Source organism: Quercus suber, unplaced genomic scaffold (assembly GCF_002906115.3).
Source record: "Quercus suber isolate HL8 unplaced genomic scaffold, Cork oak 2.0 scaffold_469, whole genome shotgun sequence".
In the NCBI taxonomy this organism is placed as follows: domain Eukaryota; kingdom Viridiplantae; phylum Streptophyta; class Magnoliopsida; order Fagales; family Fagaceae; genus Quercus; species Quercus suber.
In genome coordinates, this window is record NW_027069920.1 from 254,009 (window position 1) to 326,097 (window position 72,089).

Sequence of the window (72,089 nt, forward strand, 5' to 3'; positions counted from 1 at the left end):
CTACTTTCATCAGGAACTCTTCATGATCCTCAAGCCAATTAGGCTGACATTTTGAAAGTTACTGCCTCCGTCTATCACCTTGCCCTCTAGATTTTTTTTTTTTTTTTTTCTTTCGATTGAGAACAAAAAGCTCACCCTGGAAATTGATTGGCTTAGAATTAGTGAGCTCATTTATCTCTACCTTTGTTGTTGAATAGGAATAGGTGTAGTACACAATCATTTCATAGGTGCGCGTAAATGTAATACACTATATTTTCTTCTAACCAATGGAGCCCTTCTAAACTATTTAGATGTAATAAGCTTGTATCCCTTTTTTTCCCGGTTAAAGGGAGGGAGAGTGATACACTTCAACGAAATCCTCAATTAGTTTCAACTATAGTTGGATTCATTGTTAAAGGTTTGTATAGATGAGAAGAATTAGATATTCCAAGTGAAATTTAAATTCCAAACAGATATCCCCTATTCAATAGCTGAGTATTGTCCTTAAGAGAGCTGCACCTTTTCTGAATCTCTCATTGGTGGATTGTAAAGAGAGAAAGAGGATGGATCTTGACAAAAAAAAAAAACTCTAGAAACATAATTGCACTGCGAGAGGCAAATCATTACAATTTAATGTTCATAATCATATTAAAAGAAAAAAAAAAAAAAGGAAGTGTTTGGTTTTTTGTCCAATACTGGTTATTCTTTTGGATAAATTTCTCAATGTGAGTAATTTACTAAATTTTTGTGTCCTGTTCTTCCTTCTATCAAAGGATCAACCATATCAAGTAAGAAATAATTGACATTTTATTATTTTAAATAACAAAAAATAATTTGCTTTATGAAATATTTACTGGATTATATATGAAGCAAAATTTTATTGTACGAATGTGGCTTTAATAGTTTTCTTCATTTTCTTGGGTGGCATTACACTACATATTTTATCTCCGATTATGTAACTACTTCAGTATTTATTGAGAATTCTAGTATTTCGATGATCTAATTTATAGCTTATGTGATTTAATCACTTTGTGGTTCCATGCCAATTGCTGGTTTAGCACCTACCAAGTGTGTGTAACTTACCAAGCAAGAGAGAATGTGTGTGCGAGAGAACTTTTGATAGATTCATATGGCCTTGACTAAAAACTTACTATGGTGGTACTATAATAGTAGTACATTAATGATAAAAAAATTTTTGGCAATAACACAATGATTTGCACTATTATCATAATTTGATTTTAGTTCAACACCTTTTTCTCTTTTGGTCTTTAAAGGAGACTGATTTAGTGTTACCGAGACCCTTAAGTTTCGTGTCTTATTTTTTTTTATTGGATAATTAGGTGCATAAGATGGCTGTTTACTAGAATTCCCATGTTGCTAACATTCTGTCTGTATTTCAGTTCTCTTATGAAAAGCCTATTTATGAAGGGGAGAATCCTAGTTGTTGCAAATTTCTACCATTTCTATGCTGGCGGCATTGCTTGAAGGCCATCAAGATTGAGAGCCTTACCGATCTTGCAGATGGAGTAATCCTATACAAGTATTTTTCTGAGAATGCAAAAACCTTGGAGGACTTCTGGTATCATGTTGGCGCAGTTGCTTGAATCTAAAACTTTAGAGGACTTATGGTTTCATGTCGGTGTCATTGCTTTTGGAGTGATCGGATTGAGGAAATGATGCAAAGATCTAAGAGAAGTATCTTTTGGAGAATGCAGAAATTGGAAGGTCTCACATTTAACAAAGAGCAATATTTTGTAGTTTTCTTTCCCCTAGTCGTAGTTTGGCCTCTAAATTATTCTTAAGTGATGGATTGTTTTGTGGCCATGGCAAAAAAGCTATTATGAATGAGTTAATTATTTGATATTAATTCTTTTTTTATTATTTGATATTAATTCTTAAAACTAAAAGTATTAGTCTGCTTTTTGGCGTTTGAGAATGAAGTATGCCATTTTAGATATCACCAACCTTACCAATCCATTTAAATAAATGAAAATTTTTAGCATAATGATAGGGCTTATCGATATCAGAGATTTAAAATCCGTATAAGTAACATTAAACGTGTACATAAAGCGGATACATGAACAAAGGGATGAAAGGAAAATAAGACCAAACAGATCTTCAGATTTCAAATGATTTTAACATTTGGCCACTCTAGTCTAGTTCGCCCATTTCAATCCATTAGGTCCAGTTTGGTTCATTCTCAGCATAATGTTGATAAGTTCTTGATAAAATTACACTTTTCTTATATTATTAAGGTCTTGTATTTTTATATTTCTAATATAGGAGATGGATTAACTTATATCTACTTCCTCTTTAGGTCATTCAAAAGTATAAAGGATGAATCATTTGTAAAGAGTACTAGAAACAAATTTCAACCACACATTACATTATTTACAAAATATCTTGCCTTATATAATAATTTGAATATAAAATGCAATATGTTTCCTTTAAAAAACATTTGCAAAACTTAAAGTTCTTTCTATTAACAAATATAGATAACTTTATTAGAAAATCTACTATATTGTATCAACTACACTACAAAAACTTGACTCTTTTCGAGGGTTCATTAAAATTTGTCCAAATAACACTAAATGTAATGCATGGGTGATTATTACTAGGCTTATAATGTCGTCCAATTTTGTAACAGAAATTGTAGTGTAGCTAATGCTGTCGTTCCACCGATAAAGGGAAAACAAGAATACGTTAAAAGCACCAATATTATATAGAAAAAAATATGACTGAAACTTAGGAAAAATAAAGATCGGTAAAATTCAACAATTAAAATCACTAGGTGTTAGGATTTGTCCACCAATATTGTTAAGCATCCACTACCAATCCAATTTAGTACACAATTGGGTAAGTAAACACATAAACTATCTGATTGGAAGATTTTGAAATAAGTTTTATTAATAAAACTCTCTTTGGTTGATTATAGTCATCAATTGTTTTAACAATTTAGTCTAGAAATCAATAACTTTGTTAGAAAAACTCAAAAACATCGCATACTCTAGAGGCAATACTATATCAAAAATAATATCTAACAAAATTACCACATTTTGCTAGAGAGATTATAAAACCCTATTCTAACAATAAAGAGATTCAAGAATAGACTTATAAAAAAATTAAAAATCAAATATCAATTTGATAAAACAATTATAAAAAGAGAACAATTGATTTCAATAATCAATCGTGAAAAAACATACTTGGATTGAATAGTGGACAATTTGCAACATTGGGGATTCACCCCAATCCTAGCTTAGGTTCTTAAGCTTCCATAGAAAATAAAAACTCTTCAAAATCGATGAAAAGTAAGGTTTTCCAACAGTAAAAATTGTGGCTGCCCTTGTATCACTTTAATATTAATAACATTCAAAACTATAAAAACACATGCTTCCCAAAAAGGAAAATATAAAATGTAAATTCCTGTTTTGCAACAGTAGGTCAACTTCCATGTCAAATTTAGCCTTGAATACGGCAGATTCTAAAGTTTTGGTAAATTACAAAGTTTTAGATCTTTAAGTCCTATTTCCGTGTCCATGAGAATCAAGTTATTCCGATATCACAGTAAAAACATATGGCTAAAATACTAAAACTGGTCAGAATATTTCCATGCCAGGATTTTTTCCATCTTTGGCTCAAACAAATTTCTCTCTTTCTTTTTATGTTTCCACACATATTTGACTCACTAAATTCTTCAAAAGTCACATCTCAATTGATCTTCACCCTTGGATTTTTCTCCTACAAGAGAAAAATACATTTAATGAGTATATTTTATAGAAAACTTGTAAACTCTCATACTTATGTGTAAGTGTGGAAATAAACACAAAATAGATGTGATAATGCCTACCAAAACTAAGATAACATTGTACTTTTAAGCTATTATCAACTTACTAAGAACCTTCAAAATAAGTCTACACGACCCTTGAAATAAGTGTTGGAAAAAAAAAATGGGGTAGAACAACATGAGTTTTCGCTCTAAAATTTGTAGATTTCCCAATACATCCTTCAATACAAGAATATAAAACATAAAAAATCACTAATTTATTTCTTAATAGTGATACATCGCTTTATTTCTAAGCTAGACAGAGAAATTTTATATGAACATTTCGCATTTTCATTTTCAGAGTATCTTTCTTATTCTCTTTGATATATTTTTACTATTTTTTATTCGATTGTTCTCTCTCTCTCTCTCTCTCTCTCTCTCTCTCTCTCTCTCTCTCTCTCTCTCTCTCTCTCTCTCTCTCTCTCTCTCTCTCTCTCTCAAATTAGATCTCATTTTCCATATGAATAAGCGCCTGCGACGGCTCATCCTCACATTTTTTGGTGAGTACACCTTAGCCTAGGGTGGACTATGGCAGAGGGTGTAAATGTAGTGTCACCTAGTTTAGGTCTAGGAATTATAAATATAGCACCCTTCGTGGAATGACTGATTTTTATCAGAGAACATGTCTCGAGTTTAGATATGGGAATGTGAAGGTATTAGGCACCTAACCTCACTTGACCCATGGGTCAACTTCCACTCATTGTGTTTCAAATCTTAATTTCATTAAAGGAAAGTTTAACATGTTAATCTAACTCACACACACACACACACACACACTAACATGCATCTAAAGCAATCAACATGGCATAATCATCCCAAGCCTAATCATTCATTTATCATGTTATGTAAGCATATATCTTCAAGGGTAGAAACATCACAAGGAAGATCAGGATAAACATGTTATAGCATCCAAACATCAAAAGCATGGGATTCAATCAAGCATACTATGTTCATCACCCATATCATATTCATCAACCAAATGCATGTTCATGTGATCATGCATGACTTACCTCACTTACCTCACTGCATCACAACACCTATACATCAATGCATGATCATATTCTTATGCATGTTCATGGCATTCAAACCATCTAAAACCCTAATAAGCATAAAAGGAATAAAACAAAACAAGTTAAAACAGAGAGATAGAGACTTAAGGACAAACAAAAAGATTAAACAAGGCTAAAACATGTGAATAAAACAAAAGGAAAACAAAGCTAATTAGGGTTTCTAGGTAGAGATATGCATCCACATACATTGGGCATGCGTACGCAGCCTAGATGCATGCATACACATATCATAAGTATGCGTGAACATGCCTAAGGTATGTGTACACATACTAACCTAGAACACAAAAACTAGAAACTACAGAACAGAAACTCAGAAAACAAGAAATCTAATCAACATAACCTCAAACATAAACACTAGAGTAATCCTAGACTAAAAAAACATATTATAACACTTAAAACACATATATAAACATAAAAAGACAAATAAAATTAAAGAAAAGTGAAGAGCAAAAGTTAGAAACTTTACCTCAACTCTAGAACTTTTTAGAGATTGATTTTGACCATACTCCTTCGTCAATCTAGTCACAACCAATTCAAAATAAGTTAGTAAACTTTTAGAACTCGAAGATTAAGACCAGAAAATGTCTCAATTGAACAAAACTTAACTTGAGTATGTTTTGTGAAAAACTCCCTCTTTGATTCATTATTTTCTAGTGAATCTTATGTGTTTACCATCGGAATCCATTCTACTTGAAAAAGTACCTTTAATGGCTTTATATAGTCAAAAAATAGGGGTTAGGGGCAGCTCCCAAACGATGAGAAATTCATTCCAAAAAGAGTTTAAATGCAGAAAACTTGCATTTCATAGTTTCTGGAACCCTAGCATGCGTACGCATGCACGTGTCTACATAAGCATACTTGCATACACAAAGCTTTAATGTGCATATGCATACACCTTAGAGTTTCCTTGGCCTTTCTTTTCCAAAAATAAGTTACATTTTCCGTAAACACTTTCCACAAGTCGATTTTCATCTGATTGGGCCCTAAACCAACCTTGGGCCTTAAAGTTTTAACATCATTGGAAAACGAGGGTCTGAGTCATAAAGGGTACAAAATGCGGTGTCTAGAAGAATGTAGAGAATCTTTGACAGGAGGATGGAATAATTTGTTGAAGGCATTAGCACTGACAAGAACTGTCATACTCTCTCCATTACCTCCTCTGGCAAATCTTTTGATGGTACTTCTATAAATAATAATAATAATAATAATAATAATAAATTTAATTCGTATTTTGATTATACACAACACACTCGTAGTGATTGAATAAGGGTTTGGTTTTGGTGTGTGTTTTAGGGTTCAATTTTGGTGAAGATAGGCTTTGGTGTGTGATTTATGAACTTCACTTTAGTAGATGAATTTTATTACAATTTAAAATTTCAACTAGCTATAGATGGAGTATTGTTGTTAGTTTTCCCTAAATCATTTCATATAGGTTAGTAAAAACTCTAAGTCTTTTTGCAATTTTTTTATGTTGATGAGATGACTACATCTCAATGATTCACCCTTTGTCAATCCTAACAAAAAGGGGGAGTAGTTTTGGTTTATGAGAGTAGTGGACCTATTTGATAGGGGGAGAGTCAGTTTGTTTGAGGGATGTAGTGAGATTTTTTATGTATAATTACTCACTACTTACATACGTTATGCTTTAGTGATAAATATGATGATGATGTATGTGTTTCACTCTTTATCTCAAATGTGTTGTTTCTTTTCTCTCTTTATATACATTTTTCTTATTTACATAACTTGTCTATATTTTACACATGGTGCCTTGATGGATCTTATTTAGTGTTTCTGTTAAGACAAAATACAAGTCTTTCATACATTAATCTCTCTTCTTGCAAAGTGTTTCAAGAACTCATAGGATTAGATAGATTTATGTATTTTATGTGTCAATCAATTGGGAAGATTGTTAAGTTAATTTTTTTTTTCATAATTGTTGTTGTGGTTTTGTCACAAATTGCCAAAGGGGGAGATTGTTAGAACCATATTTATTATGTATTGGCATATCCTTTGAATGCATTTTACTTATAATTGAGAGATCTAAGATATGTTTAGAGTATCATGAAGTGTGTTGCATCAAACAAGTGATACCATTGAACACATGAAGATTGAATCAAGAAACAAGTGAAGAAAAGCTAAAACAGTGAACCTTGACATTAGTCTCGACATAAGCTCGACACTATTAGGGGTGTGCACAAAATTGAGAAATCTAAAAAACCGGCCATATTGTTGCCAAAATTTTGGTTCGGTTTCGATTTTCATTTTATAAAAATCGAAAATTTCAGTTTTGGTTTCAGTGTCCCACACAAATATACCAACCCAACCAAAACCGAACTGAAATATATTAAATATTAATTTGTACAAATTATATAAGGAAAGATCCTGGTATCTTAGTGGCAAGAATACGCGTATTCTCACTAGTAAACCCAAGTTTGACCCGTAATAAGAGCTTTTTTATTTTTTCTGTCCTTATTACGAAAATTATGTCATTTTGGGTTTGCTTTATAACCCTACTAACCCTATTTTTCAACATTTCTCTCTCACTTTAGCAGCAGCAGCCGTTCTCCCCTCTCCCTCTCTAGTCATTCTCTTCCTCATCTCTCTTTCTATCATAGTGTCATGCCTTTCTTTCTCTCTCTCTCCATCACGCCACCATTTCTCTCTTTCTATCATGCTACTTCAATACACTTCTTCACCAGTACACTTCTTCGCCGTTCTCTTTTTTATTTTATTTTTTTGTGTTTGGTACTTTGCTTAGTGCTTGGTGTTTAGGTGGTGAGAAAATGTGGGAAAGCAAAGGGATTTTTTTTTTCTTATTTTGGTATGTTCTCTGAATATATATTTGATTTTAAGGTTTTTTTTTTATTTTTTTTGTTTGCTTGGTGCTTGGTGTTTGGGTGCTGAGAAAATATGGGAAATTACAGTGAAATAAGCTTTTTTTTTTTCTTTGATTTGTTTGGTTTCTAAGAAATTGGAAGCAATCGAAAGCCGGCCAAACCAAACCGATTGAAATCCAACTAATTCGGCGTCAGTGTTCCTCCCTTACAATTTGATGTCGGTACCAAATTTAGGAAAACCGAAACTTTCGATTCGGTGGAAAAACTGCACTTCAAACAGACCGAACCACACCAATTACACCCCTAGACAATATAGCATCTATCAAGATTTAATGATGGACCTCAACACTAGCTTGACACCTCTCGATCTATCGAGCTATGCAAATCCAGAATTCTCAGATCAGAATTTTGGCCCATGATGACTTAGATTGTTGGGGTTTCATTCACTAAACTCCTAGTGGATATAAATGCTTTTTAAAGTCATCAAAGATACAGAGACTCAGATTAGAGAACTCATATACTTTTAGAAAAGCTACTATGTTCGTGTATGCTATAGGGTTTTGTAATTAAGTATTTCCAGATCTTCAGCATGCTTTTAAGTGAAGAACTTTGCATCTAACAACAAACATTAGTTACTGGGAAGTTAGACACGTACTAGGATCCTTACATAAAGGAATAAGTCTCTACAAGATCAAGTCCAATTGGGTATTAAAGTGAAGGTTTAGCTGTAAGTTGCTATTTTGGGATATACCAAGGTAGTGGTAAGATTCTTTATACTTGTAACTACTTGATTATTGATTAGTGGATTCTTAGGAGTAGTGACCTGAAAATCACCTGGTGGGGTTTTTTCCTTGTGAGAGGGAAAAAAACTCACTTAGCATTAGCAATGTTATAGGGCTAGGATGTTACAAATCCTATGTGTTCTTTCTTTCGTATCTCTTTCTTAGTTTTCTTTCTTTAAGTAAAGACTCGAGTTTCACATGGAATTTTTTTCACATCAAATTATGCCATCTCTTAAAACTCAAGTCTCTAAAATTCGATTTCAATCCGTGAAATCAAGCGTCAAAGACTCGAGATGCTACTTAACCAATTAGTTTGCAAAACTTGTTACATAACAAAATTGTTGGGAAAATCATCCCAAAGAGCAAAAAAAATCCCAAAAACCACATGACTAAATAAAGACTATGCTAGATCATAACTTTTTACACAATTTTTGCCATAACTCGCCATGTGGCAAGTTGTGAGTAGTGAATGAAAAGTGGTAGATCCACACCTCCACGACTCAAAACTCACCACATGGCAAGTTGTGTAGAAAGTTGTGGTGCTAGCATTGTCACGCTCCAAACCCAAAAGGGTCCAAAGCAAGAGAAATACATCCCAAAGTTACTTGTAGATTTTTCCTTTTTCACAATTCAATCCAAATAATTCATATCAAGTATCAACATCAAGAATTTTCATAATAACTTCATTAAAAATGTTCCCAAAGTAAATCAGAGATCTATGCAATAATTACCAAGGCCATTGGCCACAAACAAATGGATGTCTAAATAAATATAATTACATATTATCAACTTGTCCCATCGGCAGGAATAAAATTCCTCACCATTATCAGATACAAAAGAATGAGTCAAGCCTATTCTAAGATGTACATCTAAAGATCACCATAACAAAAGTCTAGCCTCTATCAGTAGTTAGTCTAACTACTGCTAGCCACAAAAACCTGTCTCAAAGCGATCATTGCCTATTCTGAAAAGTTTGTAAAAGAATGGGATGAGACGGAACCTAGTAAGTAGCATAATTAATGGGGATGGGGGAAATGTAAGTTTCATGATGAAGAACAATTTACAAAACGTGTTATAATTTGAGAATTTCCAATCAAATCATGCAAATCCATTTTTCTTAATAAAATGACAAGAATGATTAAAAGAATGTAGCACCAAGCTTTCTCAAAATATTTCAACATAAAACTACATACTATTTACTATGAGCTATTAAAACAACCTTTTAAAACCTGGAAATCCAACCCAAGGCTACATGACAAGCCACCATAAAGACGTTAGGTATGCCACAAAGACATCAAGGTATGCCACAAAGACATCAAGGTATGCCATGAAAGCATTAGTTATGCCACGAAGACATAAATTATGCCACGAAAGCATTAGTTATGCTACGAAGACATAAATTATGCCACAAAGACATCAGTTGTGCCACGAATACATCAATTATGCCACAAAGACATCAATCAGCCACAAAGAATGGGTAACAAGATACCAATGTCACAAAGACTATAGCATCTGGCTAGGTAATCACATGTCACAGCTCAAAGGTTAAAACATGAAGAGCTCACAGTTTACATGAAATCAAAACACGGTTCAATTTCAAGTAGTTTCACAGAAACCTTGGAAATACCCAATATATTCACAAAGGTTCTCAAATTTTCCAAAATCGTTTCTTGTCAATAAGATTTTCTATCAATTTCTCAAATATCACAAGTCAAGATAAAAGCATCTTAAGAATTTGCAAATAATGCAATAAATCCATAAAATCCATTCCCAAGAATTTTATAAAAGATGCCTATCTTTTCCAAGCTAATAAATCATGCATTTCCCCATTCGCATTACCAAATATGATGCACTTTCCATAAATAGTCATATATAATAAGGTCACAACACAATACTTTTTAAGAGACCATAATCTCACAAATAATTTTCCAAAATGTTTTTGACCCAAATACAACGTTTATGCAATATGATTTTTTTCCAAAAATCCCGTTAAAAAACTACGTACCTTGCAACTTGCAAAAAGCTTAATTCTCCAAGCTCCAAAGGAAATTAGCTAGAACCTAAACAATACCAAGCAAACCTATCACGATAAGCATAAAGCTTGATATTGCATCTAGCTATGTGATGATGCCGAAAATATCACCAGTGAGTCACACGATATTTGCACACTCGAAACGGCACCTGCACAACAAAAAAATGAGAAGACCTTATAGAGAGCACCGGTGTGGTGCCGACCAAATACTCTCCGAAAGTCAAGTTAGAACTTGTTACAACTCTAGAATGCTAGAGAGGAGTTAATTATGCATACCTCGATCTAATGAGGGTATTGGGGCTTTTTATAGTAGTAGAAAGTTGACCTCTCTTCCTTGGAGTAGAAGTCTTTTCCTTACAGGAGTCCTCATGAGCGTAGAATGCGAAATCCTTTCCTTATAGGACACTATCACTCAGCGTGGGATACAAGTCATTTCCTTATATACTCATGCGTGGTGACCAAGACAAAGATATTATTAGAACCGTCAGCTTCAAGACCGTCAGCTTATCTTTTACCCTTCGGCCATATCGGCATCAGCCCTAAGATGGAGTTAACCCCGTAGAGCAAGCTTCCTTCCATCTTGGACCCATCACATCACTGTCCGTCAGCTATGGGGTCTTTAGCTTCTTACTTCAATTAATACTATCAGCCTAAGCTATAGACTTCGTCAGCTGTGGGCGCTTATAATTCTTACTTATCAGTTGCCCCCTACTCCATATCTCCGTCAATTCTAACTGATGGGTTATGGAGTTACATTTTTCCGTTGTTAATTTCCACTTAAGCCAGGGGAGAGAAAATAATTCAAAGGTGACTCCTCGAGCCGCCAATCATTAAATGCTCGAACATGTGGCATACTCTGGTTGGCTCCGCATCTGGACGAGGGCGTCGCTTCATCTTCCGCGCCTTTTCCCCTTATATATAACCCACTTCTTCCCCTTATTTTTCCATTTTACCTTTACTGATTCTTGGAGAGAAGATCCGTCACCTTTGTTCCGTCAATTTCCTCAACATCGTCAGCTGAGTTTTTGCCGTCGCATCCAAAAACCGTCACCCGTTTTGAGAAACTTGTAAGTCACTTTCTATTTCTTTATACATGCTCTATTTCAATCAATTTTTTATAGCGAGGTCGTTAACTTAGGTGCTTAGAATACATCCGTCACTTATAGGTAGTCAGATGTCAAGTGACGCGTCGATTGATCAGTCGTAGATCCGCGATGGAGCAGGCTACGACGAAGTATTTGGTTTAGGTGATGAGTCTGGGGGTTTTTCCCGATTGTCAGAGAGAGAGTCATTTGCCCAATCTCCCAACGAGGAGGTAAAGAGTCACGGTAATGAGGGTCAGAAGGAGGTAGTAGGTAAGGAGGGTGACATTGAGAGGAAGGAGAGAGGAATAGTGATGGAGATAAAGGTGACGAGGAGTCTTGTGAGGGAACTTCAGGAAGTCCCAGAGGTAGCCGTCCCTTCATCTTTCTCGAGGAATGGGCCGTTAATAAATTTTTACCAACAATGAGTGAGGAGGTATTCAAGGAGTTACGCATTCATTTCCAAATCCCAGACCACATCCCAATCTGTCTTCCCAGGGAGAATGAAAAGTGTTATACGGGGAGAACCGCAAATATTGGTATGTATGACGCCATGTTTGCTGCTAGGCTTAGATTGCCCCTGACAGCCCTACACTGTCAGCGAGCTGATTTTTTAGGGTTGTCCATCAACCAAATCGCCCCAAACTCATGGAGGATCTTCATAAGTGCTGAGATCCTTTGGGGTCGTCTAAGTGGAGGACACCGTCAACTCACTTTAGACGAATTCTTCTAGTGCTACAGACCCCAGCACCTTTCTTCTTCCAAGGGAATGTACCATTTTGCCGACAAGGATAGGGAGTTAAGGTTAGTGTCTGAGATGCCAGATTCCAACAGAGTGTGGAAGAGTAGATACTTTTTTGTTAAGGGGACGGACTGGGTATGCCATCAGGAGGAATAGGAAACAATTCCCCATGGTTATTTTGATAATACATGGACTTTCGTCAGGGACTTAGTTTTTAACTAATAGCTATTAACCCCGTCAGTTTTTTTTACATATATTTTATTTATTTTTTATAGTGTCTTAACATCGTCAATTTACTTTTTTTTTTTTTCAGCCCATATTCGTCCTCTTATAACTGACGAGCAAAGAGACTTTATCTGTCGGGTTCTTAAAATCCCTCTGGAAGAGCGAAAGTGCCGAGATCTAATTACTCTTAACACTCTTTACGCATACTGTGGGGGTTTGGTACCGTTGCCAGAAGCTCTCAAGTTAAAAGAATTTTCCCGTCGTCGTAAGTAGTCATTTCTGTTATCCTGTTATTTTCTACTGTTGCCATCAGTTTCCCTCATATGTCCCATTTTTGTAGAAATGGAGGCAGCAAAACAACAAATAAGGTTGTAGCCGCCCGTCAGAAGGAAGAGAAAAGGGCCAAGGGGGAGTTGGTATCTTCGTCAGCCCCTAGGGCCGTCACGAAGGGTTCATCAAAGAGGAAAACTGACGGGAAGGATGTCCGTCCACTCAAGAAGGTGGCCGTCACTACTAGGGATGAGCCCCCAGAAAAATCAACCCCCAAGTCAGTCATGGGGCTGGAAAGGGGGTAATGACTTCTTCTAGTCCCGTCCTTGAGGGGCCCCATTGCCTTTTAACGCATAAGGATTACATCGTCGAAGAAGTAGGATCGTTCATAAAACCGATGAACATTGATCCTTGTGCTTTGCTGGGGACGAAGGATTTAGGGGCGTCGACTTTGTTTGACCTAACACGGGTAAGACGTCTCCCTTATCTAACTTCTCTTATCTTTTCCTTGCTTATTGATTAATGGTTGTGCCCTCAGGCTTTGGTACGTGTAAAAGTGCTCCAGGACCGGTGTGTGGCCAAGGAAGGAGTCGTCACTCGTGTTAGTAAACATAATGCTAACATGTTGAACCAACAGGTGCAATATAAAGAGGCCATCTGTGTTTTGAACGTTGAGTTGAAAGAAGTAAAGCAGAAGCTGGAAGAGGTGGACCGTCAAAGGGGGAAATTAGAACAAGAACTGACGACCCTACGCGATTAGGTGGAGATGGCTGGGGCTGACGCGGTCCAAAAGTTTAAGGCGTCAGATTCCTTTATCGATTCCTGCGGGGGATATTACGGTACTGGATTTGATGACTGCCTTAAGCAAGTTGCATCAGCCTTCCCATACTTGGATCTATCTGGGATCACGTTAGATGACGCTCTGCCAATGATGCTTGTTAATGACGTCGTCTACATCGAGGGTGACAACTTTGAGGACACTCCTCTAGTTGAGGATAGTGGCATCGTTCTGGCCCAACCAGCTGCGAACCCTTCATCAACTACTCTCAATCCTTCTGTGGAGGTCCTAGACGGGGAAGACCCCCTTATTCAAAAAAAGTAAAAAGATTTTCTCATGACGTCCCTATTGTTCACTCATTCTTTCTTTATAATTGATGTCTTTTGTTCCTTTTTTGAAAACAACTTTGTTAAATGCCCCTTGGGCTTTTATTTGTAATTCTTAAACAATTTTTAAGTGCCCCTTTGGGCTTTAATTTATGAGTGACTCACTCTCGCTTGCAATACTTCTAGTAACCGATGCTTTTAATTCTGTGTATGGCTATTCAATCCGTGTGCTTCTTGCCTTGTAGACTTAGTTTATTTTCAAGTTGCAGGCTGAGGGCGTCATCCTGGCTATGGGTTATAATTTTAGTAGTGATTATTGATTCACCCATTCTAATTACACCATCAGCTTAATAAAGTCATTGCCCCCACTATAGGATTTTTAGCCGCTCCTTCACTTTTGAAATTGCCCATGTTAATGTAGGGCTTGTTTTGTTTTAAGGGTTTGTTACATCCGTCGGCTTCTTGCACTGGACTTACCCCTTGCTAAATTCCTTTGTTTTGGGACCGTCACTTTGTTGAGTCCGTTAATTCTGAGGAGTCCGTCACACGGACCGTTAGCCTTACGGCTTTGTCCATATCACGGACTTAGCGAAGCAATTTTGTTGAGATAGTCATTTAATGAGCCCATCTCTTTTGATGGGTCCGTCATATGGACAATTAATTTTATGGCTTTGTCCATAATATGGACTTGGTTTCTAGCCCATCCTCTTAGGATTGGCTCGTCAGCCTTCAGGGCTTACAGTCGCCTAATGTTGCAGACCGAAGTCTGTTTGCTTTTAGAATTCTTCACCTTTTGTGTTATTTGTCTTTTGCAAGTTTGTAAATAGAAAACGTCAACCTTATTGCCTCGTCCGTTTTATGGACTTGGCCAATACGTCAGTCTTTTTTATTAGACCGTCAACTATATAGCTACGTCCACTTTGTGGGCTTGGCCAACTTTGTCAGTTTTTTATTAGACCCTTAGCCTTATAGATTCGTCCACTTTGTGAACTTGGCCAACTTGTCAGTCTTTCATTAGACCGTCAACCTTATATATTCGTCCATTTTGTGGACTTGGCCAACTTGTCAGTCTTTTATTAAACCATCAGCCTTATAGATTTGTCCACTTTGTGGACTTGGCCAACTTGTCAATAGAAATTTTAGTTGTTCTTAATAAACTCCTCTTATTGCCATGCATTTATATAAAAAGTAGTTTCGAAAAAGAAAACCTACCCTTTGGGCTTATTGTAGCGAAAACCAGAGACTAAAGTTTTAATCTGCCCTTTGGGCTTATTGTAGCAAAAACTAATGTAAATGATAAAACTGAGGAGTATAACTAAAATCTGTGGCGGTAAACTATGAATAAAAGGGGGTGTCGTCCTTCACGTCATCATCTCTACTGGTAGTATTTTCGCAAGTGTTCAACATTCCAAGGATGTGGTAGTTCCCGTCCATCTATCGTCTCTAGATGGTACGTGCCCTTCCTCTACCACGACATGACTCAGTAAGGTTCTTCCCAATTTGGGCCGAGCTTTCCTTGGGTTGGGTCTCTTGCTGCACCCATGACTTTCCTTAGAACGAGGTCTCCAACCTGGAAGTCTCTGTGTCTAAACCGAGAGTTGTAATGCTTGGCCATGTGGTCTTGGTACCGTGCGAGCCTTTGTTCTGCTGCTACCCTGACTTCGTCCACCAGATCGAGCTGTAGACGCATGGCCTCATCGTTTTTTATTTCGTCATGGTTCTGCACCTTGTAGCTTGTGAGTCCAACTTCGGTTGAGATGACTGCCTCGCTTTCGTATGTTAGTCGAAATAGTGTCTATTCTGTTGGTGTCCTTGCCGTAGTCCTGTAGGCCCAAAGTACGCTCGGTAACTCTTCTGCCCATATACCCTTTGCCCCCTCGAACTGAGTCTTGATAATCTTCAGCAAGGATCAGTTCATGACTTCGACCTGTCTGTTGGCTTGAGGGTGGGCGGGGGAGGAGTAGTGGTTCCGTACCCCTAACTACGAGCAGAAGTCTCGAAAGGAGTTATTGTCGAATTGCTTCCCGTTGTCCGAGACTAAGACTCTAGGGATGCCAAACCTGCATATGATACATCGCCAAACAAAATTTCATACGTTTTTCTCTGTAATGGTGGCTAAGGCTTCAGCTTCCACCCACTTCGCAAAGTAGTCGATACCTACTATCAGAAACTTCAGCTGTCGTATCGCTACCGGGAATGGCCCCATAATGTCTAGTCCCCATTGAGTGAACGGCCATGGTGCCGTCATCGGGGTAAGTTCTTCGGGTGGTTGCCTAATAGCATTGTTGAACCTATGGCACTTGTCGCAGCTTTTTACATAACCCTCGGCATCCTTCTGCATGGTTGGCCAAAAGTGCCCTGTTCGCACTAGCTTATGCACTAATGATTTGGACCCTGAATGGTTTCCAGAGATTCCTTCGTGCACCTCTTTCATGACGTAGTCCGCTTCCTCAAGACTTAAACATCTCAGGAATGGTCGAGAGAAACCCCTTTTGTACAAGACATCTCTTATTAAGACGAATCTCGCTGCTTGGACCTTCAACTTTCTAGTGGCCTCCTTTCCGTCCGGTAACGCGCCATTCTTCAAGTAGGAGACTAACGGTGTCGTCCAATTGCTTTCGGAGCCTACCTCTTCTACATCAATGGAATCTATTAGTGGTGAAAATTGAACAAAAGAGAGTACATTACCCAAGGTGGTCATATGTTCGGCTGAGGCCGCTTTGGCCAAGCGGTCGGCTTGCTCATTATCCCCCCTAGGGATTTGTACAATTTTGGCCTTCAGCTTGCCTACCCTTTCCCTTGCTTGGTCCAGATACATTTTCATCCTTTCACCTCGACATTCATAGTCCCCATTTATCTGGTTGGTGATGACCTGAGAGTCACAGTAAATGATCATATTTGCGGCACCTACAGCTTTGGCGAGATCGAGCCCTGCTATTAAAGCCTCGTACTCCGCTTCATTGTTCATGGTAGGGAAATTAAGGTGGACCATGCACTCAACCGTGTCTCCTTCGGGTGTCAATAGCACAATGCCAGCTCCCCCAGCCTGTCTGTTGGATGATCCGTCTATATGTATGCTCTACTGCGGAGATTCCTCTACCCCCCTGTCTTCGTCATTTGTGAATTCTGCTATAAAATCTGCAACAATTTGTCCTTTAATGGCGGTTCATGGGCGATACTGGATATCAAACTCACTCAATTCTATGGCCTATAGCGCTAACCGGCTAGCAGCTTCTAGGTTGCTTATTGCCCACTATAAGGGCTTGTCGGTTAAGACAATCACTGTATGGGCTTGAAAATATGGCTTGAGTTTGTGTGCTGCCGTAACCAGCGCAAAGGCGAGTTTCTCCATGGGTGGGTATCTTTCCTCGGCACCACGAAATGCTCGACTGGCATAGTAAATGAGCTTTTGTACTCTTTCTTCCTCTCTGATCAGGGCAGCGCTGACGGCAGCAGGGGACACGGCTAGGTAAAGAAAAAGTTCCTCACCAGCCTGCGAGGGAATTAGTAATGGTGGGGAAGAGAGATAAGCTTTTAACTCCTCAAATGCTTGCTGGCACTCAGTAGTCCATTCGAAGGATTTCTTCAGCGTGCGAAAGAAGGGTAAGCATTTGTCTGTCACCCCTGATACGAATCTATTCAGTGCCGCTACTTTGCCATTAAGGCTTTGCACTTCCTTCACATTTTTTTGGGGTGCCATCTCCATTATGGCCCGAATCTTGTTCCGAATTTGCTTCGATGCTTCTCTGCGACACCATGAATCCTAGGAATTTTCCCATTGTCACTCTGAAGGTGCACTTTCCTGGGTTAAGCTTCATGTTGTAGGAGTGAAGAGTGTCGAATGTTTCCTTGAGGTCTTCCAAGTGGTCTTCCTCCCTTCGTCTTTTCACCAACATATCGTCGACGTAGACTTGGACATTTCTCCCAATCTGCTACGCGAACATTTTGTTCATGAGCCTTTAATATGTTGCACCCACATTTTTTAGGCCGAATGGCATTACTTTATAACAGAAAAGGCCTTGACTAGTCACGAACGAAGTTTTCTCTTGATTGGCTTCGTGCATCCTGATCTGGTTGTAACCAGAGAAAGCGTCCATAAAACTTAATAGTTGGTGTCGAGTTATAGAGTCTACTAGAGTGTCAACCCTTGGAAGGGGGTAGCTGTCTTTGGGGCATGCTTTGTTTAGGTTGGTGAAGTCCACGCACATCCTCCATTTTTCGCTGGCTTTCTTAACCATTACAACATTTGCTAGCCAGTTGGGGTAGTAAACTTCCCTAACAAAGTTCGCCTCCTGTAGTTTACGGACTTCTTCGGCTATGGCTCGATCTTGTTCCGAGGCAAACACTCGCTTCTTTTGTCGAACGGGTGGAAAGGAAGGTGACACATTCAGCCTATGCACCATGACCGAAGGGTCTATTCCTGGCATGTCTTCGTGGCTCCAGGCAAACACGTCCCGATTTTCCTTAAGGAATGTTATGAGTTCTGAGCGAACCATCAAGCCAGTGAGAGTACCGATCCTTGTGGTCCTGTTCGGCCGGGAGTTATTAAGGAGTATCTCTTCAAGCTTCTCTATGGGTTCTACCCCTGACCGCTGCTCTTCTATGCTCATGGTTTGCAAATGATCATCCATTTCCAGCATTGCAATATAGCATTCCCATGCGGCCACTTGGTCCCTTCGTAATTCCCATACTCCGTATTCAGTGGGGAATTTGATCATCAGGTGATAGGTCGAGGTTACGACCTTCTAGGAGTTAAGGGTAGATCGCCCTATGATGGCGTTGTAGGCAGAAGCACAAACGACCACAAGGAACGTGACGTTCCTGGTGGTTTGTTGAGGATAATCTCCAATGGTGACTGGTAACATGACCGAGCCTAGGGGGTACACCTTTGTTCCGCCAAACCCGACGAGTGGGGTGTTGGTTGGAATGCCAGGTAATAGAGAATATCTGCAGAGCTTCTGTTGTCAACCAAGACCCGGTGCACGTTATAGTCTCCTACTTGAAAGCTAACGACCAGTGCGTCGTCGTGCGGATGGTGGAGACATTGGGCATCTTTTTCCAAGAACCCAATAAGTGGGTTGTCAACTTGTGGCATCTTCGGGATGACGCTTGTGAGTTGGACATTCTGGACTACTCTGAGATAAGTCTTACGAGCTCTGTTTGATAGGCTATTGGCGGCCGTTCCCCCTACAATCATCCTTATGTCTCCCAAAGGTTGCATCGGTCATTCGTTGTCTCGTCGAGGAGCTTGCTCTTGTAGAGGCGAATTTGTTCTTTCCTTGCTGACGAATTTCTATAACTTCCCTTGTCTAATAAGGGCTTCAATCTGCTACTTCAAGTCATAGCAGTCAGCTGTTTCATGTTCGTGGTCATGGTGGAAGCGGCAATATTTGTCTCTAGACCATTTGCTAGGATCCCCATTCAGTTTTTCAGGAAAGGTCAGAGCCCCTTCGTCCTTGATTTGCATTAGGACTTGATCTATCAGGGTGGTCAACGGGGTGAAGCTTGTAAACCTCCTTCTCGGGAGTTTAGAACGACTTTCATCCCTTCGGTCTCCCGTCCTTGGCTTCTTCCGCCCTTGGTCTTATCGTGCATCCTCTTGCCTCTCCCTTTCTCTTGGCTTTTCCTCTTAAGCCTGCAGCGCGTCCTTAGAATTCATGTACTTGGTGGCCCTGTAGAGTACTTCCGACATAGTCTTGGGGTCGTTTTTGTATAGTGAGAACAAAAATTTACCCTTTCACAACCCATTTGTAAAGGCTACTACAAGTATTTTATCGTCGGCTTTGTCAATCAATAGTGCTTCCTTATTAAAGCGCGTTATGTAGGATCTCAGCGTCTCATCCTCTCGTTGCTTGATACTCATCAAGCATGCCGTGGACTACTTATACCTGTGTCCCCCAATAAAGTGGGTAGTGAACTGAGCGCTTAGCTCCTTGAAGGTGTTGATGGAATTCGGCGACAATCGGCTAAACCATACCCCCTTGCGGGGCCCTTCAGCGTCATAAGGAAGGCCCTACACATGATTTTGTCCGCTACCACTTGAAGGTGCATCAAGGTCTTGAAGGTGCATCAAGGTCTTGAAGGTCTCTAGGTGATCCAGGGGGTCTTTCACCCCGTCGTAATTGTCTATATGCGGCATACGAAATTTACGTGGTAGGGGGAAGGAATTGACGGCTGTAGTGAATGGCAAGTCAGTGCGATTTACCAGATCGTCAAGGTCATTAGATACCCGTCCTTTGAAGGCATTCATCATGACCTCCATTTGTTCCTTTATTGCCTGTATCTCTGTGGCAATGTGTGGTTGAGTTGCATCCATGAGGCATGGCATGCTCAAACTCTGATGCTCTGGTCTACTCGGAGCATTACTGCCCTCCAGCCTTTCTCGTTCTCTTCTATCGGCACTAGTGCCTTCTTGGTCCTGTTCTTGAGTGTCGTGACCTACATTTTTCTGGTGTAACTGTTCCTCCAGATCGCGATTCTGCTTAGTAAGGCGATCTACGGTGGCACCCAAGGTCTGCACCTGCCTTTCTAGGGCCACTGCACGGGTTTTGTCTCCCTGAATGTTCATTGTTGCCATCGAGCGAGTTAGCACCATGCAACTCTTTTGTCTGGAAAGCGTTTGCAATGGCTTACAAACTAGAAAACGTCCAATTTTCCACAGACGGCGCCAACTGATGATGCCGAAAATATCACCAGTGAGTCACATGATGTTTGCACACTCGAAACGACACATGCACAACAAAAAAATGAGAAGACCTTACAGAGAGCACCGGTGTGGTGCCGGCCAAATACCCTTCGAATGTCAAGTTAGAACTTGTTACAACTCTAGAGTGCTAGAGAGGGGTTAATTATGCTTACCTCGATCTAATGAGGGTATTGGAGTTTTTTATAGTAGTAGAGAGTTGACCTCTCTTCCTTAGAGTAGAAGTCTTTTCCTTATAGGAGTCCTCATGAGTGTAGAATGTGGAATCCTTTCCTTGTAAGACACTATCACTCAGTGTGGGATACAAGTCATTTTCTTATATACTCATGCGTGGTGACCAAGACAAAGATATTATTAGAACCGTTAGCTTCAGGACCGTTAGCTTATCTTTTACCCTTCAGCCATATCGGCGTCAGCCCTAAGATGGAGTTAACCCCTTGGAGCAGGCTTCCTTCCATCTTAGACCCGTCACATCACTGTTCATCAGCTATGGGGTCTTTAGCTCTCTTACTTCAATTAATACCGTCAGCCTAAGCTGTAGACTTCGTCAGCTGTGGGCGCTTATAATTCTTACTTATCACTATGAATTAGAGATAGCTAAATAAGCAATTAATTAGGCAATTCTAAGTATTTAACCTCACAAGTAATGTACCTCACTTCCAAAGTTTCTCAACAATTTAATTTACAAGGCATAGACTCCAATTTATAGACTTAAATCATTCAAGGTATTCTCCATAACATTAAAACCTCAACACTTAATAAGTAGTTCCTACAAGGACTACACAACATCATTAAGAGACCCATGAAACCAAAATCACAATATCCTCTAAGACAAACAATACAAGTTTTTAACTAGCTCCAAATAAACCCAATAGCAATGCAAAATTTTGATTTACCAACTATCACATGATATAACTCAAAACCCCTAAATTTCCACTATGACAAACCTTAGATAGCCACCATTGTAAAAACCATAAACCCACTCATCAAATTAAGTCCACCAAATAAAAACCCATATACATAATCACAAGAATATCACCCAAGAAGCTCATAAGTCACATGAATATCATTTCCAAAGTTTAGATAAAGAGAAACTCTAGCAAAAGCATATAAAACCTACCAAAAAGATTAGAAATTTTTACCTCAAATAAAATGGATGAAGATGCTTAGAGGTTCCTAAATATTTTTCTGATGATCTTGCCAAAAAAATGATGGTGGAGATGGTGGTAGGTAGTGAGGTACCGGTGGGGAAGTGTGAGGGAGTGAGAGAGCATTGTTTGTGTGTTTGTGAGAAAAGAAAAAAAAAAAGAGAGTAAAGTGAGGTATGGTCGGCCAAAGAGAAGAGAGTGAGATATTTTGTAAGGATATGTGGTGGGGAACAAACAGGTAGGTGGGGCATGTGTGACTCTTTTTTTTTTTTTTTTAACAATGGGCTGTGGCGTTAGAAGCATTTTTTTATAAATGAATTCCAAGACATGATTTGTGTATAACATGAATTCTATGAATTTAAGTTTTTCTTTAGAGATATCCAATTCAATATATAGAACTAAAAGACATGATTTCTATATAATATAATATGAATAAGATTGTATTTTTGCCATAAAGGTGGATGTTTGATATCCAAACTCATATGTGAACTAAAATAGTTTTTATAAAAGATGATTTCAGTCTAAAATGAATACTATTTAATATTATTACTTTCCCACAACAAAATTCAAAGAAAAGTATTAACAGTTCATATTATCACTATTGTATTATTGAATATAGCTCTTTATTATCAAATCAAGACACTAATTGATTTTTGGTGTAAGCAAAAATTGAACCATCAGATCTCTTATGTTAGTTGTGAATTCATTTATGGATTGATCTTTTCTTGTTCAGATGGGCATCTAATAATGGCTTTACTGGAATGCTTCTAGAATTATTTGCGACTCTTACAAAACTGAAGGACTTGTATGCATCAATTTCCCTAGCATTACTATCATTTCAATATTAATTTGAGTTTTCTTTACATTAAGGTATTTAAAATATATTATGTTGACTGCACTTTATCTTTTACAGTTGACTTCAAGCTAAATCACTTGAAGGCCTAATCCCAAGTAGCTTTGGTGCTCTAACAAAGCTAGAGAACCTGTAAGGCCTCAAAAACATGAGCTTCTATGATTTTCTGTGTCTTTTGCATTGCTAAGTGTTGCCATTAAAATTTTTCCCCCTAAAAAACCATTTCTTGCGTTCCATGTCACATCACATGTAGTTTTAAGGGGGGAAGCAGGGATTGGTGATAGAAGAGGAGAAGAATAAAGAAACACCTTAATTTTCATCTGCTAAAAATAGCTGATTTTGAATTTGCTAGAGATCTTAATCTTTCATTACACTTTGTATTGTTTTTTATATAAAAATGCCACATATTGCTTATTAGATAGGAATTGGTCTTAGTAAGGAAGACTAGTCTTGATTTCTTGGAGAACCAAACAAGATTGTCCATACTATGAGATTCTCTATGTTTTAGATCTTGAGTTTGTTTTTTTGTTTGAAGTTATTCCAGATTTGAACGTTAATTAATTGGAAGGAAATGGCCCTCATGCTTGGACCACTGGTAGATGCTCTTAACGCATGGTTGTTTGTCCCCTTGGATGATTGGTTTGCTTTGAATGAACAGGAAAGTTAGGCTACTGTCTGACATATGCATGATAAGAATTCTTGGTAAATTAATTTGAATCTTGTCAATTGGATTCATTCCCTGTTTAATATTTATGTTCCAAACTCTTGCTTCTCTCTTACTTTTAGTCTCCCAAAGCTCATTGCTACAGAAGCATAACTCGCCTTCTTTACATATATAGGTGAAATCATACACAAATGCTATTGCTGCTATACACAAGTCCCTAGAATGTCTTTAGTGTTAAGGACTACGGAACATAAAAATAGGTTTTATGTTAATGTTGTATGTGTTTTAACTAAGAGAGGTGCTATGTTCACAACATTTTCACAACAAATCATAAGTGGTTAGTTGTTATTGGTTCAAATTTAAATCTGACACTAAGATTACTTTTTTACCCCAACAATAACAACAAGTAATAACCTACCACTTAAGATTTTTTGTAAAAATATTGTAAAAATATTGTAGACATATCATTTCTTTTTAAATAAGCTTGAATGCTTGAACATAAAAAATTTGTGTGGTTTCATTTATTGGGCATTTAATATAATTAATTATGAGCTTGAATGCTTGAACATAAAAAATTTGTGTGGTTTCATTTATTGGGCATTTAATATAATTAATTATGAGTTGGTTTTTGATTAGTAGCTTTTATGTTTGCATTCATATGCTTATTTTTCATTTAATATAAAATTTGTGTTCTGCTATATATACTTTGTTAGAAAATAATTACACCATTTTACGAAGAATTTGAAATTAATATTTATAATTCTCATCTACAATTTTTATTTCTCATCTAATAAAAAGCATAAATCGTCAAATTTTTAAACATGAGTCTACGACCGGTCCGGCCATAAAACCCAAAACTTTTATGGGTTATTTAGCCCAAATAGAATGTGTACTCTCACCTAGTAAAGATATGGGTCATTTAGCCCAGGTATAATATGTGTACTTTCACCTAACAAAAATATAGGTCAATTCCCCTTTTTCCTTTTTGGGCTTCCGGGCCCTTCTTTCTCTTCATATATATATTTGCAGTTCACCCATTTCATCTTCCTTCACAGAAGCAATTAGATTCAAACCACACTTTCCCTCCAAAATGAAAACCAATACACCAACTTCCCCCTCTCAACCTCCACTGTCCAATAATCAAGAAACCCAAGAATTTGAATCTTCAAAGAATGCTTCTTTAGATCCATAGTCATTGTATGCCAGTAATTCTTGAATCGCGCCGTGTTGTATGATGAGTGAGGTTTAAGAATTTCGATTTTTTTCCTTCTTGTTATAGCTCTTTCTTGGATCTCTTCCTTTCTTTCTTGCAGTTCATGCTTTACAGTTGCCAAATACATGGCATCTTGTCTCTTCATAATTTTTCCTTTCAGAACCCGAAGTTCTTTCTTGGAGTCATCATTAATACTCGTTGGGATCGATAGAGCAGATTTGCAAGTTTCCAGCGCCTCACTGTAACGGGCTAATCTATAGAGGACTTTTGCATGGGTGATGGAGAAGGGGAGCGACCCAGGACAATTCGTCATGGCAGTGTTGGAGGATTTCAGGGACTCTATTAAGTGTTCCTGCTTCGAGTCCCTAACAGTCATATAGATGGAGCAGGGCAAGTCATATAGATGGAGCAGGGCATTGTGAGCAAGAGCGAAGCTTGGGTTGCGGGATAGGGTGGCCTTGATGCATGAACACTTAATAGAGTCCCTGAAATCCTCCAACACACGAATTGTCCTGGGTCGCTACCCTTCTCCATCACCCATGCAAAAGTCCTCTATAGATTAGTCCGTTATAGTGAGGCGCTGGAAACCTGCAATTCTGCTCTATCGATCCCAACGAGTATTAATTATGACTCCAAGAAAGAACTTCGGGTTCTGAAAGGAAAAATTATGAAGAGACAAGATGCCATGTATTTGGCAACTGTAAAGCATGAGATTCAAGTACTGCAATAAAGAAAGGAAGATATACAAGAAAGAGCTATAACAAGAAGGAAAAAAATCAAAATTCTTAAGCCTCACTCATCATACAAGACGGCGCGATTCAAGAATTAATGGCATACAATGACTATGTATCTAAAGAAGCAGTCTTTGAAGATTCAAATGGCGGATCTTAAACGCCATTTTGAGAATGACAGATCAGCAACACATGCCCTGGAGGGCTTAAAGGAGATTAAGATCTGGAAGGTGGGGCGTTGCAGGTGCAATTTCCATTCGATGTTTTCCAGCGAAATTTTGATGATGCAACAAATCCTCAATGAGCATTTATGCACTTCACAAATTTTTTTGCGGGGAAACAATAGTACTGAATTAGAATCTTTCTACAAAATTTGTAAATCATCTGAGAAGTGGAGACCCGTGGACGGGGCTGCGGTTGTGAAAATAATGGAAGATTTGTCAAGAAACGAACAAGGAGATCAAGGTCAATATTTATCAAAAGTTTTCATGAACCAAGACGAATGTCCCTTATTGCAATGATAGCAAGCGTGAAGAGATAATTAATAAAATTCAAGAAAGGTTACGTGAATTCTTGAATATTGGATGGTTTGATTCAAGTCAGATTTCAGTGTTCATGGATTTGATAATGGATATGATGAAGAAGCAAATCCCGGAACCGCTGCTTAAGGAACATAGGACGAACTGCACTCTACTCTGGGTATGCTTTCTTGACATCTCAGGCCTTAATCGTGTGTTCTTGTTCTTGGATGATCTCTACAATATTTGTGGGTTACAAAGTCTCTGCAAGAGTCATGTGAAGGATGCGGTTAGAGGTGACCCGTGTGTTGCTAATCTTGAGAAGATTACTTTTAATGAGGACTTCTCTTGGGTAGCTTTCGACAATAGAATGTTGCGTGGAGAGCTTTGTGCCAAATGATGGATTTGCTTTTAGGTTCAGTGCTGATGACGAAATCGAATTAAATGATGATGAATGTAAAGATGCTATTGTTGATTGGTTATTGAGCGGAGATACTAGTATTGAAGAGGAATTACAACAGTATACATCTTTTGCGTTATATAGTAAAATTCAAGCCAAGGAGCTTTTCAATATCTATAAGGCTGAATTTCAGCGGATGCAGAACATTCGTGCAATAAAATCCAAGTATTTGAAAGAGTTAGAGCATTGGAAATATCTGGAGTATCAACTGAAACAAATGGAAGAATTTCCGTATCTAGACAGCAGAGCATCATGATCACCATTTAAGTCTTTTTTGTTAGAAAGGCAGAAAGAGATAAATGCTGATACTTTCGAGTCAGATATGATATTCGATATATTGAGTGAAGAACAAGACCAGGACAACAAAATAATATTGGTGATCAGGAATCAGATTGATGAGATGACTGAAAAGGTATGTTACAGAAAAATTCATGTACATGTGAAATTTTCCAAGTTGTTTGATGTGAAATTCAATGTGTTGTGTGAGATATTATAAATGTTGGCTTTAATTGCATGGTGTCCTTTGCATACATTGTCAACACAATCTGCTTATTCTTGTACCATGCTTACATAGTATAGACTAGGTGGCTCGAAATTTTGAGCCTAGCAATTAAATTCATGCATGCTTGCAAGACATGCACAGGAAATTAGTTTCTGAATTTAGTTACTGTTAGATGCAGATTGTTGTTTAGTAAGAAAAATAGAGAGAGTGGTGCGGCAATTGCAAAGAAGAAAAATTTCTTCTCTTTGTATTTGTGAGATGTTGTATTGGGGTTTTGGGTTTAGTGATGAACTTTTATAGTCCGTAGGATGATTGAATCTCAGTATGTTTGTTGTTGCAGATTTACAAATTTGATTGTATAATCAGGACGACTATTATTGCCATGAAGCAGACAATGAAGAAAATTGCTATGGTAACTGTTTATGACTACCGATCAATTATGGTACCCCTACTAAAGTCATACATGCGGGTTAGTGTAGGATTCTCCACGCTGTTTTGTTCAAGGTTTCTATTTATCAGTTGCCTTCTTTCCCATCTGTGATCTGATATTTTCGGGTTTTATAGGCACGCCTGGAGGATCACATAAATGCAGAAAAGAAGTCTAAAAAGGTTACGGTTCTTTACTGTGGCCACAACTTGATAGATTTTTATCAAGAAACAAAGCGCCTTGCTGAGCTAACCGGTGCAAATTTCCTAAGGAATGAGGCAGAGGATGTGCCTTTCAGTGGCTACAACTTTGGAACTGTTAACTGGATTGATTTTTATCGAGCTCAGCATGTCAGATGGGATGAGGAATCAAGTGAACCTGAACAACAGAAGGGCCCCAAAGCTCCTGAATCTGATTAGCACAATTCTACTTGTAGAAATATTACTTGGTAAGCCCAAAAAAAAAAAAAAAACAGCTAGCCAGATAGAGTATACAATACATGAGGAAGACATGAAAAAAAAAAAAAAAAAAAAAGAACTATAATCAAATTATTTCAGCAAAACAAAATTATTGACTCACCTAAAAGGCTAAACCAATTCAAAAACCTTTTCATGTTTTGCTGGTTTACTCTGCAAAAACAAACATTTTTTTTTAAAATTTTTTTGACTACTTAAAAATTGAGAAATTGATGTTTGAGAGAGAGTGAGAGAGAGAGAGAGAGAGAGAGAGAGAGAAAGGGAGAGAGAGAGATTGTAAATAAAACTCCACATAGGCAACATGCATAGCAAGTCAATGACCATCCATCATTCCAGAAGCAAGCAATAAAACATATTAAATCAAAGGCTTCTTCATCCTTTGCATTTGAGATTATACAATTCATGAGTGTAACTCATTGTGAAGACCATAACTAAAAACCTGAAAGTAGATTTTTTAATTTTCCATAGACATTTGAGTGGCAATTTGAGCTAACGTAGATTTACCTCCATATAATTTAATGAAATTGATTCTTGGAGCACGTCATGGTTTTACTGCATAAGAGACCAGAAGATTGATTATAAAGCAATATCCGTTGATCTCTGCTTCCCAAGGTCTTAAATGCGCATTACAAAACCCATATGTTTAGTCCAGCAATACGTAACATACGATAGAAAACGCTCACTCCTCTATTTTGAAAATAATGATTTGTTTGATGTTTTTATGAATAGAAAAAAGAGAAAGGGCAGTGGGTGTTATTTAGGCAAACATTTAGAGTGAAAGACCAACAAATAGCACACATGAGAGAAAATTCTTTTTGGGGCATAGCATGTCTTGTTGGAGCAGAATAAGCAACAGTGAATCCTATGGCAAAATTAAAATCGTGAGAAATTCAAAATCATTAGACTTGCAGAAAGAAGTAGATTACCTAGATATAATTACAAATAACGCAAGCATAAGTTGATGTAGTAACCTTTTGGTACCCAATTCACCACCAGTATATATTCAGAAAATTTGCAGGCACTGAAGAGCTTAAAGGGGAGAAGGTATCAGATAATTTGATGCCATTTTAATACTAGACCCATGTTATTTCGACTTTTGAACCAATAACTCATTGACTCAAAAATTTAAAAGGTTAAAACTGGACACATGGCAAAAAATTGGATCTCAATTTATGATATAGGTGGAACATTTTGATCAGTGAGTTTCATGATTATATCTCCTCATATACTTGGTTCAGCTACAAAAATATTGCCTTACATACATAAGAAGGGATGTGGCATTTACCTTTATTGATAAAGGAACAATGTCAGCACTGAATCACCCCGTTCTTGAGAGACTATTAAGACTAGTAGAAAAAAAAAAAAATATCGACACATCACAATCCATAAAAGTAGCAATATAGAAAGAGTTTATCTGTTCCTGTTTCAAAAAAGCAATCTTTAAGGTGCAAAGTCTCACTTCATGGTCAGAAACTCCATTCATAAGCCCACTATTTAATGTAACTATCAAACTAATGGTTCAATAGAGACAAATAGAAATGCTTATCATTAGTTAATATAAAGACATAGGCAATAGGAACATTAAAAAATCTTACCAGATTAATATGGAATTGAAGTATTCTAAACATGATATACAAAGTTTGAGAAAAATGATTTGGCAACATCCTCAGAATCAAGAAAATGTAATCTTTGAAGTAGACTGAAATGTAAAGCCTAAAAATAGAAATTTTATTTTCAAAAAATAAACCAAAGAAAACTCAATTTTGCTGAGAACTATACCAAATACATCAATTGACAAAATGTAGTCCAATGGATGAATCCAATGATACTAATATTGAGATAGAAAAGAAAAGAAGTCAATTGGAGAAACAATAGAATCAACCTAATGGAAGTCATACGATAGAGAATGAGAAGAATGATAGTCAGGCCATCCTAACCTACCAGCTTTATCCAGCAACGTTTCTTGAAAACACCTGGTTGCAAAAATACTTGGTGAACATTATATATCTGTCTAAACAAAAGGATATTCAAATTTTTTTTTTTTTTTTTTTTTAATGTGGGGAAAAAACAGTAAAAGAGAGACCAAAAAAAAGAGTTTGAAGTAATCGTTGTAGGGAAGTTGATAACAACGTCTAAAAATCTGTTGCAAAGTGTATAATTACTATTTATTTGTTATTTTAAAATGAAGTAATTAACCCAAAAAAATTATAATTACTATACACTCTAAAGCATCCATGTTAAAATCCGATTATTAAAATCAAGGGTGAAAATCCCTAATGTTACCAAAACTTCCTTTGAATCTCAATTACATCTAAAAGGTTGAAAAAAAGTTGTTAGAGTTTAAATATATATATATATATATATTTTTCATACTAAAGGCCAAAGAAAAATAACAGTTTACACCTTGTACAAAAGAAAAAGTGTATAATGCAATAGTCAATTTTTGGCTGAATCACTTTTACAAATGGTTTAATTATTCATAGCCCACTGGCCCCATGTAAACATTCCTGGTAGAATTCCTTTCAAGCAAACTATAATAAACTATAAAATGCTTTTATTTTTTAATAATCTTCTCAATGTTCCCCTTAAATTAAGGAAATCACCATATCTAGAGGTCGGTTTGATTTACATATAGCCATTATTATATATGCCCTTTGGAGATGGCCTCTCATGATTCTAGAGGTCTGCCATTCTTGCCCATGCTGTAAGAATTAATATTGACAACAAAGCATCTAAAGAAAGAGAATAAATATTCGAATTTCAATTCAAATTCGAACACACCATTGAAGAGAAGCAATGCGTACCTTTTGCTGGTCTGTGTTTAGTTCCGTCAATCTCTTGTTCTTCCTCTATCTCCACACAGCAAGCAAGTCTTCTAGTTGATCAAACTTTAAAGTTTAAAGGATGCAATTGCGTGAATAATTATGTTGGTCACAAGGTAGTTCCAATCCTCAATCTCAATTCCTGTGCACCTTATGGACTGTATCTAAGTCTCTCTCTATCTCTGTCTCTTTATTTCTCTGTATCTGTCTCTCTATCTTTGTATCACAATTCCTCTATGGACCTTTCATCGTATTTAATTTTGGCCGGTGAGTTTTTTTAAAACTGGGAAACTATGAAAACGGTGTTTTGTCGCTGCAAAACAATATAAAGTTTCGCTTTTTAATTGCAAGCGTGGCAGAATTTTAAATAGGCATTTTTTCTACATGGCAGCACATTTTTAATTATAAGAAAAGACTTTTGCTATTATATATAGTATATGATATATGATATGATAATTTATTAGAGTCACATAATTTTTAGATAGTTTATTTAAATATAATGTGGATAACAAAAATAAATATTATTCCTAATATAAGTATATTATATGTCTTATCATTTTTTGGTGGGATGCATCCTAATATGAATTATACATTATGCAGAATTTTGTTCATTATTTCAACTTCTAAAATCCAAGTGGTCAAGGGGAAAAAATTCTACAATTGCTAGAACATTTGAATTTTCAATCAAAGATTGGTTCTTTGGTTTCTTTTCATTAGAGCAGATTGACAAAGAATTTGGGCTCTCAGTTTTAGGGATAGTGTAACTTTTTCATGGAGCTGGATGCTTAGGACGTCAATGGTTGCAAAAGTGAGGTACCAACATGTTGATGGAGAAGGGGATAATAAAACAAAATTATCGTTGCCTAATATAGTCATTTTATCAAATACATGGAAACATAAAATTGCAAATATTGGGATTACCTTTTTGCAACGAAGCAGGGAGCAAACTATTTTTCTTGGCAACAATTCATTTTAAAAGAGGCATAAAAAATAAAATAAAATAAAATAAAAACATAATACTCCAATATATAAAACATGCTTAACACACCATATGATTTTAAGTAACAAAGCGATATCCCTACTCAATAATATAGACCTACAGCTCTTAAAGGACCTCTTTTTCTGGTAGGAGCTAAATTCAAAATCATTCTTCTTCCACTTAAGAGAGACAGATGATGCCTAATGGTATATATATCTTCTTTTTGATTTTATAGGGGTGGTGGCAACTAAATAGGTATGAATTGGTTGGCTTCAATGGAAGCTAAAATAGAAATTTTGGAATTATTAAAACACTAATAGAAAAGGAATGAAAATAAATAATATTTTTTATGAATAAAAAGAAAATAGTAATATTGCCATTGATGCGAGCATAGTAATAATAAATTCTATATTTTTGTTTTTAGATATATAGAATATAGATTGACTTATGAGTTCCCATTAACTACCCATATATGTCAATGGTCATAAAAGTATAGACAGTTAAACCAAACTTTTTTTTTTTTTTTTTTTGCCAAGCTGTGTGAATTTTTTATTGGTAATAAAATGAAAGAAAATACAATCATGCATGCAATTTAAACCATTTTGTTTTCTATATTCTATCCAAAACAGATATATGAATCAATTCGGGCACCATATTTCTATCTAAACCTAACCCTGTAAAATTATTTTAAAAACCTGGACCCACAAAAGCCAAAGATTTTTTTTTTTCTTTCTGTAAGAGAGAGAATATTGATGTTTATTGTGTTTGTTGGTAGTCGGTAATACAAATATCAAGAAAAACATGCCTAAGTTCAAGAACATTGGTCCAAAGATCGTTGGAACCAACAATCAAAACGGTGACTTCAACGACCATAGTGTTGATTATTATCACTGGAGCGGTATCTCCAATGACCGGGCTGTCAACACTGGCCAACAAGTCAGCGCCTTCGATTATTAAACCTATGGTACTGGTTGCAATGCGGCGTCTCGAGCCATTGAATTGCCAACGTCGATTGTTGGTGAGGCATCTCTTGCCACCGGACTGCCAGCACCAATCACTAGAGCGGAATCTCCGAACACAGGCCGCTAGTCCTCCGGCACTAGTCGTAGATCAAAGTCTTCGGTCATCGGACCACTGGCATCAATCGCCGGAGCGGTGTGTCCAACTACCAGACCAGTGATCTAGCAACCAAATGGGGGAGGGGAAGCTACTATGTTTTTGAAAACTATTTTACCAAATTTTCAAAGATATTTTATAACTTTTTATAAAGGATTTTAAAGTAAATGAGAAATATTATAGTTTGACTATATATATTTTTCCTACAAACAAATACTTGAAAACTGAAAAATATTTTCCGAAATATATTTTACTACAAATCAAAGCACAGTGTCCTATGTATTAGATGGTAGACACCATAGCATCTCATACCATCACACACTCAAAGTACCCCAAAAGAACATGAAACTCCCAGAGAAAAATCTCTCATTTCAATACCAAAAAACCATCTTTCATCCCTTAAAGATCGGTATATCACTAAACTTTACAAATTACAATACAAATAAAAGACGTAATTGATCTGGGCACACTATTCATCAAGAAGCATGCATGCATCATGACTTCAACTATGGTAGTCAATGTATATTTTCTTTGCGGACATCATAGGGAAGGCTATATGAATATTAGCGACTTAAAAAGGGAAGATGGAACATTGTGATCATCGAAGTATTTTCTTTTTAACCAGATACGCATTATTGGAACGATAAAGAAAGCTCAATAAACACTCGTCCAACATCGTCATCGACACATGGTGACTACACGAGTCAATACTTACTAGATTTAGGGACTTTGTCTAATGAGTTACAATCCGTCATGACCGAAGAAGATATGTCAATAAAAATGTTTGAGTTCTTGGATGATCTCTACAATATTTGCGGGTTACACTTACATAATCTTGCTTTGCTAATCATGAGAAAATTGTTTTGATGGACCGAATTTGACCAAAATTGACTGAGATGGTCCAAAGCAGACTGAAATGGACCAAATAGACTAAAATGGACCAAAGTAGACTTTATTTATTTAAAGAAACATATCCGCGACAAATCACTACTTAACTGCTACTCCCTTTTGGAAACTTAAACCCCAGTCCTCACTCCCCACACTCTACAAGTATAAATGCTTGTACTTGTGAAGTGATCATTACCTCAAAAGTGTGCAGTGGTACTAGTTTTTCTCTTTAAATTTGGTGTGTTGTAATGGTTTTTATTGGCTATTAATGAAAAGACCGATCTTCCCATAAAAAGAAAAAATATATCTCTCTACGTTTTGACGGAATTTTCTTTTTTTTTTTTTTTTTTTTTGGTAAACTATTTTATTTATTTTTGTTTGTCTGTTAATATGTAGTGCTCATGTCCATGTGGAATGTCCTATTAAATCCTATGTAAAAGGGAAAACAATACTTTGCTTCTTATCATATTGACAAAAACACAGTCTGGCCTAAGGCCTAGGCCTCAGGGCCCATTACAAATCGTCCTACCACTTTTATAAAAAGGCTTCAGCCCCATTATAAAAAGACTTACAATTTTATGATAATTAATTGTCTGAAAAATAAAAAGGACCATGCATTTTTTATTTTTATTATCAATTTCAAAAAGGCCTCAAAAATATTAAACTCAACCCAATTGAAACATTAAAATACTTTGCTTCTTATCATATTGACAAAAACACAAGCTGGCCTTAGAGCCCATTACAAATCGTCCTACCACTTTTATAAAGAGGCTTCAGCCCCATTATAAAAAAGACCAATTTTATGATAATTAATGATTTAAAAAAATAAGGACTATGCATTTTTTTTAATCAATTTCAAAAAGGCCTCAAAAATATTAGATCAGTAGAAACACAACCCACTTGAAATATTAAATTGCTTGGAGAAAATGATAATAAGAGTAACGCTAGAAATACAATTTTTTTTCAAACTGCTAATATATTGAGTGGCTATTAGTAAATGAAAAAGTGATATTAATAATGAGTATAGATGAAAACCAATAAAAAATTGGTCATATTAACAGTTTGTAAAAATATTGTAAAAACGTTTGCAAATGTAGCATTACTCTAATTAAATGCATCGAATCATCAATGATGATTAATCTTCCTAGACAGCTAAAGACATTTATTTTTGTAAACTAATATCGAATACGATATGGTAGATTATCGACAATAACAACCTAATCTCTCACATGACCACACATCGAATTCCATATCTTTCTTAACACCAAAATCAAAATTGAAAATTGGACTACAACTTTATTTAACCATTCATCGTCTTGTTAATGATAAAGTAAACCTCATTAAAAAAATTAATAATAAATGTTCATTTATTTTTATTAAATTTTATGCTTAAACCATGATATAAAATTTTCTATATGAAATTAACCTTAGGTTTTTTAGTATTAATTCATATATATATATATATATAATCAATTAGCTAATTATGCTATGAAATAGCACTAGAAGGAAAATTGACAATATCACTTTAATCCATTTTATTTTCTTTTGGTGTTTTTGAACAAGAAACTATAGTTAATACCATAATTACTCAACCACTTGTTATTTTGAAAATAATTAAAAATTCACCATCCCATCAGATTGAAAATTTTCAAATCTCTGTCAAAACGGTTTTTGAAGAACTTTTGGAAGGTAACTATATATGTATGAGAAAATTTTGGATATTGGAAGAGAATTCAATATCAAATGGGCATTGTGTGTTAAGAGAGTAAACTTTTCTTAATATCAAGAACCACCAAAGCACCATTTAAAAAAAAATAAAAATTGATTTGATCCAGTATACAACAAAGATTTTTCAATCTGTGTTGAGTCAAAAAATTCAACAATTACCTTAATGAGTCTAAGAAAAACGGAGTATATGCTCTGTATTACTACTGTTACACCTTAATCTACCAACTTTTGTGCTATACATGGTAGTCAAAATCGCGATCCGGATCGTAAAATCACTTACAATCTCACCTCATCAAAAAGTTTAAAATCTTAGCAGGATCGCATAAATGGTAGGATCGTATAGGATCATAGGATCATATGGGATCCTACCGATCCTACCATCTGGCTTGATTTTTTTTTTTTTTTTAAGTGGGATTCATTTGGATAAGATAATCCACTTAAACCCACAAGTCCAACGGGTTATTAGAAGCCCAATAATGAATTGAAGTCCCAAATTTACTCCTATGTCAACATAAAATATCAAAAAAACCTATAATACTTAAGTTTAATGTTTTCAAAAACAAAACCTAAAATATTTAGAAACACTAAGCTCCAGCACCTCTGTCTCGTGCCTCCTCAGTCCTCTGTCAAAAACCCAGCACCTCTCAGCTCTTTCAATGGTGAGCTATTGCAGCCTTTAAGCTTTCTTAAGTTTAACATTTAAAAAAAAAAAATCCTAAAATATTTAGAAACATTCATTCCAAGACCTCAATCTCGCGCTCCTCAGTCCTTTGTCAAAAACCCAGCACCTCTCAGCCCTCTCAATGATGTTGCCGTAAGCCATCATTGCCTTTAAGCTTTCTGGTAACTAGCCTAACTTATTTTGGATTTGGAACTTAGAATTTGGAAAACATTTTCCATATGTGTAGATAATATTTTGGTACTTAGTTACTAATTAAACATGTACTGAACTTTTTAGATACGTTATGTCAAAAGTTAAGTATATTTTGTTTTGTTAGAATGACATAAGAATGATATAGTGCGTGCAAATTACATTTTATGATGCAATTGTTTTTTTTTAAAAGATGGATTCATATTTTAAGTGATTATATAACATACAAAGTCACTATCAATAGGTTTTTTGCTTAAAATCTAAAAATAAGTAGAATCTTACGATCCATGATCCGATCCTACGATCCACGATTCTACCTACCTCCCACGATCCTACGTAGGATCCTGATTTTGACAACCTTGGTGCTATAAAACATATCATAATAACCTTACCATGAAAAATTCCTCAAGCTTACAATCTTGCGATAAATAGTCTTTTCAAACAGGTGACCTAAGTAAACCAAATACTGCTTAATATGTCATATGTTAATTGATTAAACAATAATTTTGTAAAAAAGATATTAAATATATTATATATATATATTTGAAAAAACATAGTCTAGTTACATAGTTTTCCATGTAAAATATTCAATTTTAATAGGTCTTTTTTTAACAGTTCTACTGCGTCATATGCAAATTTTTATGTCAATTAGTTCCTACTCTTTTTAATATAGTGGACTAAATAGAATGAAGCAGACTAAATGGACAGAAGTAATTCAAAATGGACCGAAGTGAACTAAGTAAACCGAAATGGACCAAAATAGGCCGAATGGACTAAAGTGGACTGGATAGACCAAAATTGACCGAAATAGACTTAATAGACTAAAATAGATAAAATAGACCATAGCATACCATAATAGAATAAAGTAGACTGAAATGGACCAAAGTAGCTCGAAATGGATTAAATAGACCATATCAGACTGTAATGGACCAATTAGGCTGAAATGTACCAAAGTATCTCGAAATGGACCAAAAGGGTTCGAATTTTTTTCAGAAACATACCTGCCACTGATCACTACTTAATGGCTACAGGTTTTTCTCACTCACATATGAATCTGGATTATATATATATATATATCTATATATATATTGTCGAGAGGCAAACTCATATAAGTAGTTTTTTTTCACTAGTCAATAATATTCATCAATTCAAAACACTTTTTTTTTATCCTCCATTTCCCACCAAAATGAGCAGAAGATATGATGCACCCTCCTTTCCCTCTCAACCTCCACCGTCCAAAGATGATGATGATCAATTATCCACCATCACCATAGAAATCAATCACGCCATCAGATTACTCCACAGTGACCCAACCGAAGCTTTGAATCTCTTCAAGTCCATCCTTTCCCGCCACCCAAACCCGACGCTTACTCAAGCCAATGCAGTCTACAATTTAGTCGAATCTGGCCTCCAAGACGAGATCCATGCGTCCGAGAATGTCTTGGCTTCCAGACAGTACCACCTTGAATCACTCAGAAAGGAACTCAGAACCCTCAAAGCGCAAAAGAAGAAGATCTTGTATGCTAAATCTATGGCAGACATAAAGAATGATATTCAAGAACAACAAAACAGAAAGAAAGAGATCGAAGAGAGAGTTAATACAGCGAGAAAGAACTTCAAAATGCCAGAGGATGACAAAAGAAAGCTCAAGAAACACGCGTCCAAGGTTGTAGACATGGTGACTACACGGGTCAAGGCTTATTGGAAAGACACCATGAGTATGGAGCTAAAGAAAGAATTGTTGAGGATTCAATTAAAAGACCTTAAACTGCATTTTGTTAAGGATATTAAATCACCCGTGGCTGAGGCTGTGATCATGGAGGCAGTGGAGTATGTGAAGGAGGCAAAGAATTGGAAGTTTTCTACGTGTTGTTGTTGCAGCCAGCGGTTTTTTGACGTCAAATCCAATGCGGAGCATATAAAGAGCACGCATTTAGGGACTTTTCCCGATGAGTTATCAGTCGAATCAGAAGTTGTATTTGATTCAGTCCATGACACCGTTGAATCCGGCAAATGGAGACCTGTGGATGTGGCCGCCGCTGTAAAAATGATGGAAGATTTGTCAAGAAACGAGCGTGGAGATGAAGGCCTAGATGAGTCAAAAGTTTTCATGAACCAGAAGGAATGGCCTTACTGCGAGGATAGCAGGCGTCACGTGATCATTAATAAAATTCGAGTAAAGTTATTGTTGTTCTTGAAAATTAGATGTTTTGTTTCAAGTCATCTTTCAGCGTTCATGGACTTGACAATGGAAATGCTTAAGAAGCGAATCTCAGAACAGCTGCTTAAGAAACATTGGATGCATCGCACACTGCTCTCCGTATGCTTTCTTGACATCCCAGAGCTTAATCGTGTGTCCAAGTTCTTGGATGATCTCGACAGTATTTGCAGGTTACAGTGTCTCTGCGAGAGTCTTGAGAAGGATAAGGCCAGAGGTGAGTCTTGTGTTGATAATCATGAGAAGATTGTATTCAATGAGGACTTCTCTTGTGTAGTTTTTGACAAGAGAATGTTACGTGGAGAGCTGGTGGTGCTGAATGATGGAGCTGCTGTTACTTCTAGTGCTGATGATGAAATCGTATTAAATGATGATGAGTGCAAAGATGCTATTGTGGATTGGTTAATGAAGGGTGGTACTAATATTAGTACTGGGGAGCAATTAAAGCAATGGACTCATTTTAGGGAAACAAGTAGAAGTCAAGCGATGGAGTTTTTCAAGATCTATGAGGCTGAATTTCACCGGATGCAGAGCATTTGTGAGAAAAAAATAGGGTGTTTGAGAGACATAAAGCTGTGGAAGAATTTAGAGACTATCTGTGTTGAAGAAGATAAGAGAAGAAAAAAGTTTTCCGCATACAAACCATTGAGTAACAAGTATCTCTTGTTAAAAAGACACACAGAGATTGAAAGGACAAATTGTGATACTTTTGAGTCCGATATGATATTAGATCTTTTGAGAGAAGAACAAGTGGAGGACAACAAAATAAAATTGGCGATCACGAATCAGATTAATGAGATGGGTGAAAAGGTATGTTATAGCCAAATCTATGAACATGTGAAATTTTCCCAGTTGTTGGTTGTAATATTAAATGTGTTGCTTGATGAACTGTTATATTCTATAGGATGATTGAATCTTTATGTTTGTTGTTGCAGCTTTACAAATTTGATGCTATAATCAGGACAACTTCTATTGCTATGCAACAGACGGGGAAAAAAATTGATTCAGTAACTGCTTATGACTACCGATCAATTATGGTGCCCCTGCTGAAGTCATTAATGCGGGTTTGAGTTGGATTCTCCTTGCCATTTTGTTGAAAATTCTATAAGTTACCGTCTTGCCTTTCTATGATTTAATGTTTTCAGAGTAATATTATTTTTTTATAGGCACGCCTAGAGGATATGGCTTACAAAGATGCTGAAGAGAAGTCTAATGCTGCAAGCGAAGCATTGTTGTCAGCACTTGTTCTTAGTGACAAGAAGGGTACTCACAGAGGAGGAGGTGGGGCAAGACAAGGACAGGGAAAATCCAAGACTAAAAAGAAGAAAAAGGATCACAGAAAGACAAAGGTATTAAAGGTGCTATATACTGGTTATTTTTCTGTTTCCTCTTTATGGTAGTTAACAGTTGTCCAAATCTACATGTATATAAATTCACCGGAAAAAATGGAGAAGGGGCAGGAACTAAAAGTGGGAAACATGCTAAATATTAATATAAGATGGCAGAAATTGTAGAAATATACTTGAATTGGATTCTAAAAACATAAGATATGGAGGAGCTAGAGTTAAAAGGTGAAACAAAACCGGAAGAGAGTGTAAAAGAAACGGATATTTTAGAGGAACCAAGTTAGGAAAATGCGGATCATGGTTACATGAATAGTAGTAAATAAGGATCTGAAAGAGTAATAAATTGAGCAGTCTAATACATTTGAAATACAACAGACACTGAATGCAGGCACTTACTGAGAGATTATCACAACAGCTAGTTAATTGCATAAAAAATATGCAGAGAATTTTAAACCTCAATTGTCTTTCCTTCATACTTTGCCTTTGTCTCAGCCTCTGCGTAGGGTTTGAACTGTTAATTGTTAAACAAAATTCAGGCGGCTTCCTTATACCGATTACAGCAGATCTGGATAAACTTTTTTTTTCTGTTACCGAAAAAAAAAAAGGATTGCAATTACTGGATATGACTAATAAATTAAGGAACCAGAGACAAGAATGCAGCTAAGATCGTGGTTGATGAAACAAGTAGCTTTTCGAAATAGAAAGAAAGAAAGATACATGATATGCTGAGAGTTCTGAGTTCCCACAAAATATAGAAATTCTATTATGAAAATAAATGTCCCAAACTCCCAATAAAATACAATTTGCTTTTTGTAGGCAACTGGATTTAGCGAGGAGCTGCAGGAAAATGTGCAGCAAATGTAAGTCTTTGTTCATACTTTAACATTGGCATTGACTAAAACATATGTAAATTGGAAATGCATATATTTTTGGCAGTATGCTCTCTCAATCCCTAGGCTCAAATAAAGCTCATTATATTTTCTCCTGTTCTGTGCTTCAGTTCCTTTCCAGATGCACATGGTGGAGATGATCGTCCGAATCCTGAGATTGTGGATCCTGTAACCACTGACGAATTGGAGCAACAGGAAAGGAAACTTACATCTGAGGTGGAGAAAGAGCAAAGAATGCTTAAAGAGCATTTGGAGTACCAGAGGCAGATTGAGAATGGGGCTAAACAAAAGCGCCTTGCTGAGCTAAATAAAGCTGGAAGCAGTGCAGGAAATATGTAAAAAATGTGCCTTAGTCGCATCAACTTTTATGACTTAACTGGAAATATTTTTATCAAGCTTAGGGTGTCAAATCAAATGAGAAATCATGTGAACTTGAACAAGAAAAGCACCCCAAAGCACCTGAAGCTGACTGGCATATATAGTTTTAAAAACTAGGAAAAAGAAAACGCAGAGACATTTGATAAAGGTGAGGGTTCTCTGGATTCATTTCTTTCTGGTTTTGAGATTTTGCTAGTGCGACTTTCCTGAGTTGAATAACAGGAAGAGCGTTTCTCAGACTCACATTCACCATATTTCCTTCTAACCTATTTGATTAAGACATTCTTGATTGCTTAGTTAACTCCATAGATTTATTGCATCAATACATAGTGGGACCACCCACAATCTTCTCATTATCTCCTACCACCCCCCATAAAATTATCACATCACATCTACCATGGAAAAATTTTGGTCTCAACATCAGAAATACAAATTTGCTACAACCAATTAGCAGTAACAGCTGTAGCAATATACTATATTACAGGGGAAACCCCTCTTTTTTACTGACTGAACAAAAAGGAGAAGATTTGTTATGGGGCAGCATGTAATGTAGCAAATATATATATTCCCCGTCATTTCCTGCCCTCTGCCACACTCTTAAAGCATATCCAATTTTGAATTCCAGATTTGATGCATAAGGGCAGCATTTCTCAGCACCACTGGAATATGGAACATTTGCATTAAAATCTAGAATTGATGCATAATGGCCACACTCTTAATGCATATCCAATTTCGATTTTCAGATTTGACGCATAAGGGCAGCATTTCTCAGCAATATTGGAACATTTGTATTAAAATCTAGAATTGCAAGTTTACATTTTACAAAGTCCCGTCATTTTACTCCCCTTAATATTTTTTGTGTATCCAACAGGAAGTATCTACGGAACTCTTTCAAACCTTGATTTGTCAGGCCTATAAGAGTAATTTGAATTTCTAATTATCATATATAGAGAAGAACAATAAAATGGGCTTAGAGTCAATCCTTGAAAAATGAAAAACATAGATTTGTCTTCAATGTATTTGCTAATTCAATTAGCCAATGAAATACCTGCATAAGCACATCTCAAGAGCAGCTAAATGAAACATGTAACTGGTGGCATATTATGATATAAATGGAAGTAGAGAGCATGAAGTTGAGCAAGGGAGATTCCAGGATTTGGATAAATTCACCAGAAAAAAATGGAGAAGGGATTTGTAGGCGTAAATAAAACAGCATAAATACAAAATTGCTACGTCTATTAGGAGAGGAACCCACGAGTAGAACTCACCCTTGAAAACCGGATAGCAAGGGAAGGGTGCCCAAGGGCAGCTTGATTGGCTTCAGTGAACTCCAATGCATACCTTGTGGCTTTGTGGAAAGTTTGTTCTGGAGTTCACGATGGATTCACTCAGGCGAGATTCATTTCAACAATTCCACAACATCCAGGCTCCAGTGAAGAAAATTTCAACTGTCAACAATGTTGTTCTCTCAGCAGAGCCTCCTCAACATCTGAATAATAAATCTTCCCCAAGTTACAACTCTCTCAATCCATCATGTAATGCCTATATCAATCTCACAAAAGAGCCGCTCCACAGTAAATGATACACAGTTTTTGGCTCCGCTGATCACATCCCACATGAATAGCTGGAAATAATGCATTTTTCAAAGAGTTTTGTTCCTGTAGGTAGGATTTTTTTGGCAAGCTCCCCTTTTGGGGGCTTCATCTGCTAGAACATATCATATATGCACTCTTTTCTGTAAAAATGCCCCCACGCAGTTCCAGCTCAAAAAATTCTGTCGTCCCTTCTATTTGAACTTAAAGGGATGCTTTTAATCCGAATAGTTTCATAGGGCAAGAAAATTTGATCAATTAAGTCCACACCCCAGCAATAAGAATCTGGGTTAATAAGCTCATTCACATGAGAATTTTTTAAAATAATTTTAGGTGGAGAGATAACACTAGATGAGGTTGATGAATCCACTTGTCTTGCCAGGCACGCCCTGAGTCTCGATACCCAATCCTTCATCTTGAACCTTTTCTAATCACATCCATGGCCTGTGCAATACTATGCCAAGCATATGATGCATGTTAAGGGTTTTGGATTAGGCGCCACCCTTGCTTTGGCAACAAAGGCAGATTAAAAGACTTCAAATTCCTAAACCCAATGCTTAGTTTGTCCCAGCTCAACCAATCTCCCACTATATTATCTCCACCAAAACTTGCACATCATTGCATTTAACTCTACACAAATAATTTGGGAAGGGAAAGATACTCATAGCATAAGTCAGGATTGCTTGGGCTACACTCTTAATTAACGGCCCTCTACCAGCAGAAGAAATATATTTCTTCTTCCAAAGTTCCACCCTTTGATTTTATCCTAGATTCAAATTTTAATATCCTCCAAAGCTTTCCTTTTCCCTCTACCAATCACAGGAGGTGAGCCTAGATACTTCTCAAAGTAGCCTGAACTAGAAGCACCCCAAAAAGTACTGATATCACTGTAGTATTGGAACTGAAATAATACATGGAAGTTTTTCAAAGAATGCAAAGACACACCTCCACTAAATTATCAGTTATCAAACCACTGGGCACAAAAGCAGTTTAACTCTAAGAAATAATATATAGAAGTATTTTTTTTAATTCAAACCTATTAACCAATACCTTTGCCGATATTTTGTAAATTACATTACAAAAGGTTATGGATCGGAATTCGGAACTGGGTTATAGCGACATGATACAGTAACTCCTAACGTAGGCATGTTTTATGCTTTTTTTTTTTTAGCAGTAATTATAGTAGAATTTATTTATTCAACGTCACATTGTATAGTGTATTAGAGAAAATAGTGGCATTTTTCTACTCAAATAATAGCCGTCTCATTTTCTTTTGTCCGTTATTATTGGATACTCTAAGAGTATACTTACTCCATCACACCTAAGAGTAGACTATCATCACTCTCACCTCTCCATGTGAAAGTTTGCCCACTAAGCTATTTTTTATGCACAGCAAAACATACAAGAATTCTGAATTTTTCTTGTAACACAGTCAACTAGTTTTGGCCCAAGGTCTCTTGTTCTATCAGAAAAGAATTTACCAAATGAAATGACTGAACAAATTCTTGCTTTTCTTACTTGCATCAATAATTTTTCTTCATATTCTTTAAGCCCCAAATTTTGTTTCCCTAACAAATGTGGAATATATTTACCCCATTATTGCTATTATGAAATTTCCTCAGTGTTCTCTACAAGTTTATTGGTTGCTCTTTGGGTCTCAACGGAAGATCCCTGTACAGATCTATCCCAAATAATTTCAAAAATCAATCAGTAACGTTCATACGTGCGAAACAAGAGAAATCCTTTAAATGAGACTCAAATTTATGCCTAGTAAGAAAGACAATGCAGTCATTTACCGCTACCAAACGTAACTCCACTATAAATTTCTTAAAATAATAACAGTTTTTTTTATTTTTTAAATGAGGGATTTAGATTTTATGATATCATCGATATCTAAATCAATACTATTAATTATACTTTAACACTATTTTAACACTCATTAAAAAAAAAAAAACACATTTAACATTTATCTTTATGTATTAAGAAGAATTAGAAAGTTAGTTATAGTATTTTTGACTTCCAAAAATGCCCCTAATTTAATTAACTTATCATTATTTCTAAACCATAAAAAATGAGTAGGTTCCAATTAACTTAATTGATAAAGTTTCTGATGGTTGAATAAAAGATTTAGAATTCAATCCTCGCCTACACTAAAAACTGATTATCCTGAATCTAGCTGCAAAAAAAAAAAAAAAAGATTATGCTGAATCTCTCTCTCAAACAAAATTAAGTTAAGAACTTTTGCCCTATTTGGTGATTGAGTTTAAACTCATATTTTCACATTTTAAATAACATTACACAAATTTTCACACATTTTTTCACCCACATATTTTAAAAAATTACAAAAATTTCATCTCAATCTATACTCCCAAACACCTCTAATTTTCAATTTGAAATAAAAACAAACATCCAAGATTCCTTTGTATGACAACCCAACTAGGCCCATCTCAAATAGCCCACGTACTTGAAAATAAAGGGCCTAATAACTCATCTTCTATCATAGCCCAATTACTTATAAAATACCCTCTCTCATTAGTCATTTCTTTAGAAAACAACTCTCAAGTCTGTCTGATGCATAAGCAGTGCTTTTCTAGGAGTACGAGGTAAGTAACTTCCTTTTTCATCGTATTCTTGCTCATATGTATATGTGTTTGTATAATTCTGAAAAAGGTTGTCATTTCTTTTGATTGTTGATGATGATGCTTTGCTTTGTTTGGTTACCAAGAAATTGTAGGAAAACTAAGGAAAGTAATTTTTTTTTTCCCTCAATTGTTTGGGACCCAATTGAGAAAAATAACGCCTACCCAATTGAGTTTAGTGCGATTTCTTCTCATCGGAGTTTTGTTTTGATGGATTCACGTGAGTAAAATTGTCATGAAGCGTATCAGTCGGTTATTTCCTTGGAAAAATTGTGACTTTTTAGATTCTTTAAAAAAATAAATAAATAAATAAATAAAATGATGGAGCTTTGGTTGATCTAAACATATTAATTGCTTATATGAGTAGAGGATATTTGTTTTCCGGAGACCCTGAAAACACATAATTTTTTGAAGTAATTGAAAGGACAGTAGTAAATAATACATTTGTTGAGTTTATGGGGATTTCAATATATTTTTTTTTTTGCCTTTTATTCTTCTGCTATTGAATTATATTTTTATTTTTTAGGGATTCAATGGGTTTTATAGAAGAACATCTTGTTCCATATCAGCATTTTTATTTTTATTTGAAATTAGAGAAAGTGATTTCAATAGAATTTCCAAAATGGGTTATGTTTGACGAATTTCCCTATTTTTATAGTTGAATATTCTGACACTGAATATTAAACCTCTATTTTCTTAATGATACTTTTGTAATAATTTGTTTCAACAATCGATGGTTTATGGGCAAGTAAGACTAAACTAAGGGTTAAGTTTTCTAAATTCTAATTTGTAAAACGATTTTGTAATAATGTTTTTTAGCATGGCCATTCTATACCTTTTAGGAGTGAAGCTTTATGAATATTATTTCCATCTATGAAAAATAACCCATGTAATCCTTTTTTGCCTTATAGTGTAGTATTTGCTTTCTAATTTTTTGTTTTTTGACTTTCTATATCAGCTTATGATGATTTCTAAGGTCGTTAGTTTTTTTCCTTGCCTTTAGTTTGCATTAGGACTTCCTAATGTTGAGGTTTACCATTTACAGGAAAAGGCTATATACACACACACTCATGGACATGCGCGCACACGCACATGCACATGCACACATATATAGTTTATGCTACAATATATATATATATATAGCTGAGCCTGTATCATGCAGCTAACAGTAGATGCTAGGAAATGTAAATGCATTAGTATTCAAATTTTGGTGTAAACCCATAAGAAAAGTATTACCCCTATCATGGTAATCTTTATTTTTTGTTTTTGGAATTTCTGGTTTATTGTTTTTTTTAACCTATATTGGATTTATTATCTAAGGGTATTTGAGATCTACAATTGTTTATTTTTATTATAAATCTCCTAAGGAACTCATAGTTTTAATACTAATTTCAACTATTCCTCTCTGAGGATTTAATTCCAAAGTTTTCTGATATTCTCATTAACATTCTTGCTTTTTTTGAAGAGTACAAGATGAAGTTCGCGATTTTATAATTCTGGGAGAAAGTAGTCCCACTACCTGTCTTTCACCCCCATTCTTTCATTTCATTGTATATTTATCTAGAAACATTGGTTTGAGGACCATGCATATTCTTAACATTTCATGGAAAATAGTGATATAGGGAGGAAGTTGCATATCTTTTCAAGTGCATTTAGTATTGATGAACGGTCATGTCTAGTCTAAATAATGGCAAGAAGCATCTAGAATTAGAATATAATCAATATATTGAAATTCACTTCATATGGCTTTCAAATCTTTGGTTTAGTGATTCCATATTTCCAAAACTTGGAAGTTTATTATTAATTACAGTTAGTAACTAAGGTGACATAAATTTGTTTCTCTCCTGGAAGTGGCTTATGTATAGTTATTTATCTTGTGATGTATTGAAGTAGATTATATAAGCATTCTGTGTTCATCCTTATAAACATCCTAAGGTGCAAATCCAATTAGCATTTGAATTGTGAAATTGGCCGACCAAGTTATTATGAAGATTGTGATAAATTAAATATTTGAATTGTGACTTTCCTCTCATGTTAGTTTAGTCTGGGTGCTTTCTTTAGAGGTTGACTATATGGAAGTATTGTTGCTTGTTTTAACATTCATGAAAACTCAATACTTGTGCTTGTTCATTAGAAAGTTATGTTGTAACATTTTATATGTATTCTTTCATTTTTCACATAGTGGGGATATTCTTCTCACTTTTAACTTCTGTTGTTTGAAGATGCCATGGAAAGCTTTGTTTTTTTTTTTTTTTTTTTTTAAAGGTAAACCAAGTTATTATGAAGATTGTGATAAATTAAATATTTGAATTGTGACTTTCCTCTCATGTTAGTTTAGTCTGGGTGCTTTCTTTAGAGGTTGACTATATGGAAGTATTGTTGCTTGTTTTAACATTCATGAAAACTCAATACTTGTGCTTGTTCATTAGAAAGTTATGTTGTAACATTTTATATGTATTCTTTCATTTTTCACATAGTGGGGATATTCTTCTCACTTTTAACTTCTGTTGTTTGAAGATGCCATGGAAAGCTTTGTTTTTTTTTTTTTTTTTTTTTTAAAGGTAATTAAGTTTAATAAAAAGCACAATAAGGGGCACTACTCTTCTACACAAGATGTATGCAAGGGAAACACCCAATATGAAATCTAGCATCTAAAATTTAACAGATCAAATAACTCCAACAAATTTGGAAAAGAAAATGCCGTAGCTAATATCTAATCATTGAAGAGATCACAAGAACAAAAGCTTTGGCCTCATTACTGATGATTTACAACCTCAGGAATGCTGCATTCCTTTCTCTCCAAAGGCACCGTATAGCAAAACAAAACTACCTATCAAATTCCCCACTACAATATCTACCAATGTTCCTTTCTAGGAATGAAATAAATCAACTACCATCCTTGGCATGAGTCATGACCCATTTAACTCAGTAAACAGAAAGGAACTTACCTTCCAATTTTTACCACTACAATGCCTACCTGATAAGTGTCCTTTGCAACAATGCAATAAAGCAACATGACCCATTTAACACCAAACAAGAAAATTCAAGATTACAATTTTCTAGCAATGTCGAAATGAAGAAATTGATGATCCACTGTCTCCCAATTTAATTTACACAAATAGAAACAATAAGCAGTGATTATTTGACGCATTTTCTAGTTATCTATTATACGGATTTTTCCCAATGCTGTTATACAAGTGGAAATCCCCACTCTTGAGAAGTTTTGACTTTCCATATGCTTCTCCTAGGAATGAGCTGCCACTCTCTGAATTTAATTCCTTATAATTGCTCTTAACCTTAAATCCATGGCTTCTGGCAGGAGAATCATTAAATCCTACCCTCTTGACGACCCTTGGTAAAGTATACTATCTAAAAGGATAAAGAAAACCTAAGGACGCTAATTCCCAATCTTGCACCATTCTTAGAAATCTTGGATTCCAATTAAAACTGCCATCAGACGTAGTGAGTGTTGTGGGCTGAAAATTGCTCTAAGGATCTTATTTGAATGGGAGTAATCCTTTTTTTCATGCCTTTGCTTTGTGCAGATTTCAAACATCTTTCCTAACTGTTTTGTTTTTCTGTTTGCCAACCCCTGCCTGCTGAGGGTGTTGGATTTTGATTTTGATTATTTCAGCCATTTTGTAATATACTTTTCTCCTTTCATGAATAATATTATCACAAGGGAAAATTTAGCCTAATGTAATATAATACTATTGCAAACAGGAGCTAGAATTGGATAAGAAAGTAGGATGAAAGGCGTCCATCACAAAAGTTCAAGGAACAAATTGTCTACTAGGGACAGAAAGAAGCTAAGTGGAGAAGATTTAAACACCATTGACGAGACTGTTGGGCAAAGAAAGAAACTAAGTGGAGAGGATTTAAGTGAGTTGGACCATAGAGTTGAGTCCAGGGATATAATCTCCCAATTGCCCGAACACATCATCCATCACATCCTTTCTCTCCTTCGTGATACAAAAGATGCAGCTCGAACCAGTATTTTGTCAAGAAAGTGGAGGCAGATATGGACTTCATTCTCCATTTTGAAATTTGACCAACAAAAGATTCAAGAACAAGAGGGATGTCTGGAAATGAGGAACAAGACTAAGACATTTAAAGACTTTGTTGCCAACTCTCTGAATAACCACCTCAAGCAAAAATTAAGCATACAGAAATTAGTGCTACATATTACCTCATATGATTTAGAACTGGCCCCTCACATGGACCATTGGATCAATATTGCAATTGAAAACAACATGAAAGAGCTAGATCTGCATGTTGTTGTCAAGAAAAGTAGATATTATTATTTGCCCCAGACTGTTTTTGCTTCAAATACAATCACTGGATTAAGGTTACATGGGTGTAAGTTGAAATTTCGCAGCAATATAAAGCTTCCGCAACTGCAAAAATTGTATCTCCACGAAGTCCATGTTGATCAACAGATAGTTGACAATCTGATCTCCAGCTGCCCTTTAATTGAGGATTTGAGATTCATACACTGCACGGGGTTGCAGAATCTGCAGGTTTCAAGTCTTCTCAAACTTGATAGGGTTGAGGTACACCATTGCCATGTACCGAAAGAGATCAAAGTCAATGCCCCAAATCTTCAAACATTTTGGTATTGTGGGAAGAAATCCTTACCGTGCAAAATTGACTTGGTTGCTTGTGTATTTTTAAAAAGATTAACATTGGAGGATGCCAACATGACAGATGAAATGTTTGAAGATCAGTTTGCTAGATTTCCTTTCCTTGAGATATTGGACCTAAGCAAATGTAACAACTTGAAGAATTTAACGATTTCAAGTACACAGCTAAAAAAACTTGTCTTGAGAGGATGCAAAAATCTAATGGAAGCTGACATAGATGCTCCAAATCTTTTTTCATTTGAGTATAAAGGTGATAAGATGCCTTTCTCATTTTCAAATCCTTCATCTTTGAAGGCAGCCAAATTTTCTTTTGAACCAGTACAGATAGATAGCCATGAATTCCACCTTGGAGATGCAGATCCTCTCTGGTTTTTTAGATTGAGAGAACTTCTTGAGAAGTTAAAACACTCCAGTGGCTTAAAATTGATTGTCCGCTCCAAAAAGGTAATTGCCTTTCGACTTTCTGAAAATTTTTGAACATTAATCAACTTTCTACATCTGAGAAAATATCTACTTGCTGTGTTGATTTAGAATGTCATTATACATGAAGAATTGGAAGAAGTCTTACTTCCCCCAAAATCTGATCTCAAGCTTGAAATAATCAAACCATTAACATGCTTTGAAGATTTATTAGATAATTTGTTGAGGACATGTCACCCAGAGATTCTTTCAATAGTATCATCCTCCAGCAGTGAATTCCCCAAGGTATGACAGGATCTCACAAATACTGTACAAAATGCTTTATGTGTAGATTCCCTTTGTATGTAAATGTGTGTGGGTACTGGGTTGTGCACATGTGCTGTCTGTGTGGTGTTTTTTTTCCTCTATACATCATGTTATGACCTTTCTCGTAGTTGTAATGTGTACTAGGGAAGAATAAACTTATGATTTGTGCCTCCTGGAGAAATATTGTAACTGTATTCCTTTTTTTCTTTTTCTTATATGATGTATAGTTGGTATATGAAAAGATGATGCACAGAGGAGAGAACCCAAACTGCTGCCCATACAACACTCAAAATAAATGTTGGCGGCACTCTCTGAAGGGCATCAAGATTGAGAAGTTTGAACCAGCTTATGGTAAAAGTACATCTGACTGGATTGCTTGGTTGAAGTCATCTCCGACTTTGCAGTACCAGACAACTAGTTATCGGTTATCTTGGTAATCTGATGAACGTGGTAGGAAACCAAAGCCCATTTTATGTTAATCAAGTGGCCTTTCTTTCCAATGTAATTGAGAAACAGAGGGTGATTTCGTTGGTTCAATCCTATATAGGTGTTTAACAGTACAAGTCTACTTACCTATAAAATAGAAAAATCATCCGAAATCAGACTTTAACATTTAGACTCTGTTTTTTTTTTTTTGGTTAAAACGTTAAATAATAGTTTGGAACACATTAGTAAGATGTTAATGGATTATGCTTTGAATCTTATTGTGATTGGTTTTCAGTAGCAGGAATATGTTCTTGCCATTGCCAAAACTGTTTGACACAAGCACATTGCATTTGAGCATAAGGCATCTAATTGCCATGCATTGTATATGCATACATGATTGCATTAAGTAGTTTTCTGCTATCTGCAATAATAGGGAACCATGACTGGCAACAACACCCACAATCATATTACATAATGAAATGTTATTTCAGCTTTGAAGTAGAATGGTATTTTATCTCCTATATCATAAAATGAATGTTACTCTTAACTGTGAATAACAATGATATTCTATGATTTTATCTCCTTTCCTTTTCCCTTCTCTAAGCCAGTTGTGTGCTAACCGGCGGTATCTTTATAACGGCTCCAATTGTATGGTTTGAGTAATCTAATTGGGGCTATTGTCTGCCCTTATATAAGTTCAATCCGCAAGAAGGTATGGATTTTTTGGCCCTGTCAACTTGGAAGTTGGAACAAATATGGTTATCTGCGTAAAGCAAAAGCATAATTGCTAGTCTTTAGATAGTGCTGGAACTGGAATCAGATACTTCAAGGGATGTACAGTTTATTCTCTATATTTAGTATCTCATTCCACCACAAACCACAACCATTCTCTCATAGCACTATGCTTCTATTACCCTCTATACTCAGTATCTCCTCTTTCCAGCAATATCAACTTATATTATATGGTAAGAAATCCATTTTTCTATGATTTTTGAATCCGATACTTTCATTAACATCCTGGTTTTATTTTTTATTTTTTTCTGTTATATTTTCCTCTTTTGATGAATTTTGACTCACATAAGTTTCAGTGACTCAAAAACTCTTCATTTTTTTTCCCTTTCTTTTTTTCTCATTTATGGGTTGTTTGAAGGTAAGATTGAACCCAATGTTATCTGGTGCCCCTTTCAGCCATAGCAACCAGGATAATTTCTTTTCTTTGACCATTTACTCATCGCTTTGTTTTTTCTTTAATATTATTTTACAAGAATTTGAACCCCTTTCTAAAAGAATGCTTAATTGATAACCTCAATCTTTTTTTTCTTGTCTTTTTTTTCAATCCCATCTAAATCAATTACATCCTTGTCGTATGTAAAATTAGTTCTTTTTTATCCTAAATTTTGCTCAAAACCCATATTTTATTACAATAAAAGTCAAATTCCATGAAAATAAAAATACCTAAATAAGTTTACTTCCCATACTACTAAAACAAAATTCAAGATACAGATATTTCAAATAAAAGATGAGCCAAGTATTGATTCTTTTCTATACAAGATCTTATAGATTTTTTAAGGACTACTCTATTATGAAATTCTTAAAATTTTACCCCCTCATTTTGAAACAAGTATTTATTTAAATTGTGATACTACTCCCATCTGTTTCAGAATAGATGAATATGATAATAAGTTCAATCCGCAAGAAGGTATGGATTTTTTGGCCCTGTCAACTTGGAAGTTGGAACAAATATGGTTATCTGCGTAAAGCAAAAGCATAATTGCTAGTCTTTAGATAGTGCTGGAACTGGAATCAGATACTTCAAGGGATGTACAGTTTATTCTCTATATTTAGTATCTCATTCCACCACAAACCACAACCATTCTCTCATAGCACTATGCTTCTATTACCCTCTATACTCAGTATCTCCTCTTTCCAGCAATATCAACTTATATTATATGGTAAGAAATCCATTTTTCTATGATTTTTGAATCCGATACTTTCATTAACATCCTGGTTTTATTTTTTATTTTTTTCTGTTATATTTTCCTCTTTTGATGAATTTTGACTCACATAAGTTTCAGTGACTCAAAAACTCTTCATTTTTTTTCCCTTTCTTTTTTTCTCATTTATGGGTTGTTTGAAGGTAAGATTGAACCCAATGTTATCTGGTGCCCCTTTCAGCCATAGCAACCAGGATAATTTCTTTTCTTTGACCATTTACTCATCGCTTTGTTTTTTCTTTAATATTATTTTACAAGAATTTGAACCCCTTTCTAAAAGAATGCTTAATTGATAACCTCAATCTTTTTTTTCTTGTCTTTTTTTTCAATCCCATCTAAATCAATTACATCCTTGTCGTATGTAAAATTAGTTCTTTTTTATCCTAAATTTTGCTCAAAACCCATATTTTATTACAATAAAAGTCAAATTCCATGAAAATAAAAATACCTAAATAAGTTTACTTCCCATACTACTAAAACAAAATTCAAGATACAGATATTTCAAATAAAAGATGAGCCAAGTATTGATTCTTTTCTATACAAGATCTTATAGATTTTTTAAGGACTACTCTATTATGAAATTCTTAAAATTTTACCCCCTCATTTTGAAACAAGTATTTATTTAAATTGTGATACTACTCCCATCTGTTTCAGAATAGATGAATATGATACCTAAAATTAAAACTACATGAACCTAGTCCAATTTTTCCTTTATGTTTATATCCTTCAAACATTAAATATTTGGACGTGTGGGGATCAAATGGATTCGGGTCCATTTGGATACAGCTGAAAACTCAAGACTGAAAACATTGTAGCAAAATAATTTTTAAATATGTAAATAGTACTGTGGAGCCTATTTTTAATAAAAAAAGTTGTTGAAAAGTGAAAGTTGTAAGCCCATAAACAATTCAGGGATGCACTGTTCATGAACAAAAAGTCAGCAAGTGCAAATACTGTTCATTAAATAGTAACCGCACAGTAACTGCGTTACTCCCTCGCGCACGCTTGAAAAAAAATATATAATAATAAAAAATAAAAATAAAACGGCAAAATGCAAAACAAAAGTATAATATTGCTGGGACCGTGGGGTGGAAATGGTGGGACCAAATGGGATGATGGGACCTATCATGGGGTAAGAGAAATCACAATTGTTTATGACCGTTGCATTGACTTAATTCGTGTAGTGTATGATAAGAATGGCAAATCAATCCCAGCAGAAAAGCTCGGAGGTCTTGGAGGCAATCTAACGGCTGAGGTTAGCTCAATTTTTAGTTTTCTATTCTGCCCGCACTTAAATTCATTTCCCTATTTTAGTTTTTCCCCTAAAATTAGAAATTTTTCTTAGATCCCATGATGATGGTTTTTTTTTTTTAATTGGAAATTAGCTATTAATCTATAAATGATCCTGATTCAAGTATTCAACAAATGGATTATGTTCTTCAAAGTTTCTGAGTAATTCTTCCATAGATTTTTTTTTTTTTTTTTAATTTTGATAATTCATTGATAGATGAGTGGTATAAATTTTTTCATATGATCAATAATTTTTTTAAATGTCAATAACATGGAAAAATCTAAAATATTTATTTATCAATGAATAGTCCAAATTTTAAATTGAGATTTTCGCCTAACTCTCACTTCTCCTTCGCCTGAATGATTATTTAGCTTGGGCAAAAATCAAATCTTTGATCAAACGAATTATGCAAATTTGATTTCCCTCACTTCAACAATTGGATTCTTAATCACTTTTAATTTCTAATATTACAACCTACCTATATTTTTCAACATTTGTAATATATGATTCTGTGACCATTTATATTTTGTCCTTCAACCACCAAATAAATAATAGAAAAGAAAGTAAGGAACCATATTTTCCTATTTCAAAAACAATACTTTTTTTTTTTAATGTATTCCAAATTAAACTGCAATACCCAGAGGAGTTCCTAGTCACTGTGAGTGGCCACTATTGTCCTGTAGTGCATGGTGGCAGCCCAGTTATTCGATCACTCACATTCAGGAGCAATAAAAGGACCTTTGGGCCATTTGGAATCAAAGAAGGAACCACATTTTCTTTCTCAATGGATGGGGGCTTAATTATGGGCTTCAATGGAAGAAGTGGTTGGCACCTAGATGCAATTGGGTTTCGTTTATCCCGTGTCCAAACAACAAAACTCTTCCAAAGGGTTCAGAAAAGTCTTAGAAAGCTCACAAGCACTGCTTCAAAATCTTCAGCTCCCAAGGATGGTGAAATCAGATCTCAGACTTAAAATGCGGGTGTAGCATTGACAGCTCTTTATGGTAGTGTGAACTATATTATATGTTATATACTTAAGCTAAAGGTTACAACCTATTGTATCAAACTCTTGCATTTTCATTAATTTATTATGAGAAATGTTAATGAATGCTCTCAAGACATGAGTTTGGAAATTGTTTTTAGAAACATTTTATAGGAAAATAATAAAGCAATTAATTTTATTAACAACTTTTTATATTTCACATCAAAATAGTGTCAAAACTTTCCTATTATAGTTTATTAACAATTGTCTTCCTCACATAGTGTATCTTTACCATGGTTAACAAGTTATTATCTAGGATAAAATAGCGATCATTTTATCTATTATCACCAACTTGAGATCCCAATCAAGTTGGGTTATGTGTAAATATAATGGGTTGAACCCAGCCTATGGTTATAAAATAGATTCATTTTTTTAAGAGAAATGTAAATAGATTCTTAGCATAATAAAATAGTTTTTTATGCTAAATTAACGATTGTGCTCTAAAACTATGTTAAATTATTGATTATTCCTAAAATTTAAGTAATTAGGATATAGTAAATTTAATTATTTAACCACATACTAACACTCTATTGTATGTACAAAGATTTGTTTTTTAATTTTTTTTTATAGTGCAACCAAAAAATCATGTGAAAGCAACATAGAAAAATGTTTTAGGACAATGTTCCCCTAACCCCTCAATATTTAGAGCAGCCAAGTAATGTTCAGTTATCATAGTTCATAGAGATCTTGAAATTAAAATCATTTGCATGATGAAGATTTTAAAGGGTGTGCAGCAATCAGCAAACAGAGTCGGTCAATCATGGGTTAATTTAAAATTATGTTCTTTCGAACTTTATTTGTGACTATAGACATTAATGGAAAAGATTTTACCTTTGGGCTGGGCCGCACAACTTGTATGAAAGCTATAATTCATCAAAAAAGAGTCGTAGGAAAGCTATAAAGATAGACTTCCTAAAGAGTCCTTCAAAGCAGCAATTGATTTTGGTTATCAAAAGGAGAGTCCTAATCCAATGCTCTTTCCTATAGAGATCATTGTGTCAACAATTGTATTTTATGTGCTTATAAAAGTTGGTTGTGCTAATGTTGTCCTTGTGTGCTTATGGCAGATTGGTTAGTGAGATCGATGATATCATAGACTCAAGAGAGGAGCAACCACAGTCAGAGACAAAACACACTCTAACCCCATTATGAAATATGCGTGCGAAGAATTCATATCCCTTGTAGCCCGATAATATATTATTAAAATTCAAAGTATTAACAAATAAATACCACACTAATAAGTAATTAAATATTAAATAAGGGACATGTATTTGTAGGTAATTATGTTTATGTCTTTTTATTATTATTGAATTTTGATAATTGATACTAATATTTTGTCTTCACTAATCCTAGCCTTCTAGGGAATTTAGTTGTAGGCCTTATACACTCATTCAAGCCCAATTCTTGTAAGGTAAAGAGTCTATTCACCAAAACTCACTGGACAAATCGCACAAACCCTAAAAGAAACTTGAGCTTTACACAGCTAAACTTAAGCCATTTATTCCGGCCCAATTACTCAAAGGTTCACTATTCCCAAGCACAAAACCAATTGGACATAAGCCCTAAACTTTATCAAAATTATAGCAAAAAACTTAAATTCCACAAAAATCACAACAATGTCCTCATCCACCAGAGACACACACACACATATATATATTCGGTGTTGAAAGAGTAATTTTACAATTTTTTTAGTTTTCTACCCCCACTTAAATTCATTTACCTATTTTAGTTCTCAATTTTTAGTTTTCTATCCCATTTAAATTAATATCCCTGTTTTAGTTTTTTTCCCCCTAAAATTAGAAACTTTTCTTAGATCCCATGATGATGGATTTTTTTTTTTTTTTTTTAAATTGGAAATTAGCAATTGATCTACAAATGAGCCTGATTCAACCAACCAACCAGCAAACTGCTGCGATTAAAATTCTTCAAATTTTTTGAGAAATTCTACCGTAGATTTTTTAAAAAAAAATTTTGATAATTTATTGATAGATGAGTTAGTATAAATTTTGTCATATGATCAATAATTTTTTCAAAAAAAATCAATGAATAGTCCAAATTTTAAATTGAGATTTTCGCTTAACTCTAACTTCTCTTTCGCTTGAACTATTATTTAGCTTGGAAAAAGAATCAAATATTCCTCAAACGAATTATGCATATTTGATTTCCCTCACTTCAACAATTGGATTCTTAATCACTTTCAATTTCTAATATTACAACCTACTAATATTTTCCAACATTTGTAACATATGATTCTACGACCATTTATATATAATCCTTCAACCACCAAACAAATAATAGAAAAGAAAGTAAGGAACCATATTTTCCTATTTCAAAAACAATACTATATTTTTTTTAATGTATTCCAGATTAAGCTGCAATACTCAGAGGAGTTCCTAGTCACTGTGAGTGGCCACTATTGTCCTGTAGTGCCTGTTGGCAGCCCAGTTATTCGATCACTCACATTCAGGAGCAATAAAAGGACCTTTGGGCCATTTGGAATCGAAGAAAGGAACCCCATTTACTTTCTCAATGGATGGAGGCTTAATTGCGGGCTTCAATGGAAGAAGTGGTTGGTACCTAGATGCAATTGGGTTTCGTTTATCTCGTGTCCAAACAACAAAACTTTTCCAATTTTCCAAAGGACTCAGCAAAGTCTTAGAAAGCTCACTAGCACTGCTTCAAAATCTTCAGCCACCAAGGATGGTGAAATCAGAGCTCAGACTTAAAATGCTGGTGTAGTATTAATAGCTCTTCGTGATAGTGACTGTAAACAATATTATATGTTGTACTTAAGCTGAAGGTAACATCCTAAGTCCTATCGTATCAAACACTTGCATTTGCATTAATTTATTTTGGAAAATATTATCGAATGCTCTAAGAGCATTAGTTTGAGAAATATTTTTAGAAATATTTTATAAGAAAATAATAAAGCATTTAATTTTGTTGACAGTTTTTTATATTTTTCATAAAAGTCATATCAAAATTTTCCTATTATGGTTTATTAACAATTGTCTTAAAGATTTCCGTTAACATGACCCATTTATTATTATATCAACCAATTTCAAATATTTTCCCTTGCATTCTGATTTTTTAAGTTTACATTGTCTCATATTAAATTTGACATATTTACGTCTTAAAAATATTGACGTTCAGTTAGTCCAGTTAGTCTACCAAGGAAGTGAACTAGCTAGAGCCTACGGCAGATACAAGGCCAACGATGAATCAAGGCTGGCTATAACTGTTCCAAAAAGAGAAACTTTTCTTTTGAGCTTGACCATCCCTAGTTTGCTTTGGTAGTTGGAGACCGGAGTTGCAGCAAGCAATATAGTACTATGAAACAGTCATTTGAGTATTTTTTTTTTTCTTTTTTTCTTTTTTCACTGAAGAAATTATATTATGCATCGCACTCAAGATAGATACTATATGGTATCATGTCCAGTTAATGTATCATCCATTTTAGAAATTTTTTATTAAAAAATTGAAAAAGTTGTCAAATAAAAAGCTAGTCACTTTCTATATTAAAAAAAAAAAAAAAAAAAAACTTTCTTAAATGGTGTATTAATATATGCTCTAAAGGGCATATGTTTACTAAAATCGTAATTGAAAAATGTCCAAAACTTTTGTCACAGCTAGTTTTGCAATGAGTTGTAAACATGGTTTTAAAAATTGGTACGAGCAAAGAATTGGTTGAACTAGTTTTTGGTTATGATTCCCGATTTTTGACCGATTTTGATACTAATGAAACCGACCTAACTCAACACAACTCCTTTGTTGTGTTTTTAATTGGTTAATGGGTTGGCTTGGCTTGGGTTGTAATTTTAGTTTTTAGGAACCTTGGGTTGGTTGGGTTGGGTTGGGTTGGGTTGGGTTTGTATTGGAAAAATTTTCAACCCAATTAACCTAACCAAACTTGTGCTATTAATAGTTTAAAAAATGTATGCATTTTAAATTGATAGTTTGATTTATTTTGAACTTTGAGACAAGTTAAATTGTGCAAATTATAATCATTTATTGAATAATTGGCTTAAATGAAACCCAACATTTTAATTAAAATTAGAAATCATACAATGATCCTAACCTTATTCTTTCTTTAAAATATATATGTAAACCTATACAAATTTTACTCATGACATACATGATAAAAGGGGTACATGAGATTGAGTAAAGATGTTTAGATTTTAGAGCATCATAAAATAAAATATCTAATGACAATTTTGTTTTCAGCCGTTCATATGTTTTATTGTTATTTTTTTCTTGGAAAACAAGTTTTATTGTTATTGATACAGAGTATAATATAGGAGCGCATTCAAAATAAGATTCATGATCCTCATTTCCTTCCTTCATTTTAAGACAAGATGAGAAAAGCAAAGTCAGAAGCAAACACATTGGTTTCTCATGTTTTTCTTTTATATAGGCTGCTATGTTAAAGTTGAAATGGTTGAAAACCAATTTAACTGTCTCGGTTCATGGTTTTCACAGTCTGATCGGTGATTTCCAGTTAAAGTTGCTTTTTCTCTAATTTTCGATTTTTGATAAAAACTAGATTGGATTAGTGTTCAATTCTTGGTTGAAACAATCAAACCGGCCAACCAGTCTGGTTTTTAAAACCGTGTGTATATATACTATATATCAAAGTTGTCATTAAAATATTTTGAGTTTATTGCAAAAAAAAAAAAAAAAAAAATTTATTGCACAAACCTATTACCTTAATTTTATTGCTACACCCAATATCAATTATTGCAATAACTCTAATGTTATTGCAACAATTTTTTCATTGCAATAAACATTTTTTATTGTAATGATCTAAACGTAGTTAAGGATTTGAAAATTTTAAGTCTTAACTAACAAATATATTTGCACAATTAAAATATAAAAAGTGATTGTTATACCTTAAATTTCCTCAACCCTTTCATTTCTCATTCCAAGCAAACACAAATCCCTTGATTTCTTCTACAATTTTAAGTCTTAAATAACAAAGATATTTGCATGATTAAAATATAAAAAGTGATTAATATAACTTAAATTTCCTCAACCCTTTCATTTCAACTTCCAAGCAAACACAAATCTCTTGATTTCTTGTAACAAAACTACATTGATCCTTGTTTTGAAAAAAAGAAAGCGACACAAATTAGAGTCACAGGTACATATGTATTAGTCACAAAGAAAAATTGTAAAATAAAACCCAAAAAAAAAAAATTATGAAAAAAAGATCTACCTCAAATTTGTAGTAAAAAGATCACTCTCTACACCACCTTTAGGCTAGACAATTCCAACACCTTGAGTGCTTTTTCAGAATTACAGAGTAGCTAGTGCAATGAATTTGTTTAGGGAAAACTAAAGTTAATTTATAGTGTGAGATAACTTGGAGGCCAAGGAAATACAGTGATGGATTTGCCCGTGGATAATTTTACTAAAAATGAAGAAATTGTTGTAATAAATTGATATAAATTATTTCTGCAATTTATTGCAACGAAAATTTCAAACTAATAGCTTATTGCAATGAAGTTATCATTGCAATAATTTGATATTAATTCTTTTACAATCTATTCCAATGACAAACACAAAATTGTAATGAATATATCATTGCAATAACCTGGTATTAATTATTTTATAATATATCACAATGAAAAAATAAAATAATTATCTATTACAATAAAGATATCATTGCAATAATTTAATTCAACTCTATTGCAATAAGATTCACGAAGTGATTAATAGCCTATACTTACAAGATATTCAAAACAATAAATTGTTATATATCAAAGTTGTCATTAAAATATTTGGAGTTTATTGCAATAATATTTTTTTTCAACAAACCTATTACCTTAAATTTTATTGCAACACCTAGTATCAATTACTACAATAACTCTTATGTTATTACAATAATTTTTTTTGTTGTAATAAACATTTTTTATTGTAATGATTTAAACGTAGTTAAGGATTTGAAAATTTTAAGTCTTAACTAACAAATATATTTGCACGATTAAAATATAAAAAGTGATTGTTATACCTAAAAAAGATCACTCTCTACACTACCCTTGAGTGTAAATTCACCAACGGTACGGCCAGCTGCCCACGACAACCTCCAACTCCACTAATTGCATGTCCATATCCCGGAATTAGCTCAACACATACACTTTGTGTGACATCCTACACACTAAAGACAATAAAGAATAGTGAACACTAGTCTTAAGTCTTAACTAACAAGTATATTTGCACAATTAAAATATTTATATATAAAAAAAAAAAAATGATTTGTTGTACCTTAAATTTCTTAAAGCCTTTCATTTCTCCACCAAAGCAAACAAAAGTCACTTGATTTCTTCTACAAAAGCTACATTGCACCTTGTTCTGAAAAAAAGAAAGAGACACAAATTAAAGTGAAGTCAAATGTACATATATATGTATTACTCACAAAGAAAAATTGTAAAAAACAAAACTCAAAAACAAAAATTTATGAATAAAATATGTACCTCAAATTTGTAGAAAAATTCTCTGCTCTCCACACCACCTTTGGGCTGCACAAGTTTAACCCCTTGGGTAACAACTTCTACCATGAGAGACTAGGTTGACATGGTCGAGAGATGTTCTTTCAGAATAATTTGTAGAGTAGCTAGCTAATTAGCTAATTTGTAGAGATGTTTTTTAGGGAAAGCTTGAGCTAATTTTGTTAGGATTGGTGCCCTTAAATCCTATTGTAAGATGCTATGTATAATATTAAGTGTGACATTGTGTTTGACATTATGTATGACTTAATATTATGTTTAATAAATTTGTTTTATTATTATCTGAAATAATGGTAACATGAATATTCAGACATTATCATATAGTCCATGAGATGCATAGTATGTGATTTATGTGAAGAGTCACAGAAGATATAAATCACAAGTTCTTTGTAAACTCAGAATTATAGTTCGTAGTCGGTGATGAAATTGGGCATTTCATCTGCGAAGACTATAACATATCAACTACGATGATTTGTCTTGATCATGGAAGTGGAGACTTCTAGTTGATGTGTTAATATGTTTTAAGAGTTAAGACATATTGAACTGGACCGCTGTGAGATTTATTATTCTCCTAAAGACTGTCAAATGAATAATAAATCTCACGACTTGTATTTGCATGAACTCTTAATCCTGAGAGAATAATGAACCTGATCATGAGGTGTAGGTTGCTTTGATATATCAGGAGTGAGATCTACAGTTATGGTCAAAACCTCAGTATGTTGGGCAGCCACATTTAGTGTTGATGGAACATGTATTCTCAAGATGGAATTCATAGTCTCTTAACGGAGATATAAAATATTCCCTTGAGATAAGTTTAATGGGTTTGTTATTCAAAGAGTTAGGCCTAACCACTTTAGTAAGACTAAAGTATATATTTATGGAATTGGATTTCATAAATATATAATGAATAACATTAAAGGATTAAACCGGGTACTCAAGGATTAAGATGTAGTAATTTACAAAGTGGCAGTCTACATTAATGACTTTGTATTACTACGAATATTTTATGAAGGGGTTGCATGTATAATAAAGTCTTGGGATATAATTTATAGATAAGACCTAGAGTGCAACTATTTTTATATAGTGGTATTAAAAATAGTTAATGGTAACTTTGGACTTGTCAAGAGTTGACAGAAAAGCCCAAGGCCCATTGGAGCTAGTGTCTTATTGGTCCCTTTTGGTCCCACTCCAAGCCACACACTTAAGCCCAATTGGTAAGGCCCAAAAGGCCGGCCCAATTAGATAAATTGGTTAGATACAAAGGGAAAAACGTACAGAAATATATAGGTGAGAAAAACATCATGAAAATGGTGTGCATGTGAGTTTTTGTCACTCACAAGTCATCCCTTTGTTACCAATCGAGAGACCACACATCTTGGGCGTTAGTGGAATTGGAGTGAAGATTAAAAGTAGTCCCAAGTGCTTCAATCTTTGTTTTGAAATTCACCACTTCAAGGTACGATCTCTTGTTTCTCTAATTCTGAAATTTACTTTGTACGTGTTATCAATATCGAATGAAGTAGATCCGTTTAAAACTTATTTTCCGCTGCATTTATCTTTATATCCATCAAATGCTAATTTATAGACTAGGTTAACTTGGAGGCCAAGGAAACGGATTGACGGAAACTCGCTAACTATTTTGCCCTCCTACTCCTATTAAATTGTGATTTTGTTTTTTTAACAAAACTCATGAGCCACTAAAAGCACACAAAACATAGCCCAAACCTGAACTTAGCACACTTAAATTTAGCCCAATTACTCTTATTTGATTCACTAGCCCATTCCCAACTAACCCATCTAAGAGCATCCCCATCCCAAAATCCTATCCTATCCTATTTTACCATCTCAAAAAGCTATTTTATCAATTATACCATATAAATAATATAAAATTATCTACCACTTATTTCTAATTTCTATCTCTCAATCACTCTGTCAGCCATACCTCCACACAACAACCATCCTCTCATCCATACCACCTCCACACACCAACCACCGTGACCCCAAACCCACCACAATCCCAGCAAATACCAATCCGTAAACCAACCACAAACCCAGCCACAACCCATTAAAAAAAAAATTATCAAAAAACCTAGTCACCACCACACAACAACCACCATGACACCAAACCCACACCATACAGCAGCCACCATGACCAAAAACACACCAAATATCCAGGCACAAACCAACCAAAAAACACCCACAAACCTAACTACAAACCCATTAAAAAAATAATCAAACAAGCCCACATCAGCCACCATCATGCCCATTGCCCTCTGCCCACCACCACCATGGAAACCCTCCACCACCATAAACAGCAAATATAGAGAAACCCACAACCAAATCCATCACCACCTAACCCACGACATCCAAACCCACCACCTGCTTCACGCCTCCAAATCCACCACATGACCCACACACGACCCACATAGCCATAACAAACCCCAAAACCCCATTAAAAAATCCCATAGAACGAGAGAGAGAAGAAAGAGTTTCTGCCAAACTCCTTTTCGGCCACCTCGGCACCGCCCTGATTTGCCACATCTGCCACCACATCAAACCCTTGATTCAAGAGAGAGAGAGAGAGAGAGAGAGAGAGAGTGACCGGTGAGGGAAAGAGAGGAACTGACAAAGTAAACTATGAAAAGGAATAAAATATTAGTATTTTGTTTTACCATTGAGCTACAGTGCAATTCTACATTTAAAATCGCACTGTAGCACAATTGCAATTTTTTTTTTTGTAATACTCAGCATTTGCAAGACCGAATGTTGGTGATTTTTGGGCTTTAATGCTAGATCATCCCAACATTTTCCATTTGGTAGTCCCAATGGGAATGCTTTAATGGGAAAAAAACCTAAATCCCCTCAAAGTCTACGTGTGAATTAAAATAAATAACTGCCAAGCAATAGCAATATCTGTGGAAACAAAAATTTCAGTGTTAAGGTCATATTTTATATGTAATTGGCTAATCCTTTAATAAAACGCACTTTACTTGTAACTGGGTAGATCTAAATTGAGTTTAATGCACCAAGAAATATGTTGTTTATACATATCAAGTGTTAGTATTAAAGACATGAAGATTGTTTTTAAGAAACAAGTGAAAAAAAACTGTTTCATTAAAGCTCGGTAAATGGTTCAACACAAACTCAATCTATCAAGAATTACATTTTTCAGATTTCAAGATTTGAATTTCGACCCAAGCTGATGTTTATGTTTAGGGTTTATTTTCTCACAACCCTAGACATATATAAGGCTTATTTTGAAGAGCCATCACACACGGATACAGAGATCAAGAGTTGAATTCTTTTAGTGTGAAACTACAGCGTTTATATGCCATAGAGTTTTGTAACCAAGTGCTTCCTGATCTTTATTGTTGATGAAGTGAAGAACTTTGCAGCCAACAACAATCATTTAAGTTGTTCGAGCTAGTCACGTTCTGAGATTTGTGTAAATGGTTAGTCACAGATTGAAGATTTGTGCATCAAATGAAAAAAGGCTCCTACAAGATCAAGTCCAATTGGGTATTGGAGCGAAAGTTCAACCATAGGTTGGTATTTTAGGATAGGCTAGGGTAGTGATAAGATTCCTTATACTTGTAACCGCTTGACTATTGATTAGTGGATTTTTAGAAGTGGTAACCTTAAATTCACTCGGCGAGGTTTTTGCCTTGTGAAAGGTTTTCCCAATTTGTCAACAAATCATCGTGTCAATTTATTTTCTGCTACATATTAGCTATTTGTCGATTTGTTGGTACCTCCACGATTTGTATGTTATTTAGTCTAATTAATAACTTGGGTAATTAAATTAGTTAACCAGGGTCAATCTATCTTAACCCAACAAGTGGCATCAAAGCAGACACACTCTTATTAGGTTTTAATCTTTGCTACATGATCCATTAACCCTTGTTGTTTTGGATCATGGGCAATCTTTGATTATACCTCCTTTTTTTTATGGTACTAACTATGCATACTGAAAAGTACGCATGAGAGCTTTTTTGCAGTCTTTAGATGAAAATGTATAGTTGGCTATTGAGGTTGGATGGACCAAACATACAGATCCACCTGCATCTTGGGATGATGACAAGATCAAAGCCAAGAATTTCAACAATAGAGCATTGAATGCCTTCTTTAGTGTTGTGACTAACAAAGAGTTTAAGAAAATCTCATCCCTTGAGAGTGCAATTGAAGCATGGACAATTCTCATCCATTGAGAGTGCAAATGAAGCATGGACAATTATACATTAACATATGTTCCTAACAGAGTTGTTCATCGGATCAATAGGCTGGGACAGAAAGAGTCAGAGTTTGTAAGGCCCCAAGAGAAAGAGAGAAATATCCAAGGCCAACCATTATCTGTTCCCTAGCCAAACTTAGACCATCAGATTAGCAAGCACAAAAAGAAACCGTTAGGCCATATCTCAACCACCTGAATCGTTGGAATCGGCACTAGTAAATTTTTGTTTTCCATTTTTTAAATTTGGATATGAAATGTTACTTTTAATTGAGTTTTTTTTGTTGGATAGTGTTCATTTCTAGACCCCTTAACACAAGTTGTTTAACCTAGTTATTTAGCCAAGTGATTACTTAGGTAAATTATTCAATTCTAGGTTAACACAATAAAATCATATCATGTAAATAATGCGGAAATATAAAGAACACAACGATATGATAACTCAGGAAAACCTAACCGGTAAAAAATGTAGGGAGAATTTAACCTAACTATCCTCAAGGTAAAACAAATCCACTATGAAAGAATTAAAATTTTTATAATAAAACTTAGACCATTAACATCCTATTGCTACCTCAAGTAGAAAACTTACTACCATGACCACATGACAGCTCCGAGTCCATGGACTACTTCTTTTCTTGATCTGCAACAAACACAAGTTCTCCCACTTGTGACTTTGAGACTCCACTCAAAGGTTTCAGATCTTCTTTAAAGTTCTTTATGTAGCAACTGAAGATATCATTAAGTTCTTGACGTGAATCTTGACCTTGATAACTTTAAACGTGTGTATGAAGGTAAACAGCTCTAGATTTCACAAAAGATTCAACACACAACTCTCCAAAGACTTCTAAAATGTAGCTAGGGTTTTTCCTTTTATACTTGGAGTAAAACACAAAACCCTACACATCAAACGGGCTTGAGCTGAATTAGAATTTCTACAGAAAAATAAATCTGCATGAGTTTCGATCTATCAAGCCTTGCAGATTATGTCCAATAATTTTTGCAATCACTCGATTTCAATTTTACAATTAAACACACTTTGAGCAAGCCTAAACCTAGACTCTATGTTTTGATCATGGTTTGCCAACATATTACAAATTAAAGTTCTAATACATTAATTCCTAAAGTCTTAGAACTTAACAAAGTCCCCCTTTGGCAATCCATGACAAAACATATTACAAATATAAAATGCTCAGAGTAAAAACAACTCATTCAAATAAAAAGCCCTAATTACAATTCAACCTAACTACTATCTATCAGTTGCTAAAGTAGACAGCAGCCACGACTGAATTAACCTGTAAATTCCTGAAACACTCAACAAACGCATAAACGCATGTGTGAAAAATACAAGTAAACCAAAATTAAACTTCTTGATTTCACAAAACATAAAATAAAAGACATATATCATGAATAACCTCATAAATATAAATCAATAATCAAATGTACCATATGTGAAACAAGAAACAATAAAAATACTAAACACAAAGCATAATGTCTCCCCCTATCATATACAACCCATAAAAAAGAAATGAAATACATCAAAGCCAAAAAACAAAATACATCAAATAAGCTCCTAGATACAATCTACAATCTCCAATCTCCCCCTATCTCCATGTGTGTATACTCCCCTTTTTGTGATGAATTGCCAAAGGGCAATCAAGACTCATCAAAGGGTGGATCCTGTGGAGTAAACCTCTAGCATCCGCCATTGAAGCATGAAGGTCATTAAGCACATCCAACAAAAGTTGTCCATGCATTGCCTGAACAATCATAACAGTAACCAACATGGCATGCAAGGAAGAGTCACTCAATGTAGATGGTGGAGGATCTACAATAGCTATAAGGTCTACACATGTCTCAGCAAAACGGTCACTAGATGGAGGAGGCCTAAATGCATCACTTGTAGAAGACTCGATTTTAGGGCGCTTAGAGCTAGCTTTCCACTAAGCTGCTTTTTGCCTAAGGAAAGTGGCACCTATAGGAGCTATAATATGGATGGGCTCGAATGTAGGAAAGTCCTCTAAACCTAAATCCAAAAGAATCCTATGAATAAAAACCGGAAACAATAAACCATAGGATTTGGCACTACTCCTATGAACCTTAACAAGTGAGCTAATGAAAATATATGGAAAACTCATAGGAGCATCAGTGACAAGAGCGTACAAGAACGCACATCTCTCAATGGGAATAGTATGAAGATGAGAGATAGGCCAAATATAATGACAAGAAATCCGAAAAAACAAATAGTTGAGCTCAGTAAGCTCATGAGAAGTGACACGAGGAGCAGTACCCCAACTAATGGAAGTATCGGTGATGAGTGACATAATGTCATCGAGGTGAGGGGTTTCAGTGTAAGGATACACGGGCTACTGTACCAAAAGTACACCAAAAGTAGAGACCACTACATCAAGAGTAATGACATACTCTTCACCCCTTATCCAACTCTTCACATATTGAATGTTTGAGGAAGTAGAGTGGACGAAGGTGTTCGAATAGAACTCTCTAATCAAAGCAATTGGAGGAGGATGCTCCAGCTCTAAGAGTGGTAACCAACCCCTATGCTCAAAATTCCTACGTATCTCTGGATCAACCTCATCTAAAATGACCTTATGCTAAGCCCAAACCGATCTAAAGATATTCAGCTTCTCATAAGTTTCTTGGTTTTTCATGGTTCTAAACCTATCACTCTAGAACTCAGGAGTAGATGGGGTGGTGGTTTTCTTCGCTCTAGTTTTCCTAACCATGATGCTAAGGGTTAAAGGAAATGAAAACAAAAAACAAAGAAAAAAACCAAGGGCAGACTATATTAGAGTGGGTTAGAGAACAAAAAACTCAATAAATAACAATCTATATGATGCATGTAATGAATGCACATATGATGCATGCTCTAATGCATTGAAATTTGTTCAATTTTACTTTATAAACCATCAATTGACTTTAACATAGAGTTTTAGTCCAAAAACCCCAAATTTGAAAAACCCAATTTCAAAAAAGTTAACCAAATTGATCAATTAACCATTATATTAGTTAGGAAACATCATATAATGATTTAATTTATCAATAACACAAGTCAATTTCATCAAATTAAACTCAATTGAACAAAATCCCTAAATTCACAAAAATCCCAAACCCTAGAATTTCCAATTGTTCTTAAACCAACAAATTAATCAAATTGATGCATGAGAATCATGTTAATAGCATCTAAGAACAAAAAAAATCATTGAACAAAAATGATTAAAAACAATTGGAATAATAAAAAATCCCCAAAATCTTTCGTTAAAATTTTTGAAAGAAAATGTATGAAAATGCATGAAACATGTGATTAAATTGGAAAAGAAAGGATATAAAAGGCTTACCAATGCTTGAGGACAAAAACCTTGGAGAAATTTGTGGACAAAAATGACAAAAAGATCCTTAGATTGGATCGGTCAAAGAGAGCAAGTGAGAAAAGGTTTTGAAAAGCTTTGAAATAATGAAGAACACGTGAGGAGAACCATTATTAAAAACTCAACTTTCAAATTTCGATCGGTCAAAATTGGGCTTCGATCGATCGAAAAATAGATTTGATTGATCAAGCACCAATCGAGCACCGATCGAGCAAGGTAGATAAAACCAAAATTTTAAAAGCAATTTTGATCGGTCGAAAAACAGCTTTGATTGATTGAAAATCTGGAAAATTGAAATTTTTGAAAAACAATGGAAATTTTATGTAGAAACCACTAAAACCAACTTATTTCAAAAATGAAATGCATGAGTATGAGTTTAAAATTTTTTCAAAAACACTGAATTCAACCCAGATCTTCCAAAAAAAACAAGATTTTCACACTTTTTGTCCCCAAAACTCAAACAATAAACATATTTTGTATCAAAATCAAGGAACATATAATCTTGGATGGCTAATCCAACTTCACACACAATTTCATGTACTGAGTTTAGCAAAGAATAACTTGTGTAGTGTGTGCAACTAATAACAGCATGAGATACATGTGAGGTAATATGTAGATAGTAGTCAATCACAATTTCTACATTATTCATCAAATAAGTTTAAAAGAGACTATCACATAAAGAGTTACATCATATAACTCTCACATCTCCTATAAAACAAGCTTGCAATCATGTTTTTTTTTTTTTTTTTTGCTTTATAATGTAAATACCATTTTTATTTCGTTATGAAATTGTTATTTTAGCCATATAATGTACACACCAATTTTATTTCTTTGTGTCATCTTTATTATAGCCCAATAATATACACACTAATTTCATTTTTAATCTGAGGCTACACCTTATGTTCTTTTTGTGAATGTGTTACACTTTCTCGAGCACAAAATCTTATGATATGCATTAAGGTGTTCATAATTGGCTAGTAAACAGTAGTGAGATGGTTATTTATGCTTTTCTCTTAGGTTCTAGTCCTAACAATTAAAAGCATGTAACTTCAAAATCAAGATCATGTAATCAAAAACTATAAACAACTCCCACACAACATGCACTACATAGTTAATGAATAGTTTTTAGACCCCTTAACACAACCGGATTAACCTAGTTAATTAGCCAAGTGATTAACTTAGTCAAATTAAGTAAATCTGGGTTATCACAATCAAACAATCATATCAAGTATATAGTAGCGGAAATATAAATAACACAAAGATATAATGACCCAGGACAATCAAACCGGTAAAAAATCTGGGGAGGATTTAACCTAACTATCCTTAAGGTAAACTTGAAACCACTATAGAAAGAATTGAAGTTTTACAATAAGATTTAGACTACTAACATCTTATTGTTACCCACCAGTAGAAACTTACTGACACGACCACGTGCAAGCTCCGAGACCACGGACTCCTTCTTTCTTGGATTCTCTTGCAAGTACAAGCATCCTTGCTTGTGTATCTTTAAGCTATTATGGCAGCAACTGAATGATCATCAAGATCTTGAAGAAATCTCCTTTTGATAATCCTAAGCTTGTGTGAACGAAAGCTCCTCACAGATTTCACAAGAGATTCACACAAACAGCAATATGAGCAACCTCTAAAATATGGCTAGGGTTTGCCTTATATACATAGGGCAAAAACATAAAACCCTAAACGTTTTAGGAATTAGGGCTGAGTTGGAAATTCTACAGAAAAAACGCATCTACCCGATTTTCTATTGATCGAGCCTAAGCTTCGATCAATCGAGCCAAGCCAAGATGCACAGTGAATTTTGCATCAGCTCGATTCCAACTTTACATAAACAACACTACTTTGAGCAAGTCTAAACAAGACTAAATAACTTGTTCTGATCATGGTTTACCAACAATACATATTAGAGTTTTAAATACATGAAATCCTAAATCTTCAGAACCTAACAGCTAAAACTAGCAAAGTACAGAAAAATAAGCTTATCCAAGCTAAACAAGGTACACAAGCATATTATGTAAAGATAATAGGCCAACCTTAATTACAAATCCAAGATATATAATACAAAACATATTTCTCCTTCCACTTTTTTTATTTTATTTTATTTTAAAATAAATAACAAAAACAACCTATCATGAAATGCATGAATGTAATGAAATGCAAATCCTAAAAGCAAAAAGAAACAAAATATCAAAAGAAGAATGATCACAAAGAGTATTGAAATAAAGCACAAGAACCATGTTAGAAAGACTCAATTAGATTGAGTATTTTGCATCCAAAACTTCTTAGATGCAACTCTAGCAATGGAGTTATTATTCATATTAGAATGATGTGCAACTGTAGGATTAGTATAAAAGTTTAAAGTCTTTACCAATTCACCGATAAGTACCATAGGATCTTGTACTTGAGCACAAGTATTTTTGGCTTATTTTCTCGCTTTGCAGCTTGCAACTTAAAACAGTTTGGGCAAGTATGCCCAACCTTTCCACAAAAATGACAAACCCACAGAGATCTATCATGCTTCTTATTCTTATGGAGATTAGGATTCTTAGGCTTAGACTCTTTAAGATCAACCCTAATCTTCCTAGAGGGTGGTGTAAATTCTACTAGTTTGACAATCTCACTCTTGGGGGGCTCAGAAGAAGAAACAAAGTTTGTGGAATGAGTTTCAAATACTAAGAAGCTATTGACAAAACCTAGACCAATTTTTTTCTAAGGGAAACTTCTAAA

At 35.0% G+C, this 72,089-nt stretch overlaps 4 protein-coding genes and 1 long non-coding RNA gene across 6 annotated transcripts in view; 4 read left to right on the forward strand and 1 right to left on the reverse strand.

The window, feature by feature from the left end:
• LOC136062948 (uncharacterized) overlaps positions 1–1,782 on the forward strand; it is a 4,073-nt gene extending 2,291 nt beyond the window's left edge. The window contains exon 3 of the mRNA XM_065762702.1: positions 1,380–1,782. Within this exon, the coding sequence (XP_065618774.1) occupies positions 1,380–1,583 (204 nt within the window). The 3' untranslated portion in view covers positions 1,584–1,782. The remainder of the gene's footprint in view (positions 1–1,379) is intronic.
• Positions 1,783–27,047: 25,265 nt separating this feature from the next.
• On the reverse strand, positions 27,048–28,693 carry LOC136062944 (uncharacterized). Its single transcript, XR_010624676.1, has 2 exons — positions 28,146–28,693; positions 27,048–27,576 (listed from the first exon to the last, which is right to left on the reverse strand). It is a non-coding gene; the product is annotated as an uncharacterized LOC136062944 (long non-coding RNA).
• An 8,538-nt stretch (positions 28,694–37,231) lies between these two features.
• Positions 37,232–40,838, forward strand: LOC111987931 (uncharacterized). Its single transcript, XM_065762690.1, has 5 exons — positions 37,232–39,073; positions 39,199–39,327; positions 39,430–39,612; positions 40,426–40,469; positions 40,610–40,838. The coding sequence occupies exons 1-5, from the start codon at positions 37,232–37,234 to the stop codon at positions 40,836–40,838; spliced, it is 2,427 nt and encodes an 808-aa protein (XP_065618762.1).
• A 4,145-nt stretch (positions 40,839–44,983) lies between these two features.
• Positions 44,984–51,200, forward strand: LOC111987936 (putative F-box/FBD/LRR-repeat protein At5g22670). Of its 2 annotated transcripts, XM_024019678.2 has the most exons (4): positions 44,984–45,072; positions 48,832–50,195; positions 50,283–50,456; positions 50,705–51,200. In XM_024019678.2, the coding sequence occupies exons 2-4, from the start codon at positions 48,858–48,860 to the stop codon at positions 50,912–50,914; spliced, it is 1,722 nt and encodes a 573-aa protein (XP_023875446.2). In that variant the 5' UTR covers positions 44,984–45,072; positions 48,832–48,857; the 3' UTR covers positions 50,915–51,200. The 2 variants fall into 2 exon arrangements, with proteins under 2 accessions (XP_023875446.2, XP_065618769.1); XM_065762697.1 differs by lacking the exon at positions 50,283–50,456.
• A 2,737-nt stretch (positions 51,201–53,937) lies between these two features.
• LOC111987932 (jacalin-related lectin 19) lies at positions 53,938–55,267 on the forward strand. Its single transcript, XM_024019673.2, has 2 exons — positions 53,938–54,150; positions 54,809–55,267. Exons 1-2 carry the CDS (start codon positions 53,949–53,951, stop codon positions 55,159–55,161), a joined length of 555 nt encoding a protein of 184 aa, XP_023875441.2. The 5' UTR covers positions 53,938–53,948; the 3' UTR covers positions 55,162–55,267.
• The last annotated feature ends 16,822 nt before the right edge of the window (positions 55,268–72,089 follow it).

Coding starts and splice junctions, on each gene's coding strand:
- LOC111987931 (XM_065762690.1), top strand. CDS start 37,232: ATGAGCAGAAGATATGATGCACCCTCCTTTCCCTCTCAACCTCCACCG. Junction 39,074..39,198: donor TTAATGAGATGGGTGAAAAG/GTATGTTATAGC, acceptor TTGTTGTTGCAG/CTTTACAAATTTGATGCTAT. Junction 39,613..40,425: donor AGGATCACAGAAAGACAAAG/GTATTAAAGGTG, acceptor TGCTTTTTGTAG/GCAACTGGATTTAGCGAGGA.
- LOC111987936 (XM_024019678.2), top strand. CDS start 48,858: ATGAAAGGCGTCCATCACAAAAGTTCAAGGAACAAATTGTCTACTAGG. Junction 50,196..50,282: donor TGATTGTCCGCTCCAAAAAG/GTAATTGCCTTT, acceptor GTGTTGATTTAG/AATGTCATTATACATGAAGA. Junction 50,457..50,704: donor CCAGCAGTGAATTCCCCAAG/GTATGACAGGAT, acceptor TATGATGTATAG/TTGGTATATGAAAAGATGAT.
- LOC111987932 (XM_024019673.2), top strand. CDS start 53,949: ATGCAAAACAAAAGTATAATATTGCTGGGACCGTGGGGTGGAAATGGT. Junction 54,151..54,808: donor TGGAGGCAATCTAACGGCTG/AGGTTAGCTCAA, acceptor TTAATGTATTCC/AAATTAAACTGCAATACCCA.